This window comes from Telmatherina bonti (genome assembly GCF_933228915.1).
Source record: "Telmatherina bonti genome assembly, chromosome: 21".
Lineage (NCBI taxonomy): Eukaryota > Metazoa > Chordata > Actinopteri > Atheriniformes > Telmatherinidae > Telmatherina > Telmatherina bonti.
The window spans coordinates 19873490-19944330 of record NC_136630.1 but is presented as its reverse complement, the minus strand read 5'-3'; the positions used below and the strand labels follow the sequence as shown (position 1 = coordinate 19944330).

At 38.4% G+C, this 70841-nt stretch overlaps 5 protein-coding genes across 5 annotated transcripts in view; 2 read left to right on the top strand and 3 right to left on the bottom strand.

Moving 5' to 3' along the window:
- The window catches only part of LOC306771428 (cilia- and flagella-associated protein 337), a gene marked incomplete at both ends in the record, with an annotated part of 22344 nt that extends 4201 nt beyond the window's left edge, over positions 1-18143 (bottom strand). The window contains 15 exons of the mRNA XM_079260593.1: positions 6045-6256; positions 6336-6484; positions 7109-7248; positions 9420-9604; positions 12382-12531; positions 12671-13138; positions 13244-13435; positions 14087-14275; positions 14480-14617; positions 14710-14756; positions 14841-15012; positions 15080-15202; positions 16466-16612; positions 16772-16997; positions 18073-18143. Coding sequence (XP_079116719.1) covers positions 6045-6256; positions 6336-6484; positions 7109-7248; positions 9420-9604; positions 12382-12531; positions 12671-13138; positions 13244-13435; positions 14087-14275; positions 14480-14617; positions 14710-14756; positions 14841-15012; positions 15080-15202; positions 16466-16612; positions 16772-16997; positions 18073-18143 — 2609 coding nt within the window. The remainder of the gene's footprint in view (positions 1-6044; positions 6257-6335; positions 6485-7108; positions 7249-9419; positions 9605-12381; positions 12532-12670; positions 13139-13243; positions 13436-14086; positions 14276-14479; positions 14618-14709; positions 14757-14840; positions 15013-15079; positions 15203-16465; positions 16613-16771; positions 16998-18072) is intronic.
- Positions 18144-20608: 2465 nt separating this feature from the next.
- On the top strand, positions 20609-51626 carry LOC306771551 (myoferlin-like). Its single transcript, XM_079260728.1, has 55 exons — positions 20609-20761; positions 21851-21906; positions 22127-22218; positions 25403-25511; positions 25637-25721; positions 25902-26059; positions 27126-27254; positions 27462-27524; positions 27620-27670; positions 27765-27795; positions 29193-29308; positions 29420-29546; positions 34827-34930; positions 35048-35116; positions 35231-35274; positions 36087-36169; positions 36325-36363; positions 36720-36844; positions 36990-37103; positions 37246-37423; positions 37530-37654; positions 37841-37950; positions 38182-38374; positions 39054-39209; positions 39333-39464; positions 39633-39796; positions 40370-40484; positions 40745-40847; positions 41080-41222; positions 41411-41581; positions 41813-41906; positions 41984-42061; positions 42923-43104; positions 43538-43696; positions 43990-44091; positions 44188-44349; positions 44573-44738; positions 44820-44896; positions 45012-45068; positions 47749-47760; positions 47849-47947; positions 48080-48208; positions 48332-48487; positions 48935-49026; positions 49125-49295; positions 49381-49529; positions 49740-49879; positions 49960-50048; positions 50133-50228; positions 50307-50448; positions 50520-50619; positions 50702-50892; positions 51035-51144; positions 51247-51394; positions 51498-51626. Exons 1-55 carry the CDS (start codon positions 20674-20676, stop codon positions 51534-51536), a joined length of 6213 nt encoding a protein of 2070 aa, XP_079116854.1. The 5' UTR covers positions 20609-20673; the 3' UTR covers positions 51537-51626.
- A 1436-nt stretch (positions 51627-53062) lies between these two features.
- On the bottom strand, positions 53063-58502 carry aarsd1 (alanyl-tRNA synthetase domain containing 1). The gene is made up of 12 exons (XM_079260727.1): positions 58368-58502; positions 56654-56782; positions 56394-56553; positions 56256-56313; positions 56020-56176; positions 55794-55910; positions 53938-54068; positions 53778-53844; positions 53601-53692; positions 53457-53511; positions 53286-53380; positions 53063-53203 (listed from the first exon to the last, which is right to left on the bottom strand). Exons 1-12 carry the CDS (start codon positions 58404-58406, stop codon positions 53065-53067), a joined length of 1239 nt encoding a protein of 412 aa, XP_079116853.1. The 5' UTR covers positions 58407-58502; the 3' UTR covers positions 53063-53064.
- Positions 58503-59020: 518 nt separating this feature from the next.
- ptges3l (prostaglandin E synthase 3 like) lies at positions 59021-61188 on the bottom strand. Its single transcript, XM_079261390.1, has 7 exons — positions 61027-61188; positions 60815-60928; positions 60645-60711; positions 60417-60515; positions 60148-60237; positions 59966-60028; positions 59021-59770 (listed from the first exon to the last, which is right to left on the bottom strand). Exons 1-7 carry the CDS (start codon positions 61059-61061, stop codon positions 59762-59764), a joined length of 477 nt encoding a protein of 158 aa, XP_079117516.1. The 5' UTR covers positions 61062-61188; the 3' UTR covers positions 59021-59761.
- Positions 61189-62040: 852 nt separating this feature from the next.
- On the top strand, positions 62041-68941 carry kat7b (K(lysine) acetyltransferase 7b). The gene is made up of 14 exons (XM_079261090.1): positions 62041-62178; positions 63000-63150; positions 63232-63480; positions 63619-63701; positions 64010-64093; positions 64217-64315; positions 64446-64556; positions 65199-65390; positions 65785-65874; positions 65989-66129; positions 66280-66373; positions 67178-67324; positions 67505-67611; positions 67978-68941. The coding sequence occupies exons 1-14, from the start codon at positions 62161-62163 to the stop codon at positions 68077-68079; spliced, it is 1668 nt and encodes a 555-aa protein (XP_079117216.1). The 5' UTR covers positions 62041-62160; the 3' UTR covers positions 68080-68941.
- The last annotated feature ends 1900 nt before the right edge of the window (positions 68942-70841 follow it).

The window sequence follows — 70841 nt, the reverse complement described above, 5'->3', positions numbered from 1 at the left end:
TTGCAGCAAAAGACATATCAGCATAATTTTACAATGACAGGATAATGGTATGCTGACAGAAATGTTCAAATATAGGTGCATTATACTGGTAGGGAAAGGTTCACTACATCAACATACAAATACCACTTACACAATCATTTCTATTTAGAGTTAGCCCACGTTGCTCACCATGTTGAACCACTTTTCTTGGATGTCCACGTAATTTCAATTCCCCGCCACCGGACATTGAAACAGAATCCAAATGTGGGATTTGACTTGGCCATTCCAACCCTCCATTTCCCTCTTCTGAGCCATTCTGCAGTGGATAGGTTAGTGTGCTTAGCACCATCATCATTCTGTTAAAAAGTCCACTCTCAGTTCAGTTTCAGTTTTTTAGGCCTAACACTGCCTTCAAGAACGTTTTAATATGATCAATGACAGAAAGCTGCTCCAAATCTTATATTTCGACTTTTATGCTTTACAGCTTGCCTCAGAATATTTGTTTGTCTTGAGCCAAATGTGTCGATTATTACTGTAGCTTTGCTCAGGAACAATAATGACTATGATTACCTAATGCAAATAAGATTAGCAAACTTTAGATGGTTTATACTTTGATGACTGCTCACTCAAAGTATGACTTTATTTGAGTAAAGGTAAACGTTATTCAAAGGAAATTATTGGTGGATGTGCATGTTAGTCATATATTTTAATTATATGGATGAAATTGCTGGTCAAATGTAGGTGTGCATATGTTTCATGAAATTAAAAGACAATATCTATAAATATATGCAGATATGACAACACAGGTTATGTAAGCTTAATGCCAGCAAAGGGAAAATCAGGAAGAAATTTACCAGTATGACCTGCATATGTTGATGAGTTGAAAACAGTCAGTCAGCTGCATCTCTGTGGTTTGAGCTGTTGAAAAGACGCCTCTTCTGATGATTCATGACTGCTGTCTGGCAAACGTCGTCACACACATACTGACACACACAGACGGATCCACAGAGGTGAGAACGGCAAATCACAGTTTTCATCAAATGCTGACTGTGTCTTTTGAAGGTTACCATGGGTTGCTGTGGTTGCTCATGATCACTTTCTGCAGAGCTCGAGGAGGAAGCTGAAGTGGATAAAAAGAGAAAAAAATAAGTGAATAAATGTGTGTGTCTGTCTGTGTCCACCGAAGTGTGGTTGCACAGAAAGCACAGCTAATTGTTTAGCTTGGCAAGTTCTGATTAACAAGCAGACACTAGGAGGAAAGTGTCGGAAATTTCTTGCATATACACTCACACACTTAAAAAAATTGAGGCAGAACGATGCCCAAATGTTCCAGAGCTGAGCTTCAAACTTGAGAAGAGAAAAATGTGAGGAATGCTTTGACTATTCCCTTCATAAAGTGGTGAAATTGGACATGATTGAATCAGAGTATCAGGTGTGATTACCTTGGAAGGCAGTCCTGACCTGCACCATTTAACCTTTCTTTACATTATATTCCCCAGCAGCAACTACACACCCATATCTGAGCGTAGGAAGGTTCAGATGAAAATGATAACTATTGGTAGGGACATTCCCAGTGAACATACATGTGTTGGGGACAGGAATGGACCACAGAGAATCTAATTGAGTGAGTCTGCAGGACATAAAAACAGCTGTCTGCACTGAATGGTTACCTTCAGAACAACATTCCTGCAGCGAAGTTTGACCCTTGCTGTTGGGGTCAGATACTTGACTTTTGGCCTCACAGAATCTGAGTTTGTCACATTCAGTCCTCTCCAACGTGGCCTCTCTGAGGTTGTTCGGCTGCTTCCTGAGGGCATCAGAACCAAATAATGCAATCTTTGCAAGAAACAGCATTGTTTAAAAAAAAAACAAGTTTCACAAACTTCATTTATTTAAAACCTCTGAAACTAGATTGTTGTAGCTCATATCTGTGATTTCATGCTTTTCATTAAACTGGAATTCTAACTTGCATCTTTGTTGATTTTTTTTTTTTTTTAAAGTACAAAGATCTGAAAGTTGCCATGTTTTGGCTTAAGTTAGAAATTACACAGATTTCTAACTTAAAATCAGTACTGGGGAGCTACATAACTGACAGAAAGGAAATTAAGCTGCATGTTTTCATTATCACCCTTTTCTTCAAAGATTCAGACTTCAAGGTTACATTGTCCGTGAATAATCACATAGATTTTTACTGAATAAATCTTTCAGTATGCCCTTAATTTTCAGACCACAGAAACCTACATCGAGCTCATCATTATGCTTCCCAGTGGGTTTCCTTTTATTTGAATACACTTTTCACCTCCCTAAACAAAATATTCCAGACAGATTTCCTCTTTATGGTCCAGGTTGTCTTAACGTGCATCAGAAACACCATTGAGCATAAAATTAAAGACTTAGCAAAGCAAAAAGTTAGAATCTTTTTCTTTCTTTTCTTGGAGAAAATGTTCAAAAGATTTACGTTGTGTAAGCTATGATTTTATTTAACAAACCAATAGTCCTTGTTTTATTAAACTACTGGTATAATTTACCTGTGATGGACTGGTGACCCATCCAATTCAATTCAATTCAACTTTATTTATATAGCGTCAAATCACGGCAATGCCATCTCAAGACGCTTTACAGACAGAGGGGAAAACATAATGAAGGCCAATTCATAACAGCCTATATAAGGAAACCAACAGATTGAGTTGAGTCCAACTCAATCTCCCATCCTGAGCAAGCACACTGGCAACAGTGGGAAGGAAAAAACTCCCTTTTAACAGGAAGGAAACCTCCGGCAGAACCCAGCTCAGGACAGGCAGCCATCTGCCTCTGCTGTGTGGGGGGAAGAGGACAGAAAGACAACAGACAACAGGAACTGCTACTCCCGGCCAGGGAGACCTGCTGAGACAGGAGACATACATGTTAATGATGCAACACTGTTATGGGGGGGGATAAAGAGAAAAAGAAAGAAGCTCAGTGTATCAGGAAATGTCCCTCAGCAGTCTAAACCTATAGCAGCATAACTAAGGGATGCTAACCATCCCTAGCTATAGGACTTATCAAAAAGATAAGTCTTCAGCCTAGTCTTAAAGGTGGGGAGGGTGTCTGCTTCCCTAACACTAACTGGGAGCTTATTCCATAAGAGAGGGGCCTGATAACCAAAGGCTCTGCCTCCTGCTCGGCTCTTTGAGACTCTAGGAACCACAAGTAAGCCTGCAGTCTGCGAACGAAGTACTCTACTTGGTATATAAGGAACAATGAGGTCTTTGATATATAGTGGTGCCTGGTTGTGGAGGGCTTTATATGTAAGGAGAAGGATTTTAAATTCTATTCTAGATTCAACAGGCAGCCAATGAAGAGAGGCTAAAACTGGAGAAATATGATCTCTCATGCTGGTTCTGGTCAGGACTCTGGCTGCAGAATTCTGGATCAGCTGAAGGCTTTTCAGGGCATATTTAGGACAGCCCAGTAATAGAGAGTTACAGTAATCTAGTCTCGAAGTAACAAAAGCGTGAACCAGTTTTTCTGCATCACTCCGAGACAGAATGTCCCTAATTTTGGCTATATTACGTAAATGAAAGAAGGCTGTTTTAGTAACCTGCTCAATATGTGGGCCAAAGGACAGGTCAGGGTCAAATATTACTCCAAGGTTTCTCACTGTAGCACTGGAAGCTAAAGTAATGCCATCCAGGTTCATTACAAAACTGGAAAATTTAGCTCTGAGTGTTTCAGATCCAACGAGAATTACTTCAGTCTTATCCTTTGTCTGGGGCCATAAGAAGGTCATTAGTAACTTTCACCAATGCTGTCTCAGTACTATGATGAGCTCTAAATCCTGACTGAAACTCCTCGCATAAATTATTTCTGCTCAGGTGGGCATGTAGCTGAGCTGAAACTATTTTCTCCAGAATTTTGGACATAAACGGGAGATTAGATATAGGTCTATAATTTGCTATCACCTCTGGATCCAGAGATTGCTTTTTAAGTAAAGGCTTGATTACAGCAGTTTTAAATGATTGTGGTACATATCCTGTCACTAAAGACATATTGATAAGATTTAGTAGTGATGTATTAATTAAAGGGAAAATGTCCTTAAAGAGGCTCGTTGGGAGAGGGTCTAAGATACAGGTGGATGGTTTAGATGAAGCTATTATTTTAGTTAATTCAGAGGGTTGGACAGGACAGAAACTATTTAGACACAAGTCAGATCCTGGTTCTAAGGATGCTTCGGAGACCACAACAGGCTCAACATTATAGGTAGAAGGAAGAGTATTGTCAATTTGATCTCTAATAGTGTCAATTTTATTCCTGAAAAAATACATGAAATCATCACAGCTAAGTGAGAAAGGAATACATGGCTCCACAGCGCTCCGGCTCCTAGTAAGCCTAGCTACAGTGCTGAAAAGAAACCGAGGGTTGTTTTTGTTTTCCTCTATCAATGATGAATAATAAGCTGTTCTTGCCATACGTAAGGCTTTTTTGTATACGCTTAAACTTTCTTTCCAGGTTAAGTGAGACTCCTCTAGTCCTGATGAACGCCATCTGTTTTCCAAACGCCTTGATGCCTGTTTTAGAGCTCGAAGCTGGGAATTAAACCAGGGAGCCTTCATAATCTTACCTAATTTCTTCTTCTTTAGGGGAGCAACATTATCCAAGGTTGTACGCATTGAAGCTGTTATAGTATCAGCATGTTGATCAATCTGAGCAGGAGTAAGGCTTAAAGGGGGACTCTCGGTCATGCTAACACATGGTAGATGTGAAAAAATTGATTCAATTGATTGTTTAAATTTTGTAATATTATTGTCTGATAAACATCTACTATAGTAGAATTTATTTTTGGTCAGTGAGTAATCAAATAAAGTGAATTCAAAGGTTAATAAGAAGTGATCGGACAAGACAGGGTTTTGAGGAAATACTTTGAGCCTATCAGTCTCAATACCATATGTTAGAACAAGATCAAGAGTGTGACCATGAGAGTGAGTGGCTCCATTGACATTTTGTGAAAACCCAATTGAGTTTAGAATAGAGCTAAAGGAAATGTTTAAACTATCATTTTCAACGTCAACATGAATATTAAAATCACCTATTACAATGACTTTATCAGTACTCAACACTAACTCAGACAAGAGATCAGAGAATTCGGTCAGAAACTCGGAGTAAGGTCCAGGTGGGCGATACACTAATGCTAAAAGGAGCGGTTTCTCTGAATTCCATTTTGGATGAGATAAATTTAATGTCAGGAATTCAAAGGATTTATAGTTAGTTTTGTGCTTAGGATTAAATTAAAAATTCTGACTTAAAAATAGCTGCAACACCTCCTCCTCTGCCTGTAGTTCTAGGAATGTGAAAGTTTAAATAGTTAGCTGGCGTAGCTTCATTAATACTAACATAATCCTCTTGCTGTAACCAGGTTTCCGTAAGACAGAATAAATCAATGTGGTGATCACCTATCAAGTCATTGACTAATAAAGACTTATTTGGGAGGGATCTAATATTCAGTAGGCCACACTTTATTGTCTTATTTTCAGATTTTATTAGATCCATTGTTTTTATTTTTATGAGGTTTTCACGATTAACCCCAGAAGTGTTTTTGTGTTGTTTAATTCTTACTGCTGGGAAGTTGTATAAGGTCGGAATGGGGTTTTGGGTGGGCGGCGGCAGGTGGGAAGCTGCAGAAAAGTGTGTAGGACTACAATTCTGCCTCCTGGTCCCAACCCTGAGTTGTCAATTTAGCTGACTAATAAAAGAGTCCATATTGCTAGATAAGAGAGCGGCTCCATCCAACGTGGGATGGATGCCATCTCTCCTAATAAGACCAGGCTTTCCCCAAAAAGCACTCCAATTATCTATAAAACCCAGAATGGAGGGGATTAAGTGGGAACAGAAAATGCATGAATGGGGGAAATGATCTACTACTATTTAAGGAGACAAATAACAAAAAATCTGTCACATAAATTCAAACATAATTATTTTATGTATGTATGTGAGATGGCTCTTTCCATAATCAATCTTTTTCCAATTTTTCTACCACTTTAAGTAAACTGATAAGTTTTATTACAATTGAAACCAGTCGTTTTCCTCACCTGGAGAAAGTAGCTGGATCAGTAATATTCCACAACACTTCCTGTCCAAAATAACCCACGTGACAGCCGTCCTTAGACCACAGCCCAGCAAAACCATCATCTGATGCTGTGAGGATGAAATGTCTGCCAGCTATCTCCAGGACTTCTACACATACCAGCGGCCTTTTATGAGATCTCCAACACTGCAGCAGGGGAGGTCGTTCACAAGTAGACTGTATGGAAACAGAACCTAATCAATATTTGGGGGTGTTATAATGTACAGTTTGGTTTTATTTTCATTTACCAGCTTACTTCATGTTGGGTGTCTAGTGCATACATAGAAATGTCCCAGATCTGAAGGCAGCCTGTTGTGTCACCCGAGACCAGGATGTTGTTTTTAGTCTGATCTGAGCTCAGGGTGAGCACATATTCTCCTGGCCGGTCTGGTGCATAGAACTGACCTGGCAAAAAGGCACAGAAACCAAACAGGGCTCATGTGATTGTTTTTAGCTATCCTCTGAAGTATTCTCTGACATTTAACAGTTGCTTGTTCACTTTGAGTTGCACACAAGCAATCCCGATTTTGTGACAATTTCAAGAGTCCTGAAATGACAGATATGAGACAAAACTTCTATACTTTACCACTCTCTTTTATATCACATGTCTTCTTGTTCTGTCATGATCTGGAATTCCTATCTGCTGAAAAAATATACAGACCTATATAGACGCGCAATGGCGCAGCGGTTCACGTACACATGCACAAACACACCCATGCAAGCTCGTACACATATGCAGCGGTCACAGCGCTTGAATCCCACACCACTAAACACAGATGGGATCTGGAAAGAGACATAGTTGTGGCCTGCCAGGAATGGTACCGGCGGGAGGCCAAGACAACAGTTCAGCCTAACTGCTTGTGCTTGTGCTGTATGTTAATCCATCTTATAGGCGGAGGATCATTAAAGCTACCAGCTGCTTGTCAACTGTTCATACAGTATGATTATTATTCTAACTTGATTCCCCTGCTGCAACTATTTCTTTTAAAATTAATGAACATAAAGCCCATTTTCCTAATAGTCACTCACCATAGTTATGTTTGTCTCCAGTGATGCTCCAAAAGCACAGACGACCAGCCTGTGATGACACCAGGACACCCTTGTTTCTTAACTTTCTGTTTCCCGCTCGATACTGAAGGAACAGGAGGCTGTCCACAGGGAGTGCCACACTAGATGCACACATGCAGAAAGAGATGAAAAAAAAATATGAATGGGTGTACCCACTAGAGATTTCGTTCAGACAAAATTGGTAACCACCAAATTTCAGCTAGAACTGGAAAATTGTGCTTACAGACTTGCAATACAAACATGGTTATCTAACTAAGGTTCTTTGATGCCAAAAAAAAAGTCACTATACAGAAAATGATGCTTAGTTTTAACATTGTATACCTGACAAAAACCAATACTTTGCTTGCACACCTGATGATACCATTATTGCTATTTTCTAGGTTGCATTATTTGTCTGATTGCTTGAGGTCAGGTATCTTTCTGAAACAATCCTCCACCAAGCCAGTATCGTATTTCACAGTTTTCTAAGGCAGTAATTCAGATCTGCAGTTTTTATCTTCAAACCTCATCACTACACTAAGTTTTTTTAAATTGATTCTGCACAATCCCACATAAACAGACACACAAAAACAAATAGTTATGCAAACATAATTTGGCATTCTCTCAGGAGGAATAAACAGCATATAATGAATTAGAATTTCTTGCAGGTGTTAAAAGTATGACCTTTGTCCCTTTAGTCTGCATGACTTCTCGCTGGAAAAATAATTTAAAGTAAACTTTAAATTGTATTCAATTAAAACACTACAAACCTTTAGAACTTATTTTTGCTTTCTCATTTCTAGTTTGAATATAATTAATGACTGATAAAAAACTGACATGAATATGATGAGGGGCTAAAAAAAATAAAGTTAAATTTTGTGGATCTTAAATGTCTTAACCCTCTATGGCATGACTTTTTATTTCATGAGGAAAAAAATATTCCACCCTAGTTTGGGAGCTTGGGGGAGTCCTTATAATATATCAGTCAGAAAATCTGTGCCCCCCCTGCCCCCCCACCAGATTTTGGTTTGTTGCCTCAGGGCAACAACATGCTATGAGGGTACTAAAATGCCATGGTTTTTTTTATATTATTTAATTAGTGGAATGAAGAACAAAAAAGAAATAAATCCTTTAGAAAAAGTTTTATTTCAACATCAATAATTGCAACAACTTTCATTTAAACAAATTGCCACAAATGATTTATCAATTAGTGCATCAGAGATTATCTGCAGTGTGTGTTTGTTTCTGTATGTGTGCTCTTGTGTGGTACTGTGTTTCTCTTTTGTACAAAGCAGAGTCTGTGTCACTCTGTATGGAACTTCTTGAAGCAGTTGCTGGTGGATGTGAAACAGAGGTGGCCATCCCATTTTTGGCACTTGGCTTTAGGTGTACCTATGCATCCTGGTACCTTGCATCTCCCTTCCTTTTCATCCATTACCATCCAGTGGGCTGTGGCATCCAGACGCACATCATGGACCGGAATAGGTGTAGTGGGTCTTCTTCACCTCTTTTCCTCGTACTCCGCAGCAGTTGTGGAACTGGGACGACCTTTCTTACGCTCCAGACTATGTTGTGTATATATATATATATATATATATATATATATATATATATATATATATATATATATAAACATGTCAAAAAGTTAGATTCATCTTACCTTCTTCTGGCAGTGTGTCGACTGTGTTCCCAAAATGGACTGTTTCACCCCAAAATAAAAGGTCAAAGCCACACCCAGCTCAAATTTCATTGGTCTCAAACTTATCATGAGACTTTTTATGTGATGTTTTGAATTGAAAAATTTAGAGGGGCGGTGTGTGGGCCAAAATAGTGGTTTGTTGCCTGAGGGCAACACCATGCCATAGAGGGTTAAAGTCATGAATAAAGAGTGTTAGGATGCAGTGATACTGTATGATGAGCTTTCTGTGCCAAGGACTGTAGGCAGGTACTGGTCACTGGAATAAGATAAGATAATCTTTTCACTTTATTGCCATGATCAACCAACACTAATAAAGCAGGATGCATACAGGAAGTGTTTGACACACTGTTTTTCCAAGATTTGCCTCTGTTCTACTAAATCTAATCAGAGGCATCAAAAGTATGCAGGATGAGCTAATCCCATGATCAAAGCTATTGATGGATAACAGTTTAATCATGCAAACACTTAAGACATGCTGAGTTTGATCAGATGTGGTCAGTGTTATCTATGATTAATGAAAAGCCTTTGAACATACAGTATTAACTGATCTTATATAAAGAATCAGCCTATCTAAACCTGCTGGCATCCTCTTACCGTTCCTGTGTTTCCCTCTGAAGGTGCAAAATCTTTCCTTTAGTCTCCATTCTCCAGATAATGATCTCTCCATCATAACTTGCTGTTGCGACAACTCCCAAAGAGGAGCACTGACACACGGCCAAGATGTCTGATTTGTGAACACTACTGGACTTCCAAGAATTGTCAGCTCTCACTTTCAAGTCCTGGAGGCACAGCACAGATTTCATTATTAAGGAAAAAAGAAATAAACATTATATTCAGGTGTTGTTAGATGTAACAGTTTACAAGGGAGAATCCTTGTGTTGTGAAGCATTTGTGGTTCTGAAAAATAAAAGGAATTGTTTGTGTTGCCCTGTGGAACGCAGCTCCGTTTCCTCCTCCAGTGTGCTGATTTTGTTTACACCTCTGGGCTCCCATACTGTGGTGAGCTCTTTATGATGGACCATCTGGAAGCTCAGCAGGTGGACATTAAAAATACTGTTGCACATGTCTTTGATCTCAGCAGGTACATGTACAAATCTGTCATTTATACCATTTGCTGATGTCAAGTCATTCTTTATTTAAAAGAAGAAAAGAACAGACTGATGGGGAAGCATAAAATACTGCATGTTTCTGTCCTCTTTAAGGAATGAATACGACCACAGAGCAGATTGTTGTGACAGTTTAAGTGGTAAAAGAAGGAAACACAAAAATCTGAGCTATGAAACCATAGACAGCATTTTCTGACTTTAATATATAATGATGTGCCAGTAAAAATAAAGGTATGTTTCTGCCCACGTACTGAGAAGACAAGGATTTGTCAAGAGTAAATGGAACAATGTGAGGTTTTACTAAAAAGTGTGAACTGATTGGAGATGAAGGATATGGGTTTGGCATAACTCTTGGAAAAAATATCTCTTCAGAGGCTTAAATTGTCAGCATTCTTTAGAAAAACACTGTTTTGAGTTTGTACTGGATTTGCCGCTGTGGGGGCAGCTGTTTATGTGGGGCTCGTCTCTCTTTCAACATGCGGGGCAGAACTTGTAAAATAGTAAAAATATCTGCAATTATGGCTGGAGACTTATTTTAACATCCTGACTAAGAATACAGTGTTATACTGACAATAACTGCGACATTAATAAAATATTGATATGTCATCGCCATATACATTTATACAAAATCCAATCATCAATCAGTCATTAAAGTGGCTCTTTTATGAACATTTAAGTTTAATTTATTTTAATATGCAAGTCCAGAGGGGAAAGAAATAATCATGCATTGTTCTCAAAACTCTTCATTCATTTTGTTTTGATCCTCTCAAATCAGCCTCTGCCAGAAAAAATCTAATAGAGAAAACTCCACCCTGTATCCTGCCTGCGGGCTGCGTCTGATTGGTCAACTGCGAGGAGTAATTATACTGAGCAGTGATGGTGGGTGTGGCTTTCTTCTCATGAACGTGCACAACCTAAAGAAGATGACCAATCACTGAGTCTCTCCCCCAGGACATCACTAAAGTTTGGATGTAGAAAAAACTCTCTACAACTCTACAACTGAACTTATAATGTGCTGGAAAATTCAAATGTGTTTAGGTGATAAAAACAGCGCCACTCATATTTCTGATGAGTATTCAACACTTTAACACTGTAGAAAGCTCAGAAAACTAAAGAAAAAGCATAATAGAGCCCCTTTTCAAAAGCTTCTGTAGAATATTTTAATCAGAACAATCTAGTTTTGGCCAATGGGAGGTCCTTTGTGCCCTCAATTCAACATTTTGACTCCCTCTTTGTAAATATGAAGGTTAAGCAAAATTATATAGGAGCTCTAACGCACCCTGTTCACTTTCTTTCTTGTAACTTGCGCTGTCTCCTGCTACCCTGACACTTCATTTTGTCTATGATGCAACAAACTACCTCTTTCATTTTTCATTCAGTTTATCAGTCTGATTTTCATTCTCATTTAAGTTCACTTGTGCTGTCATTCGCCTTCCAGACCATGACTAGCATCAAAGTTTAAACACCACACTTAATTCTATTTCTTTGAACATCAAATTTTATACTGTTGTTCAACAATAGATTTACTTTAACTATCATTTGAACTTTCCTTTCAGAAACAATTATTCTTTCTTTTTCCAAATATGTAGCTAGCACTGATGAATGAAAAAAAAATCCTTCACATTTAACATATTTAACACATTTAACACATGTACCATGCATAACAAAGTTAATATTCTCATGATAACGGCTTGATTATTTTGGAAAGTGAGAAAACTATAAAGCTCTTACAACATTAAGGGAGCAATTCCAGTAACACCACTTAATGAAATCTGGAATATATTCTGACTTCAACTGATTCTAACATTATGTACTGTGACAATGTAAGTGAGTTAATTCCAGTGATGACCAGTAAGGCTTTACATTGTTAAACTGGTTGAAAATACACCCCTATAAGACATGAAAATAGACCTGCTTTTTGAAAACAATATACTCTACATAAATCATTTAAATTAAAATTATCCCCAGATTACCCTTTCATCTTCCATTTCAGAAAGATTTACAAGGCTTTTGGTACAAAACCAGCAGTTAATATAATCTGAGTGAAAAGTGACAATGTGTAAATGTAAATGGCCGCCTGCCTATTTATCACTGTGTTTGACCATTGACCTGCTCATGCCGGAGCTTGCCTGTAGCCAAGCGGTGGCTGGGATGGGCTCCAAAACCCTGAACTGAATGCTGCAGACATTTAGCATGAATTGATGAATAAATATATATTTTCTTGTTTTGCAAACCTGAGTCACTTTACTATATTGCAGCAATATACAAGCAAACTCCCAGTGATGATACGTTTTAGTAACATGTGCACCACAGCACATGCCATGCTGATTCCATTCACACCTGCGGTGAAGCAGACATATTCTTCAGCCATCTCTGCTCCATGATGCTTTTATTTTAAAAAAATCCAAGTGAAAGCAGTGAATTATTCTTCAAAACATCCTTGATTTTACCTTGTCTCCTGCAATGTTGTATTGAATGACCTGCCGGCTCCACCCCACAGCAAGAAGCTGGTTGTCGTGGAGACAGGCCAGTCCAGTAACCTCCGAGTTCGTGACAGGTTCCAACTTGTGCAAATTAAGGCCATTAAGTAAATTCCATACCTGCTCAAAAGGAGTCAACACACATTTTTGCATATTTAATACTGATTTGAACTCTTTCAGAGATGTGAAGCAAACAATGGTGCAACAAATGCTCAATACTCCTGTAGATGTTGTCAGTAATAAGATGCAGTATTAAAACCTTAATAGTGCCATTACGAGCCCCAGTGACCAGCCTTCTGTGGGAGGAGTCCAGCTCCATGCAGGTGAGTGTCTCCTCTCCGTGTGCATTTACAATAAGGAGACGTCTCCTTCCTGTCTCCACATCCCACAGAGACAAAGATGAGTCGACGTGTCCGGTCACCACCTGGTGAAGAGTGGGGTTGAACAGAGCACACGAGAGTGATGGGGTGCAATGAATTCCAAATTCCCTTCCTTCATCTGTTAACCAACCACCTCCTCCTCTTCTTGTTTCAGCCAGAGTGAGGTATGCCAGGTAGTCTTTGCAGGCCACCACTAAATGAGGCTGTGTCTCCTCAGGAAGAGGGGGGCTCAGCAACAGGAATGGGAAGTTCCCATGCTCTGGGATACGACCTGGCTGCAAGCATGGAAAATGTAAGTGAAGAGTTTTCAAGCAGAGATGTGCAGAGATGTCCCAAATTCGCAGCTCCTGACAAGAAAATACACAACAGATGAATTAATTACAACTTAGGTGGAAGTTTAGTTTTAACCCCAACGTTGTGACAGCACCTTTCTTATGAATGTAAAGACTCACAGAATCTCTGGAGTAGCTGAGAAGCTGCCTGACAGGTTGGTAGATTACAACATCTAACACAGTGGCACGGTGGCCAAGCAGTGTACCTACAGGACTGGAGGTCACGTACCGCGTCCACAACCTTACTGTTTGGTCACTGCCTCCTGTGACCAACAACTGTAGAGATGAATTGTAGTCAAAACACTTAACACCCTGAAATGAGACAAAAAAAGACCAAAATAGAGAGGATGATGCTTTGTTTAGATGGATGTACAAACAAAATGCAGTGTAATGGGTCTGCCTCTTTACAGTACCAGTCAACTTAACCAGTCTTGCAAGTTTTCAGTGAGGGAGTTTTTACGAGCGGCGACAGTGTTAAAATGTTCAGACAGTAAACTGGAGTATAAACTTGTGTTTATTTAGGCTTCCCACCCACTTTAATAATGTCTAGTGGATCAGCCTTACTCACTTCTTAACAGTAAAACCACCTGCCACTGCATGCTGAAAACCACAAAAACTACAAGTAAGCAACAAGATTCCAAATATTTCTAAAGATACTCCTGTTCTGTTGCAAGCCAACTCAAGGCCATATAAATCATTTTCTACAACAGATTTAAATTGTGTAACTTTGCATGCTCTTTCAGGTCAGTGTCACCCAGACCTCATTGACATCCATGTGACTAATAATCAGTTCAGTGCACTCTCTGATAAAAGGCTGATAAAAAGTCCTTTTAGACCACAAAGTGTCCTGTCAAGTCCTTTCAGGTTTTATGTGTTTCTATCAATGCAACAGTTGTAACCACTATAGCCAATTACCCCAAAGATGCATCCATGCATCTGTTACTTACTAAAAATGGAAGTTACCTGCTTTAATTTCCACACGTGAGGTTCCTGCTTTAGCGACATATTGATAAAGACTACAGATGTGGTGTCACTCTCTGATGAAGTCATGATGACGTTAGTACCATGATCAAACATCACTCTGTTGATCGCTTCCTGGTGGATTTTGGGAATGTGATGGTAGGAGACCATGTCGCCATGTTCATCAAGGTCCTTTCAAAAACACAGTTGAAAAGATAAATTAAAGTGTTGTAAGAAATGTGTGTAATTAACAGCTGCATCACAGTTATTCTTTCTTTGTTCCTTATACAAAGACTTCCAGAGACTTTGTTGCATGGGTGGATGTATCTTGGCAGATACATCCACCCATGCAACAATCGGAAAATGGGTTTGAGGAGTACTGGAGGTCAAGCCTACTGGGAAAAAGATCCTTTGTGGGCTGTTTTCTTTTTTGGATGGATTCTTGAAAAGGCCTTTTGACGTGTTCAGAAACCACAGCAGGTGGACTCCTCCTTTTTCATCTCCCAGGAGCAGCAGAGGAGGTTGATCTGGGCACTTTAAGGGAAAAAAAAACAACCAAACTTAGACTGAATTATTTACTTGTCAAAGTGTAGGTGTTATTTTTTTTAAGTAAATAATGGTCCTACCTGCACATCATGCCAGTAACAAAGAGCAGTTGGGACGTTACGAAGTCCTGAACAAAGCATGAAGTTAATTATTATTGTGACATTTTTAATTGTAAACATTCAAGTTTAAATGAAGATTATAAGCAACATACCAAAGAGATGGACATCCTCAGTTAGACTGCTCAGAGAGATGTTGACAAAGTGTAAATCTCTGCAGTCAGTTGTAATGGCAACCCTGTGGATGTTGCTCATGTACACAGCATCAGTGGTCCAGCCTCTGAACCTCCTCGTGTTGGCGACTTCCTCTGCTGGGTCTCCAGCAAGCTGGTTTAAATACAAATGTGCGTGTGTTGAGAAGCCTTTGTGAATGTGAAAGCAGCAACATACTCACCATTAAAGTTCTGAGGATGTGTAGGTTGCTGCTCCAGACAGTTATCTGACCACCCTTACTGACACTAATATAACGGAGTGGAGGAGGATGGGAAACTGCGATGACACGGATAGTTGGCTCCCGCTGCAAGATGTGGTATGGATCATGCAGAATGATTAATCTTTCATTAATATACCATCACAATTTGTTCTTCTTTCCTATCAGAGAGTTTCTTCTGTCAAACAGTCAAACAATAAGCAATAATAAGCCGTGTGGAATCTTTGAAATTTCATAGTTCTTAGAGCAACAAATCCTCAGACAAGCCCCTTCTTACTTCCTAAATCTTGCTACAGAGAAACTCTTTAATCTAAGCTAACATGCTACAACCGGGCTTACATTAATATACCACATTAACAAGCAATTCCTATATTTTAAAATCTTCCTGATCTTCCTGATTCAATCATGCTTCAAATAAAATATCAAATGTTAGCCAGTGGTCTTTAGGAATTTCAGATAATTTGCTAATGTAGGATTTTATTCACCAAGTAACTATAGTTTGCATCTTTGTATGTTTGAAGCTACAGAGCTAGGCTGAGGCCAGAATGGAGGCTTGTGGAAGGTACAGACCACCCCTCACATCTGGATCCCCGCTGGTGTCAGCCTAAGAATAGACAGTCAAACATTTAGTGTAAACTGAGCTTTACCTTGACAAACCCTCAATGCCCAAGTGTTACTGAATGCAGTATATAATGTAACATACATCTTGCTCCACATCAAAATACAACATTCTTGATCATAACAAGACTCTATAAAACATCATCTCACAAACTGCCTACATGCTAGATAATATTTGTCTGTTAAAACTAGTTATATTTTATGAAGAGGATGCAAAATTTATAAAATCACTAAATGTGATGACGAATGATGAAATGTGATGATGAAATTAGAAGGTAAGTAATACTGAATAAACACTGATAAACTTTGTGATTCAGCTTAAAGCTAGTTTAGTTAGTGAAGTCTGCTGGTCACTAGCAGTAAGTGTTAGTGACTTACAGTCAGTGCAATACTGACTGAATTTGGCCACTAAGCTAACTGTGGCACATTTACAGAAGTGTCTATTAATATAAAATGTCTAACAATAATAAACCAACTGCCTCTGTTTGTACCTGTCATGTGACTAATTATTTGTAGTTTATTCAACTTTCTTTCCTTTGCAGAAACGTCATATTCAAGGTGCTTAGATTATTTCCTTCCAATTTCTGCCTTTTCCTTCTTATATTTTTTCTTCTTAATTTTCATTCTATACCACGGACGCATTAGTTTAGATGAACTGGGTACAATTTTACCCACATTATGGTAAAAATTGTATGCTGTTTTTCAATAAAGGTTTTGTTTGACAATATTTACCTTGTTGTGAGAGCAGTGTCTGAACTGAGGCTGGGCGTCCAGCAGAGCGGCTGTAGGAATGAAGGCACGTTGTCTTTCAGTGTACTCCAGAAGCAAGTAGGAGCACAGCTGTTGCCACCTTATTTGTCCGGTGCAGCTGATATCTACCTTTGTATGAAAACACAAAGAAACCCTTCATCTGGTTTTTATACCATGTTGACTTTATACCAGAACTATACTATGGGACTCTGTATTGTTATCCCTCTGTTGTATTTAATGTAAATTGCTGGTCGGAGACTTAAAAAGACTAATCTCCATTTTCTTTACCTCACTGAAGAATCTCTCGGCCCATGAGTCATCAATATTTGGACCAATCACAGACCTCAATATCTCCTGAAATTCTTTCAGCTTTATTCCAGTCTCTTCATTTCTGCTTTTTAGCCTGTTTGCCTGGGTCACTTTTCCAGCTTTTGGGCCAATGAATGCTTTTCTCAGGAGGTGCAGGTGCTCTGGGTTGAGTTTCTCAGCAGGACTGGTACCACAAGCTGGATCACTGACAGTAACACAATATTAAAAAGAAAATGTAATTGCAGAAATTGAATAATTTGCCAACATACAGTATGTACTCATATTTAGAGACAATTACATGTCAAAGCACCATCTTCTTTTTTTTTTTTTTTTTTTTTTTTTTTTTAGTTTTAGTCTCTTTTAATTGTTCAATAAGGCCACCAAGTATCTGATGTCTGTCAAAAGAATGTTTGTTGAATGAATGTAGAGCCCCCATGTGGCAACACAGCCACAATACGCCTCTGACTTAAATGAAATGACAAAAGTTTTTTTGTTTTTTGTGGTTTTTTATTTTAGTGAAAGGAATTACTAATGAAGGATTAAGACAGAATTGGGGGGGTGTGCTAGGCAAAATGAGAGTGTTGTTTCTCACACAGATCACTCTGTGTGGGCCTGTTGCCCAGGGAAACCATAGACATGAACAATAAGTCACATGTCCCACGGTGCAAATTCTTTTTCCCAGGTCTTTCAGGACATGGATGAGAAGTCCTTTACATCATTTCTCACATTCAGCCAGAGAAGCCATAAAGTAATTAAGTAATAAATGGAAAGTAATTTGCTAAAAAGGGACTTTTAAGAGGTGGCTGCATCTGAGAGAGTTTGGGTAAAGTTATGTGGGGTAAGAAGAGAAAGTGGTTAAATTTAGAAAATTTGTCATTTTAAATGTTATTTGAAAAATTAATGCTAATTTAAACTACATGGTGACTTTAATGTTAATTATACAATATAATACATGCAGTTTAATTCTCTTTGACTTGGAAGACTTTTCTAGAAGTTTCTGAATTTCTTCTGTTTGGTGGAGTGGATATATGGAGAGTGAATGAACACAAAAACTACAAATTCTTTACTTAATGGGATTTAATGGAAGGATGATGAGATGAGATGAGCTGAGATGAGCTGAGATGAGATGAGATGAGATGATGCCCCATTTCCACTCAGTATTTACTCGTATCCAGTAATGATGATTGTTTGAAAATTTTCAATAAATTACTGTATTTAAATGTCTGCTAAACAATAAGAATCATAGCGAGAGAAAGGTTTAATGTTGTTATAAAACTTACCAAAACCTGCTGTGTGGCACCTCCTTCTCATAAAGCCTCCACAGGTTCTGCTTGTTTCTCCTGGCATCCATGATGATAAGCTGGATCTGATGTCCCCAGAGTCTGGACCCCTTTTAAAATATCCTAATTTTATGATCTTTGGGTCAGTATCTGAATCGATGTGGTAAGAAAATGCCGCAGCCAGTTCTGCTCTTAAGATATGAGGCCAGTGTGAGATCCTCACTGCTTTAAACCAGCTCATGCAGAGCCTTTGCCCCCCTCCCATCCTCTGTCTCGTCATGCAAACCTCAAACAAAGCTTGTCCTCAGACAGGAAAGGAATGTCTGCATAACAGATCAAAAAGCTATCCATCACTAGTGTTTGACCACACTCAGAAAAAATGAGAACAAAAGAAGTCAGCACATCTCTGACTAAGATAAAGTGGAAAGCCAAGCGTTTCCTGAGTAACTTCTTGTCTGTTGAGGGTAACAGAACCAAACAGAAATCCTCAGCAGGTTAATCATTTAAAGAGGCCGAGTTAGTCAAGAGACAGGGAGAAAAGATTGACAATTTTAACATCAACATATTATAATCTTGCCTTATAAGGAGAGCCTGACAGGATCATACCTGAAGATCAAAACTATAAAAACAAAAAGTAAAGTTTCTCTGTCATATTCTCTTCGCATCTCTATTCTTTAACTAATGTGGTTTAATTATTTCCAAGCAAGCCACAGCTGTTTTGCATCCCATTTCAGTGAGAATGAGCCTGCCACTAGGTTTAAAGACAGAACCAGCAGAGTTTTGGTTTCTCACCTTTCATAGATAACAATTTTACCAGTAACTGACTAAATCACATTTAAAAGAGAACAAAAGATGCTAACTCACAGTTACATTTTGTAATTAGTTTTTTTTTTTTATACATATTAATAATTTCTGCATTTCATATCTTAAAAAGCATAGATAGAATGAATACAAGCAATGTAAAAAAACAAAGTACACCATTATTTAAATAAAAACAGACCTCCAATCGAAACCACATTTAGCAACAACTGCTTAAAGCTTTGTTTTCTCAGTATCTCACATGGTTGGGCAGGATATTAGTTTACTTTTCTTTACATTGCACCTCAGTCTATTAAAGTTTTTTACTATTTTCTTTTTCCATAGCTCTCTCAAGGTCTTGTTTTGGCATTTATTCAAGTTCAGGTCTAGACTTTAATGGGACCACTGCAACACTTTCTTCTTCAGCCATTCTGATGCTACTGTACTTTGGATCATTGTCTTGTTGAATAATTTTAGCCAAACTCTTGGACAAATGGCTTCACACATGATTTTGGAATATTTGGTAAACAGAAACTCAATGACTGCAAAGTATCCATGTGCTGCACAACAAGCCCAAATCATTAGCTCTCCACCACCGTGCTCAACAACTAGTATGAGGAGTTGGTGCTCATGTACTTTGTTTGGTTACAGCCTATGGTGTAGTCCAGGGTATATGCGGGTATACTCTGTATACCCACTTCTTTTTATGTCAGCATTGAGTACACCTACTTCTAAACCCCCTGTGATGTTGCTTTTACTATTACAAACATCCCTACACACATACCTATGGTCCAGCAGCTTAGCTAAGGTTACCTGTGGTGCAGTTAGCCATCAGCTGCGTTAACTTTAGACATAAAAAAGATATATGTATCTATGTCTATTGGCCAGTCTCTCACTAGTCTGTGTGCCAGTAGGCTACTGGTTTAGTCATTTTATAACCCATCCTAAAACTGAAGAGCAGAAATTATGTGACAATGAGCAAATACACTGATGGATTTTTGGGGTAAACTGAAGTAGTCTGAGATGTCACTTTTTCTGAAACAATGGTTTTCTGTGCTACTTCTTTTTTTGTTTTTAAAAACAAGAAATTGAGAGTATACCCACTTCACGAGGGACCACTACACTACTGGTTACAGCCAAACACGGCATTGTGCATTGCTGTCACATATTGTCTCTGTGGCAACTGACCTAAACTGTTCAAGAAAATACAACTCAAATTAAATAACTGGTTCAGTTTTTTTTTGTTTTTTTTTTGTTAGTACTTTATTAATAATTGCCTTGATTTACACCTAACCTACTTAAAAATAGCGCTGAAACTGCTCTGTCTTCAGCTGGACATAGCGCATTGCTCAGTACGGCCACTAGATGGAGCCAAAGCAATATAAAATGTTCACACTGCGGGCAATTTGTACGACAACTTAAATTCGTTTACAAACACGCATAAAAAATCGTTAATAAGTAAAAAATGGCCCACTTTTGAATTCATGCGTATACATAGAGCATTCATATAGTTTTTATTGAGCCAGGCATCATTCACTAAAGCACGCATGGTTTCAGCGCTCTCTTTGTCATCTCCTCTCTGATTCAAAGATGGCAGCAGCCGCCTATGAACTGCAGCTCGAGGATCAGTCTTAATTGGACTCTTGTGACCCACCCCACTCACTCCCCCCACCAGAGCTCGCCCAGATAACTGCTGCTCAGCTCTGTCCCGTCTGCTTTCAGTGATGGGACAGTAAGGATGCCAATGCCTTGAACTTTTTCCTGCCTTTCTTTTTTTTTTTTTTTTAATACCCCTTTGCGACCATGTTGCGGGTTGTTGTAGAGTCGGCTAAGGGTCTCCCTAAGAAGAAACTTGGAAGTCCAGACCCAATTGCTTTTGTGATTTTCAAAGGTACGTGGCTTGATTTAACAATAACACTCTCAACTTTAGTAAAAGTAACGAAGTTCAACATTTGAAGTGGATTCGTTAAAACAAAACTAATATTTACATATATTAGATAAGACTTGGGGATGCTGTGGTAATAATATACACATGATATAACAATAAAACCAAATCCATATTGTTTCTTAATTTATGTATAAATATATGATGCCATTTTTAAAGGTGCTCAAGTTATAGGCTTTAACAGCATGTCACATTTCCAGGTGCATAAAGCCAGGGAGTGGTTTCTTGGATCTGTAACTTGAGTGCAGGGATACGAGATCACACAAAAATATTGTTGTGGAAAATACAAGTTAGAAATTGGAGAGTTATTAGCTGAAAGGTATTAAACTGGAATATATGGAGCAGTTCTGTAACCCTTTAAGGTCCTTGCCTACCATTTGGTTGAGGTAAATTTGCACTGACTTTCAGGAATTTCTTTAGAAAAATAGTGGAAATAAACCTGTCATCTCTACCAGTTGTTTTGGGTATGTGAAACCAAAGTGTTTGTTATAACACTGCTGTTTCAAATTTCAACCATTATCACGGTTGTTACATTGTTATTAACTTTTTCGTTTTAACATCTCAACCATTCCTCCCTATTTATTGTTGCCCAAAAAAAAAAACTGAAAAACACAGAGAAACATTTTTTCTCTGACCTTTCTGTTAGTGTGAAAGCTAAACAAATAACATTTACTCTTAGATTGAAGTTATCAATCCTTAGAAATGGCTCTATGTGACCACACCAGTTTTTCCCCCGGATGTCATCATCACCACCTGTCTTCATCATCATCCCCATCATTCACGTGTTGGCTTCTGTACTTCCTATTTTCATCTTAAAGGCAGAATAAAACTGAACTATGAAAACTTTACGCCCTGTCCTCAATAGCTGGGCAACAGTGACTTTTGTCCTAATTTTGAATAACCATTCACCACATATAATTTTAATCAGCGTTCTTTGTTGTTTATTTGTTTTTTTGTTCATAGACATCTGCTACATATTAGGTAAAAAACATTTAAAAAAACTCAAAGTATTCACAAACATTATTTTGTCTTTAGATGAGAAGAAGAAAACCAAATTTGTGGACAGTGAGGTGAATCCTGTGTGGAATGAGGTAATCTACTTACAAACACACATGAAAGGAGATAAGTCTGTCTCAGTTTTGTGTATCATCACAATGGCTGATTAAGTTAACCCGTCATCACATGATTGTCCCAGTATAGACTGTGATATGATTAATCTTGCCTTGTGTGGGTGTTTGTTTGAATGCAGTGTACTAGTTTGGAAAAAGCATAATTTCCTATTCTGATAGTCAGAAACATCTTTTCTTCCAGGTGCTTGAGTTTGATCTAAAAGGAGCTCCCCTGGACTCCAGCTCCTACCTGGATGTGATTGTGAAAGACTATGAGACCATTGGGAAAGATAAGTAAGTGTTGTTCAACCCCAGAGGCACAGCTCCCTGTTAGTTTTGTGCAACATAGGGATCACAGTGATGAAAGAGCCTCGCCTTACTGAATCACTGTGCAAACTTGGTCTTGTCTGGCTGAGTTTCCTGGAACTAACTAAGCTACTGTTAAGTCATTCAAGAGGTTAACCAGCAAGACTGAGATGTGTTGTTTTATTCTGCTGCATGAAGTTTTTGTTGTTGTTTCCCTTTAAAAAGATAAAGCAGCAGCAGTCAGTGCAAATAAGAAGTTGTTTACACATGCCACATAGTGCCTCCTTTTGCTCATTACACATTAATGCTAACAACAATACACTTGCAAATGAAGAAAAAGTCAAAAACTTCTGAAGAGACTGAATATATGAGTTTTGTAGCTGGCATTGTCTACCCCCTCACACCCTCCTTGCCATGCTGGGACATGCTGGTTTGTGTGGGATGACTGTTTCTGATTAGGCAACAATGAATGGAGGGATGAATTGCTGCTTGTCTTCTGTCTCTGACTGGACTGTTTGTCAGAACATTGGAAGTTCCTGTAGCGAATGAGAAGAAACAGTAGTATGAATGTATGTAGTAATACTTTAAAAACCTCTAAGGGAAATACTTTAACAGAAAATGTTGTTTTGCTGCTGCAGAGCACCACAAGCGGCTTCCAAATAAAGCCACATGTGGGACCCATTTACATCAACTACAGTTTACTTCTTCTACATCACTAATTACTCCGATCAAAGTCTGATCCTTTCTGTGAAGCTGGTTCACATGAAGTGCTTTTTTCTTGTGAGATATACTAAGCTGCGTATGACTCTTCAGGGCCTATGCCTTGCCGAGTAAAAGTTTCCCCAGTGCATTCTTGGGGAGGTGCTGTGTAAATGTGCATATCCAGCACATGAGGCCATTTAAAATGGAGTAAAGTTTTCCACTGGGCTGGCCGTTCTGACACCCTCCTTAAAGATTTACACAGAGGGGGCAGAGGGGGACTTCTCTCTCTCTCTCTCTTAAATAGTTTTCCATTTGCTGTTGTGAGTAATTCCCGTTGTCATGACAACAGGAAGGAAAAAACAGAAATGAATAATTGTCTTTATTATTAATCTAGTATTAGGCTGGAATATGGAGGAGTCTTGATCACTGAAATGAAAGCTTGAATCTGTGAGATTTGAGTGTAAAACATGGGCAAAATAAACTTAAGCAGTTCAGGCATAGGTGTGATGATGTGTTAAAGGCAACTGAGCCCTTGGTTTATCCTCTTTATTCTGTTTTGTGTCTCAGATGTTGAGAAGTTCAAACTTTGCTGTACAACGCAAATAAAGTGACAGGATCTTAAAGATATTTCCGTCTGATCTGCAAGAGAAAAAGTCAGGACTTACAAAGTTTCCAAAAGTCCTCGGGGACTGCAAATTCTTTAGTGTCATTATGTCAGCTGTCACTAAAATATTTTAGCGATGAAAAAAAACGGTTGTTAAATTAAAAAAGATGTACATCACTGAAACCACACCTTGACTATGACTGCAAATAATACATTGCAGCTAAAACTATCAGGTCAGGCAAGTTAGTAAGACTCATTAATGGTTAGAAAATAACCTTTGTAAAATCCTGTAGACATTTTTGATTTGCTTTTCCCCTTAAAAGAGCTACTGTTTAAATAACATTCCTCACAAAACTTTATCTGGAAAAATGGTTTTTAGTTTACATTTTGTAAATAGTCACACCCCCTGTAAAGTGGGATTCTAACCTTTTGAACTCAGTGCTGAAAGAGTAATGTTCACTTTTCCCATATATTTTTTCTGAACAGAGGCTGAGCTGAAACTCAGCCAAGGAGAGCAGTTTGTGTTGAAATTTACTGATTATTATTAATAAACAGATATAAATGAAAGCTTCAGCCTTTTAGAGAAATATGAAAGGCCAAGAACAAGCTTGTTTGTTTATTGCAATACCAAGCTTATGTGTGTTTTTCCATTAGTTTCATAAACCTGTTCATTATGAACGCAACAACAAAGTCTTACAAACGATTCAGTCTCACTTTTTTGGCAAAACTTATTACTTTGCGACTCACCAGAGCTTGAAAATGATTGCAGAGTCTGTTTCACTGCAAGATTATGTCAAAAGTTGTCCTTAGTCTGTTAATAAATGCACATAACAAAGCAGTAATAATTACCCTCCACTTGCTGAACATATAAAAGTTAGTGTTAAATAGTTAATATATGACTTAATCTTTTTCTTTTAATCCTTAATATGTCTATCTGCAAGTGGTGGAACTTAGAACCTGAGTTACAAAGTGAAAGAATTACCAGGTTCCAGGAAGAGCTTCATGGCTGCATAAGAGACGGTGTGATTCGCAAATAAACTACTTTCCCAAAACACATATTTTTCATAAATAGCTGTTTATGTTGTTGCTTAGATTCCATTTTACAAATACAAATAGACTGAAATATGTTTTATCTGTGTTAAGGCTGCGTACCAGATCTTCCACGTGGAGATTCAGTGGAGTTTTCATGGCCCCGCTTTAGACTGCTGCCAAACCAAAACCACTTTGTCTTTTGCTCACAGTTAAATTCTCTTGAATCTTTATGTGTTGGTAACTTCACATGTACTTCCTCAACTGTTTTTTTTTTTATGATGATGTTTTTAATCTTACTTTATCTGTTAGGCATAAACTCCATTTGTAGTTAATGAGTGGTGATGTCTGCATGCCAGGGCTGTACACATTCCCAGTATTGCAATGTTGGAAAAATGGCACCTGAAATAGCAAACTCATTTTGTTACACACAGCTGGTGTTTAAAAGTCTTACAAAGGGAAAAAAAAGGCTAAAAAAAAGTTTTTTTTACTTCACATGTTTGTGCAGGAAGTCACTTGCTGCCAATACAGACAGATTATGTAGCATGTCCTGATGTGTGTGTGTGTGTGTTTGACTGAACAGGTAGGGTTTGTTAGCTCTGGGTGGTAACCTTCTTGATTTGTCCTTTTGTGAATGTGACTTCAATTGTGCTCACGAACAGTACAGCATCACATCTCTGTATGCTCTTTAATCACCCTTTGGCAGTGTTGACTTCCCAACGCTGTAATGTTAGTTTGTAAAAGTGAGAGCAGAACTGTCCTTATTTCAGTGTTATCAGGGAAAGTCAGTGCATCCAAATTGTTCCATGTGTAATAATTTCCTGGTGTGTTTTACAGATTTCTTGGATCAACTAAAATTCCTTTGAGAGATCTTGCATCAGGTAAAGCAAAATCTCTGCCATCGAAAAATGTGCCTTTGGCCAATGAAAATGGGCAGAATATCGGGGTGAGTCTCATTGAGTCAAAATGTATTTTAATAAAAAAAGAAAAAGCTATTGCACCATAATAAATAAATAGATGAAGGAATAGTTAAATATTAGAGTAAGAAAATTTACCTACCAATCCTTCTAGGCTACAATCAACCTTGTGGTTGCCTATGACCCTCCATCCAATGCTGCACCAAACCCTCAAGATGGCGATGCAACAGTGGATGCAGGTATGTTTGTTTTCAAATAAAGCAATGAAGCAATACGCTGCAGTACATTTAATGATTACATTTAATTATTGGTACATTATTATTATTATTATTATTATTATTATTATTATTGTTATTATTATTATTATTATTATTATTATTATTATTATTATTTGCTTTTCTTGTCTTCCTGTTGTTTAGGAGGTGGTGGTGAAGAAGAAGGTGAAGCCGTAGTAGATGGGGATCAAAGTGGCACTGCAGGTGTCTCCTCATCTTCTGCTGAGCGTGTTAATCTTCGCCAGAAGTTGGCTCGGGCACAGAATCGCTACAGACTCGTAAATAAACCGCAAGACTTCCAGGTTAGTTTCTTTGTAACTTCAGGTTGTCAATTGTAGGCTGTTTTATTAGCGGACTAAACATTTTTTATGTTCTGCTTGTTTTGGTTTTTAGTTTTAAACCCTGTTTTCAAAAAGTGCTCAGCAGTCATACTCATGGAGGGATTATAGATTATAGATGCGTCAATGAGGTCCTTTATGTGATTCAAGATTGAGACTAACATACCAGGACTTTTTTTTTTACCCAATTCTTTGACAAAGCTTTAGTGAAATGTCTTTCTGGTTAGATTTAAGACATGATTGTAATTGGGACCAACGTATCTCTGTGAAGGCCTGAGTTACCTTGGTTGTTGGCTTCAGGTATTAACATCTCGTGGTTATGTTTAGAAAAACATTCAATTTACTGCATATTATTATGGCATTGTTAGGCTTTATGTGCAGTTGCTCTTAAAGCCTGTGGATGCTCACTTATTCCTTAAGCCTAATTAAAAGGACTATCTGCCAGTATGAACATACAATCCATGGACCACCTCATAATTGATAATTGTTCATAATTGGTTTTAGATAAAATGATAAAATGATCTTTACATAAGATCATGATTCCTTTAAAAATTATCCAAGCACACATCCACCCTACTATTGCCACCTTCTAAAGAAAGCCATTTTGCATCATGGCTACAAAACTGTAAATTCTGTACAAAGTTTTTGAGTATGTAATAGAACTAGGGTTTGCTTTTTTTAAAAAGCCAACATTTCCATGGCTGTACTATGTCATGCATGGCTGAAAGTCATCCAGTTTACCACTGAAAAGCTGCTTTCATTCTGCCTAATCCTTTTAATAAGCTTGGCCAGGCTGTTTCGAAGTACAGTAATCAAATATAACAACAACTATGACAAGAGGGATGTGCAAGTTAGAAGTAAAACCTATTTACCTAAATATATCCTGTTATAACTTAAATGTTAGTTTTTCTGATTTCAGGCTGGTGATCACTCAGTAAAATATATATTTAGACAATTTTAGGATCTATAGTCAGACTCAGATACACACTTGAGATCCACGCTGTTATTCAAATAATTTTCTGTATTTTAGATCCGTGTTCGCATCATTGAAGCACGTCAGCTATCTGGCAACAACATCAAACCTGTGGTGAAGGTTCATGTGTGTGGACAGACTCACAGGACGAGGATTAAGAGGGGAAATAATCCCTTCTTTGATGAGGTATTGTTGCATCACACACAACAGACAACACAAGTTTAATCATTATTATAAAAACATGCTTATTACATTATACATTACTTACATAATACATTATTACTTACATTATATTAGCCCTAAAGCCTGACCCATCAAAATGCCCAGATCCTGGCGACATGTAAAAACGTTTTCCTTTCATATCAAAAGTCATTTTTATTTTTATTTTTGCAGATGCTCTTCTACAATGCTCACATGCTACCATCAGACCTGTTTGAGCAGAACATCAGCTTCCGGGTGAGTGCATGCCAAAGTTTGGGTCTTCTGTCATTCTGATTGTGAAAGAAGTTTGCAGTAAATGACTGTGATTGGCTGTACTTCTTTTTTTTCAGGTGTATAATTCTTATTCACTGAGAGCAGACAGTCTAATGGGAGAATTCAAGGTATGCAGTTTAATGTTTCCCACACAAAACTAAATATTAATATGATAAAAATGTTGAGGAGTCTGTTTGACCTTCTTTTTGTCCTCTCATATAGTTGGACGTTGGTTATGTTTATGATGAACCAGGTAAGCAAATAATAATTTTATTTCCATTTGCTCGGTGAATCTTTACTTTGTTTTTCAAAGATTTGATAATGTTCATTTGATAAACATTTGTAAAAGTTGTTTATGCCTTGTTTTAGTCTCAGCTTTCTTTGCTTGAAACTACTTTTTCTTCCTGTTTAGGGGGAAGAAAAATGTAATCATCCTGTTTATGTTTGATAAGAGAAATGTAACATCTCAGGGGATCTAATAGGAAATAAGATTCTCATGTCATTGTGTTTTCAGCACGGTCACAGTGAGAAAGATGAGTCCGGAACAAGTGTCAGCTGTTTTCCACATATTTATATGCTCCATTCCACGCCATTTCCAGACATGAAATTGAAAGTTATCTTTCTCCAAATATAGAAATCCCTCCATTTTTTCCCCTTGATATTTATTAAATTCTCTGAATTTTAACTGCACCACAGGGCTGGTTTTGCTCTCAGCAGCCCAGCAGTGGTGGATCTAGGAAATTTTAAATGGGGTGGCTTACATAAAACAGCAGTTAAAATGGCATGGCCAATCAATAGTTATCACTTATTACAATTTTAAAAAGCATATAATGATTGTGTTGAAAGAACTGTACACAGCCGCCCTTGAAGCGGTGCTGCCGTCCATATAAATTTATCACAAAAAACAAGGAAATTTTGTGTTTGATCCCATATTTTTCCTCTAAATGGTGTTTTATTACACATTGTTGCAACCTGATTAATCACCTTTACAACAAGGTTTAACTTGTAAAGATTGCTCTTCTGTGAAAGAAAAACACATCAGGAAAGCAGAATCTCTTGTTTTGAGATTGAGGCACCGTGAGATGTTTTTCTCAGTCACAGACATATGACTGCATCATGACCTAATCGACAGGCAGACATCAGAATAACATTCGCTGCAGTCTGTCTGGATATATGGCTCGGCCCTTGATCCATTGATTTTGATATGTGTGCTTTGCTTATTAATAATTTCAGGCTACGCAGTTGAACTTGCAAGTACGACTTTTCTCTTGTGACGCTCTCAAACGATTCATCGCTGTTAAACTTGGAGCAGAAGAGACGTATGAACAGCGCCTCTGTTAGAAAGCATCTTAATTAGGAGCAACAGACTAAGCAAATGGATGATCAGATAGGATGGTACTCGTGACAAACAAACTACAACTTGTGACTGCTGCCCCAATACAAATCTGTATTTTGAGTTGGTTTGAGACAAAAAATGATTAGTATTAACAGTATAAGTTGTCTTTTTAATTATATTTTATATCATACTATGTTGGGGATTTGTTATTCAGCTTCTAAAACCGCTTATGGAGACTTTGTCTTAATAACTAGTGTATAAAATCCTTGGTGCCATCTTAATGGTAAGATTAGAAATAAATGTTCCTGTTGCAGCCCACTGTGTCATGAAGAAATGGCTTCTCTTGAATGACCCCGATGACTCCAGCTCTGGAGCCAAAGGCTACCTGAAAGTCAGCCTCTTCGTAGTTGGGACTGGAGACGAGCCTCCGGTATGACCAGCAAACCGTTACGCATATTTGACTCTCTTTAATGCATCACATGAACATGCAGGTTTTTCTTTCTTCTTTCTGATGGAGTAATTTATGTGTCATCAACTGTAGGTGGAAAGGAGTGAGTCTAATGATGACCAAGATGACATAGAGAGTAATCTGCTGCTGCCAGCTGGTGTGACTCTGCGTTGGGCCACCCTGTCACTGAAGGTGTTCAGAGCTGAGGACATTCCCCAAAGTAAGATGATTCAATGTTGGAAACAATCTCCTTTATTTAGATTAAATGCACACACACACACACACACACACACACATACACACACACACACACACACACACACACACACAAAACAACAGTTTAGCTCAGGGATGTCCGCACTCAGTTCCTTGGTGGATGACGTGCTGACGTTGCGGTAACGTATTGTGTCATTTCCTGTTTCCCTAGCGTGTATCACTGCGGATTGCTACGAGCCGTTGGCTCCTTTAACTTCTTTCTAACTTCTATCTATTGTTAACCAACCACTCACTTCAGTGCACAATATCTTCCTAAACCACTGTTCTATATATTGCATTTATTTTTGGGATCTTTGGCTTTCTGTTTACTTGACTTAAACAGCTCAAGCACTCGGTTTTAGCATGGCTGCTAGCTCTCTTCCCACACCCCGGTCCCCTGCCTTTTCTTGCTCGGTGTGTCCGATGTTTAGCTACTCCTCCTCCTCTAGTGATAATGGTAGGTGTATTAAGTGTAGCAGCTTGGCAGCTTTGGAGGCGAGGCTCTGCGAGTTAGAAGCCCAGCTCCGCATTCAGTTAGGGAAGCAGTTAGTTAGCAAGCCCCCCATTAGCCAGTGCGGAGCTACCAGCCAGGGCAGCCATCCCGAGCCGTCCCTCAGCAGTTTCCGCGCAGCCGGGAGCCGAGGCGGGCTGGACGACGGTCAGGCGGAAGCGTAGCCCCAAACCAAAACCCACTGGCCACCACCGACCTGTTCACATTTCTAACAGATTTTCCCCGCTCGGCGACACACCCGCTGAGGCAGAAACCCTGATTATAGGTAGTTCCATAGTCAGAAACGTGGCACTAGAGACACCGGGTACCATAGTCAAATGCATTCCTGGGGCCAGAGCGGGCGACGTCGAATCGTATTTGAAACTGCTGGCTAAGGCTAAACGTAAATACCGTAAGATTGTAATTCACGTCGGCAGTAACGACACCCGGTTACAATCGGAGGTCACTAAAATTAATGTTGCTTCGGTGTGTAACTTTGCCAAGAGCATGTTGGACTCTGTAGTTTTCTCTGGTCCCTTGCCAAATTTAATCAGCGATGACATGTTTAGCCGCATGTCATCCTTCAACCGCTGGTTGTCTAGGTGGTGTCCCGATAACAACGTGGGTTTTATAGATAATTGGAGCACTTTTTTGGGAAAGCCTGGTCTTATTTGGAGAGATGGCATCCATCCCACGTTGGATGGAGCCGCTCTCTTATCTAGCAATATGGACTCTTTTATTAGTCAGCTAAATTGACAACTCAGGGTTGGGACCAGGAGGCAGAATTGTAGACCTACACACTTTTCTGCAGCTTCCCACCTGCCGCCGCCCACCCAAAACCCCATTCCGACCTTATACAACTCCCCAGCAGTAAGAATTAAACAACACAAAAACACTTTTGAGGTTAATCGTGAAAACCTCATAAAGATAAAAACAATAGATCTAATAAAATCTGAAAATAAGACGATAAAGTGTGGCCTACTGAATATCAGATCCCTCCCAAATAAGTATTAGTCAATGACTTGATAGGTGATCACCACATTGATTTATTCTGTCTTACGGAAACCTGGTTACAGCAAGAGGATTATGTTAGTATTAATGAAGCTACACCAGCTAACTATTTAAACTTTCACATTCCTAGAACTACAGGCAGAGGAGGAGGTGTTGCAGCTATTTTTCAGTCAGAATTATTAATTAGTCCTAAGCTCAAAACTAACTATAAATCCTTTGAATTCCTGACATTAAATTTATCTCATCCAAAATGGAATTCAGAGAAACCGCTCCTTTTAGCATTAGTGTATCGCCCACCTGGACCATCTCTCAGAGTTTCTGACCGAATTCTCTGATCTCTTGTCTGAGTTAGTGCTGACTACTGATAAAGTCATTGTATTAGGGGATTTTAATATTCATGTTGATGATGAAAATGATAGTTTAAACATTTCCTTTAGCTCTATTCTAAACTCAATTGGGTTTTCACAAAATGTCAGTTGTGCCACTCACTCTCATGGTCATACTCTTGATCTTGTTCTAACATTTGGTATTGAGACTGATAGGCTCAAAGTATTACCTCAAAACCCGGTATTGTTTGATCACTTCTTATTAACCTTTGAATTCACTTTATTTGATTACTCACTGACCAAAAATAAATTCTACTATAGCAGATGTTTATCAGACAATAATATTACAAAATTTAAACAATCAATTGAATCAATTTTTTCACCTCTACCATGTGACTGAGAGTCCCCCTTTAAGCTTTACTCCTGCTCAGATTGATCAACATGCTGATACTATAACAGCTTCAATACGTACAACCTTGGATAATGTTGCTCCCCTAAAGAAGAAGAAATTGGGTAAGATTATGAAGGCTCCCTGGTTTAATTCCCAGCTTCGAGCTCTAAAACAGGCGTCAAGGCGTTTGGAAAACAGATGGCGTTCATCAGGACTAGAGGAGTCTCACTTAACCTGGAAAGAAAGTTTAAGCGTATACAAAAAAGCCTTACGTACGGCAAGAACAGCTTATTATTCATCATTGATAGAGGAAAACAAAAACAACCCTCGGTTTCTTTTCAGCACTGTAACCAGGCTTACTAGGAGCCGGAGCGCTGTGGAGCCATGTATTCCTTTCTCACTTAGCTGTGATGATTTCATGTATTTTTTCAGGAATAAAATTGACACTATTAGAGATCAAATTCACAATACTCTTCCTTCTACCTATAATGTTGAGCCTGTTGTGGTCTCTGAAGCATCCTTAGAACCAGGATCTGACTTGTGTCTAAATAGTTTCTGTCCTGTCCAACCCTCTGAATTAACTAAAATAATAGCTTCATCTAAACCATCCACCTGTATCTTAGACCCTCTCCCAACGAGCCTATTTAAGGACATTTTCCCTTTAATTAATACATCACTACTAAATCTTATCAATATGTCTTTAGTGACAGGATATGTACCACAATCATTTAAAATTGCTGTAATCAAGCCTTTACTTAAAAAGCAATCTCTGGATCCAGAGGTGATAGCAAATTATAGACCTATATCTAATCTCCCGTTTATGTCCAAAATTCTGGAGAAAATAGTTTCAGCTTAGCTACATGCCCACCTGAGCAGAAATAATTTATTTGAAGAGTTTCAGTCAGGATTTAGAGCTCATCATAGCACTTTGGTGAAAGTTATTAATGACCTTCTTATGGCCCCAGACAAAGGATTTCTGTCCGTACTTATCTTGCTTGATCTTAGTGCTGCATTTGATACAGTCGATCATAACATTCTGTTACAAAGACTAGAACAGGTGATTGGAATTACAGGTACAGCGTTAAGCTGGTCTAAATCATATTTATCTGATAGACTTCAGTTCGTTCATGTAAATGACAAGTCGTCCTCACAAACTACAGTAAGTCATAGAGTTCCTCAAGGTTCTGTACTTGGACCAATACTCTTCACGCTATATATGCTCCCTTTAGGCAAAATTATTAGACAGCATGGAATAAACTTTCATTGTTATGCAGATGATACTCAAATATACTTATCCTTTAAACCAGATGAAACAAATCAGCCCAATAGGCTACAAAATTGTCTCATAGACATAAAGACTTGGATGTCTAGAAATTTTCTCCTCTTAAACTCAGATAAGACTGAAGTAATTCTCATTGGATCTGAAACACTCAGAGCTAAATTTTCCAGTTTTGTAATGAACCTGGATGGCATTACTTTAGCTTCCAGTGCTACAGTGAGAAACCTTGGAGTAATATTTGACTCGGACCTGTCCTTTGGCCCACATATTAAGCATGTTACTAAAACAGCCTTCTTTCATTTACGTAATATAGCCAAAATTAGGGACATTCTGTCTCAGAGTGATGCAGAAAAACTGGTTCACGCTTTTGTTACTTCGAGACTAGATTACTCTATTACTGGGCTGTCCTAAATATGCCCTGAAAAGCCTTCAGCTGATCCAGAATTCTGCAGCCAGAGTCCTGACCAGAACCAGCAGGAGAGATCATATTTCTCCAGTTTTAGCCTCTCTTCATTGGCTGCCTGTTGAATCTAGAATAGAATTTAAAATCCTTCTCCTTACATATAAAGCCCTCCACAACCAGGCACCACTATATATCAAAGACCTCATAGTTCCTTATATACCAAGCAGAGTACTTCGTTCGCAGACTGCAGGCTTACTTGTGGTTCCTAGAGTCTCAAAGAGCCGAGCAGGAGGCAGAGCCTTTGGTTATCAGGCCCCTCTCTTATGGAATAAGCTCCCAGTTAGTGTTAGGGAAGCAGACACCCTCCCCACCTTTAAGACTAGGCTGAAGACTTATCTTTTTGATAAGTCCTATAACTAGGGATGGTTAGCATCCCTTAGTTATGCTGCTATAGGTTTAGACTGCTGAGGGACATTTCCTGATACACTGAGCTTCTTTCTTTTTCTCTTTATCTCTCTCTTTTATCCCCCATAACAGTGTTGCATCATTAACATGTATGTCTCCTGTCTCAGCAGGTCTCCCTGGCCGGGAGTAGCAGTTCCTGTTGTCTGTTGTCTTTCTGTCCTCTTCCCCTCACACAGCAGAGGCAGATGGCTGCCTGTCCTGAGCCGGGTTCTGCCGGAGGTTTCCTTCCTGTTAAAAGGGAGTTTTTTCCTTCCCACTGTTGCCAGTGTGCTTGCTCAGGATGGGAGATTGAGTTGGACTCAACTCAATCTGTTGGTTTCCTTATATAGTCTATTATGAATTGGCCTTCATTATGTTTTCCCCTCTGTCTGTAAAGCGTCTTGAGATGGCATTGCCGTGATTTGACGCTATATAAATAAAGTTGAATTGAATTGAATTGAATTGAATTGAATTGAAATGTCCAAAGTCTGTCTTGAAGGTTTTCAGTGTATCCCTTTTCTGACACACCTGCGTTCCATTAAATGGATCCAACAGCCAATGAAGTTCTGGACAGTGACTGATTCATTTGAGTCAGGTGTGTTGGGACAGATATACATGGAAAACCTGCAGGATCGTAGCCCTTGAGGAACGGAGCTGAACATCCTTGGAACTGTAGCTTATTAAAATTTAACTCTCATTTCATGCGATGGACTGGCGAGCTGTCCGGGGTGTGCCCTGCCTGTCGCCCAAAGCCAGCTGGGATAGGCTCCAGCTTCCCCGCAACCCTGAATTGGATTAAGCGGTTTAGAAAATGAATGAATGAATCTCATGTCATGCTTGTCAGAACGATGGTCTTCTGATAAACTGAGGTCTATTATTTCTTTGTTTCTGTTTTTTTTAGTGGATGATGCTTTTGTTCAGACATTAAAAGGAATTTTTGGAGGAAATGAAAACAAGAAGAATCTGGTGGATCCCTTCCTGGAAGCACGCTTTGCTGGAAAAAGGGTTCTGATGCCTTTTTTGTTTTCTTCAATTAGCAGCAGCGCTAAACAAACAAAGTAGATACTGATTTTGTGATTCAAAGGAAAGTATAATGCATGACTTTTTTTCCTGTCTTTCCAGTTGTGCACTAAGATCATTGAGAAAAATGCAAACCCAGAATGGAACCAAGTGCTGAACCTTCAAGTCAAGGTGATGAGTCATAGATATGTAAAACTTTAGATTTTTAAAAAAAAAAAAGTCACATGGATAGATTTTTAAGACATTCTGTTTTTCCTTCTCACATCGGTGTTGTATTTCTTACAGTTCCCATCCATGTGTGAGCGTGTTAAACTGGTGGTTTTTGACTGGTAAGTACAAGAACCAATGCTATATTTGTAGGGAATACTTTTGGTTGAGAAGAAAGTAAAGCCAACTTTATTTATAGTTTTACTTCAAGCCAACTTTCTAAATAAAGTTAGCTTGATCAAAGTGCTGGAAACATTTATTAGACATTAAATTCATTTAAAACCATTATAAAACAATGTAAAATAATAACAAAATTAAAAATAAAAATAAGATAGAAAAAATATACATAAGAATGATATTAAAAGTGCTAAAGAAAAGAAATAGGTTAAAGTCGAGGTTTAGAAGTGGACAGTCGGGAGGGCTGCCAGCAGCCCTGTGACAAAAGCACAGGGCTGCTGTGGTGTGGTGAGCTGCATTGTACTCGTCTGTGTATGTGTGTGTGGTATGGGTGTGTATCTTCTACATCAACCACATGAGAATATTGTAGGGCGGTGACTCAGACTAGAGTGGTCCCTTCCTTTCCCTCAATAACATGTTCTGTTGGCACTGTCGACTAACTTTCTTCACTGCATTTTTGAGCAAATGATTAGTCAGATAGCTGAGGTCCAGGAAAGGCCGGAGGGAAATAAGTGCAAGAGGAAAAGGTTAGAAAAATAGTGTGTCCCCTCAGACAGTGTTTATAACACACTGAAACATGAGAGCAGCTATTGTGGCTAATCTAAACAAAAAGGAGACTTCTTTTTTTCCATGTTATTCACCTTTCTCACAGAGTTAGCGAAGAGCAAAAGCAATTCATGTAAACTACAACATCTGTATATTTTCTATGTTTTTCACATGAATGTGTTTCGTCTTAAGTGATCATGTGTAATTGCAGGGATCGCATGACAGGAAATGATGCTGTTGGCACAACATACCTGAACCTGGCCAGGATAGCCTCCTCTGGTGGAGAAATAGAAGGTATTGTTTTATTCTACGACAAGTTTGTCTTAAATAAAATACACAACAATTCTGGGGTAGTCTGGAGCATCTCATCTATTAAAGTTGGTTTTGCTGGTCTGGTTTAATTGACATCTAAATGGTACTTGAATTGTCCCTTTTTTCTTCTGGAATAGAGGAACATGCGAGAAACGGGGAAATTCCATCATACGAAGGTTCACCCGTGATCTTTCTAGTTCTGTGTTGCATGAGATGTTATTCATCAAGCATGTCATGAATGCTCAGTAAAGCCCAGTTGTGTTTGCGCTATAACTACAGCAGCTACTGCTTTTACGCTACGCTTCATCACAACGTTTTGCTCTGTTTTGATGTCAGTGTGTAGAAATAGAATTTACATGTTTATCTCACCTCACTTTTTCACTGTTGCTTTTTTTTAGTCACTGCCAACTGCTCGCATGCCGTTTGCCACATTTGCCTACATGCAGCCAAAATGACTAACTAATCTTTAAACTATTTAAATACATTTGATTGGTCATCCATTAATAGATTAATTTTGTTGCCATTATTTTAGGAAACACAGGGGAGTCTGAGGTGGGTTTCCTTCCTGTGTTTGGGCCCTGCTATGTCAACCTATATGGGAGTCCCAGAGAATTTACTGGTTTGCCAGACCCCTACGATGATCTCAATTTTGGCAAGGTAGTGAAGTACAAAATGATCTAGTATCTTAAGATTCACTTGTAATTATAACCTTTCCTTCACTCTCTAATCTCCTTGATGCTTTTTTTTTTTTTTAAAAAAGAAAACATTTAAGGGTTCATATTAATGTTTTGTGTTTGCTAAGGGAGAAGGAGTGGCCTACCGAGGCAGGATTCTGGTGGAACTGTCCACAAAACTTGAGGGGAAAGCAGACAAAACCGTAGACGATATCCACAGTGACGACATCCTGGTGGTACAGGTACTGTGACTATTGTCAGCTCGACATAAGACGATTAGAATTAGATTAGATTAGAAAAATTGTGATAAAAAAAATAGCGAAACTTCGCTTCAGAGGTTTAAAATATTTTCTGTCTCTCTATCCACATCTTCTGCCTGATTAGAAGTACCAAAGGAGGAGAAAATACTGTCTGTGTGCAGTCTTCCACAGCGCCTCCATGATTCAGGAACCCGGTGAGCCAATCCAGTTTGAGGTCAGCATTGGTAACTATGGCAACAAATTGGACACCACCTGCAAACCACTGGCTTCTACCACTCAGTACAGCTGTGCTGTTTTCGATGGTGAGTGATTAAATTTATTTTGGATAATGAATATTCATAAAATTCAGCAATATTCACTTAAAACATTTCACAGGATCACTTTAACCACTGGGTTTGGTCTTTCTAGGTAACCATTACTACTACCTGCCCTGGGCAAATACGAAACCAGTGGTTGCGATTACATCGTTCTGGGAGGACATAAGCCACCGCCTGGACTCTGCCAACATTATCCTCTACATTACTCACAACCTGGTAATATTAAACTGTAATTACTTCTAATAGTTTTCCTCTGCAGTAGACTTATAATGATTTATTGCCACTAAGTTTAGCTCCTTATTGCAGACCGCTAATATGATGTATGTGTGAATCGTCTGAGAGTCAGCCACAGGGGATTGAGGTGTGTTCATAATACTTAAGCTTGTTTTGTTGTTGCTTCAGCAATCCAACCTGGAGGCATTTAAAACTGCAATGTTGGCCAAAGTCTCTGACAACCAGCTAGTTGAGGTGTGGCTGAAGCTGCTGGATCAGCTGATCGAAGACCTGGAGAGGTAACTGGTGGAGGTGTTGCTGAACTATACATCAGGATTGTTTTTGTTGTCTGTGTTTCTTTTGATTCAGTATATCTAGGAGTCAAATAAACCAAAGGAAAATATGGGAATCAAAAGAAGAAAAAATGGTCATGTGACCAAAGTGAAATTACAATTTTTATATTATCTCAGTGCTTCATGTATTCTTTGATAAAAATGCAGTTGAGTAAAAACATTTCTGTTCTCCTCAAGTTTCCCTACACCTGAACTGGAGGGTTGCTCCAATCTGACATCCCTGGATATTCAAATCAAGAAGCTGCGAGACAGTGCTTTGACCACCATCAAGGATTCAGCCAGACGCATGAAAGAGGAGGCCATAGCGATCCGGGACACGCTATCTGACTTAGAGGCCTGGGTGGACAAACTCAAACAGCTGGCTGAGGAGGTGCAAATAAAGAAAAATACTGCCATTTAAAGGAGTTTAAATTTTTCTGCGAAGACTGCTAAAGTCTGCTTTTGTCTTTGTAGCTTTGTTCTAAGAAGTCAAACTTGTAATCATTTGAATGCTACTGAACAGAATTTCTCCAGGTTTTTGAAACGTCTTTTTAAACATTTTATATCTTTCTTTGGTTCAGTTTATAGAGGAATGTCATCTTTCTTTATCAAGCCATTTAAAACCGACTGATGAGTCAGAAGGTTTCACTATTGTGTCGACTCTTAGCATTCACAACTGATATGCAACAAAAATAATAATGCAAAAATCAAAAATGGCCATCGAACATGTCATAAATATATCATTTAGTTATGTGCGGAATAATTCCCTTTGCAGGAATCTAGTGGCCCGGTTCCAGCTGACCACTTCCTAGAAGATTACTCACTTACTTGAGTTATTCCAGCCATGAATCGCATGGAGCATGACAATGCGTTGTCCAGTCAGTGTGACCAGTACACATTACACATGACCGGCTCCACAGAAATATGCACTCTGTAAATCTCCAATTCCTCATAAGATCCCTTACAAAGATGCTTCACTGAAACAAAACTAGACAAAATCATAGTTATGTTTCTTCTTCTATGGTACACTTTGTATTCATAATTTATGGCATTATTCTCTCTGTTTCTAGCCCCAGAACAGCATGCCTGATGTGATCATCTGGATGTTGCGTGGTGAAAAGAGGGTGGCATACAGTCGTATTCCAGCTCATGAAATCCTGTATTCAACATACAGCGAGCAGGCCTGTGGACAACACTGTGGCAAGACTCGGACCATCTTTTTACAGGTAGTACATACAATATGTAAGAGAAAATGAAAGGTTTAAATGTTATGCAGGAATTGGCGACATTAGATTTAGTCTAAACAGCTTAATGTATTTCAGACTTTTCCTTCTTTTTGATTGCTGCAGTATCCCATGGACAAGACCAAAGGTCTGAAGGTGCCAGTTCAGATTCGAGTCAACATGTGGCTGGGTCTGTCTGCACACGAGAAAAAGTTCAACTCATTCTCTGAGGGAACTTTCAGTGTGTTCGCTGAGCTGGTACGTTATCCCAGAGCAAATTTAATCATTTCTGAAATTTTACAGGAATATGTTTTGTAGATTTCATCAATCGTATTTAAAAAAATAAAACATTATAACTAAATGTTTACAAACTTGTCAGCTGTCAAACCAGCTATAAAAATAAGCATGCCTTTTGCTCTGTAACAGTATGAAAATCAGGCCCAAGTCTTTGGGAAGTGGGGGACCACAGGACTAGTGGGACGCCACAAATTCTCCGATGTAACGGGACAACTTAAACTAAAACATGAGTATTTTATTCCACCCAGAGGATGGGAGTGGGAGTCAGATTGGTTCATTGATCCTGAAAAAGCGTAAGTATAAATTGATTTGATGATGTGGCATTCTTCTGCTTTGAATGCAACACATTTTATGAAAAGGATCAAGTTTCTATTAAGTCTCCACAACTAATTTTATAGTTTTATGTATTTTTCTCCACTAAATACAAATATTCAAGCTGAGCAGATTAAGGGAAGGTTTTTTTTTCCTGTTCACTTCTGTCTACATTCCTCTACATGATTTTTACAAGAGCAGTGCAAGGTTGTGCAAGGAACTTACTGTTCCCTGTTTCTACATCTACCCCTGTCAACTCAATTATTCATTCTTGCTACAGTTTCATGTATACCATTTCTTTGTGTTCTGTGCCAGCATTTTTGAAGCAGAAACTACCTGTTTTTTGGAAAAGTTGGAAAAAAAATCAACAGGGGTACATTACAAATCCATTATGAGCTTACTTTTATTCTTTACCCATTTATCATATATAAAAAGTAGAATATATATTTAGACAATCAGACTAAATGTAGTCCTGAAAATGCAAATACTTGCATGAGACGCTGCTACATGCTTCAAAAATGTAAAAATTATTTATGTACGTCACTTTGTTCCAGTCTGCTAACAGAGGCCGATGCAGGACACACAGAATTCATGGATGAGGTTTTCCAGAACGAGACCCGCTTCCCTGGCGGAGAGTGGAAGGCTGCCTCCGAGCCGTACACGGATGTGGTGAGATCAGAAAGCTAACATGCAAATAGAGAGTAGTGCAGCTGTAGATGGCGTGCACAAAGACTCTTCATTAACTTGTCACTTTGACAAATAGACATGAATTTACATTTGTTGCCTAACCGGACTCATATAAAATAGATTTTTTTTTTTACTCTTTCTGATTGAATTTTTCTGATTTGACTACAATCTGTCTAATAAAACTGAATTTAAAAACATGTTTAAATTCTATGTTTAAAACACACATTGTTTGTGTTGTGCAGAATGGGGAGAAGAGTCGCAAACCTGAAGAGTTTGACTGTCCTCCTGGTTGGGCATGGGAGGACAGCTGGACTGTGGATGACAACAGAGCTGTGGATGATCAAGGTTCAGACATTATTCTTATTGGCTGAAGACGTGATTGTATCTTTTTTTAAAACTTTGTTATTGATTAAAAGAAATCCCGTTAATTAAAAGAAATAAAAGGGGAATGACCATTAAAATGTGCATGTTTACGATTTAAAATTGCAGAAAGAAACTATCCTGCTAGATCTAAAAGTCCATCTGTTCTAACTATAATGAAACTGAAAGTGTTTCTATACCGATGTGTGCTGTAAAGGATGGGACTATGGAGTGACCATTCCGCCAGATGACAAGCCTCAGTCCTGGGTCCCTGCAGAGAAGGTGTACCACATCCACCGCAGAAGGAGGCTGGTTCGGCCTCGTAAGCGAACCACAGTCCCTGCAGGAGCAGCAGTGGAGGTCAGCACAGGACAGTATCACTAAACTTTGAATGTTTCTTTAAAAAACTGGAAATACAGTAATGTTTATTGGATCTGCTGTCCGTAGCGAAGGTTTGATATAATTTCAGAACAATCCATTAAAATAGATGATGTTGTTGTGATTTCTTCTAAGTGATTAAAATACTTAAGTTTTTGTTTTACATACAGAGGCAGAATAAAGGTGACCCGGAGGGATGGGAATTCTCCTCTCTGATTGGCTGGAAATTCCACCGAGAAGAACGTTCATCGGACACGTTTCGTCGAAGGCGCTGGAGGAGAAAAATGGCACCCGAAGATCGCCTTGGAGCATGTGCCATCTTTAAGCTGGAAGGGGCTTTGGTAAATAAAGGAAGGATTGAATTATCCTGAGTTCAACTCATTTACAGTGAGACCAACTTCCAAATTCCTGTTTAACTTGGAAGAAACGCCGAAAAAGCAGGAACTAACTGTCCTCAATGAATCACCAAATATTTACATATGAATTAAACAAATCCGTTGTCACGCAATGTGTTGGCAGTGTGTGTTGCGTGAACATGTAATGCAAAGATATCTGCTGGGTTTGCTCTGCAGGGTGTTGACACGGAAGAGAAAGAGAAAGGCTCCAAAGCTGATGCTACCAAACTGTTTGGTGCTAACACGCCCACTGTGTCCTGCTCCTTCGACAGTGAGTCAACAATATAAATATAAATGAATAAAAGTGAAATATATGATACATATGTAATATGTTTGTCTCCTCTTTAGGGTCACACATGTACCATCTCCGTGTCTATGTCTATCAAGCAAGGAATCTGAAATCCATGGACAAGGACAGTTTTTCTGGTAAGATTAAACTGGCTAGTCGGTAATATATGAACATTGTCCCAATTTCTGGGGAATGTGGACACGTATGCAGGCTGATGAGGCAGGCAGGTGCCACAACAAACACTTCAGGTAACAACACTCCAGAGGGTGGATGCAACGACAGGAGACTTGTTTAATGGGGGCGGGTGGCAGGCAAAGGAAACAGTAATCCCCTCAGAGACAGAAACACAGGAGGAGGCGGAGCATCCAATCCTGGGGCCCTCTCAGAGATAGGGATTCAAGCTTCATGATGAGCAGGAGCATGGCCTGGTGTGGGCAGTGGGGTGATGTGGACTGGGACTAGGATGCAGGGCTGGACCACTGAAGCACTGCACAGGACCTGGGTGTGTCCTGTAGTCTTGCTTTGGCACTGGAGAAGACACTGGAGACACTGGCCGGGTGTTGCCGGAGACAGTGGTGTGCAGTAAGGTTTCTTTTAGCCATTCCTCTGACCCTCAAAGTGGTCCAAAGCAGCTTTAGGAGAGCTGGTTGTGTACAGATCACCATTCTGGACCCCCTGAATGGTGTAACCCAGTGTTTCTCAATTCCGGTCCACAGGCCCTCCTGCCCTGCATGTTTTATAGGCAACCCTACTTTGATATACCTGAATGAATTAAAGGGCTTGTTAACAGGCTGCAAAGAACTTAAAGAGGACGTTCTACAATCTGACTCAGGTGCTTTGGAGGAGAATTATGTCTAAACATGCAGGGCAGGGGGGGCTGAGGACTGGAATTGAGAAATACTGGTGTAACCTAAACCAAAAGCCCAGAGACCATAAAAAACTTTTTTTTAAATGTACTTGTTAAACACTCATGGAATCATGCTTTTCTTTCATTGCAGATCCTTACGCACACGTCTCTTTACTACATGTCAGCAAGACAACAGAGAAACTTAAAGCGACGCTGAATCCTACCTGGGACCAAACTCTGATTTTCAACAACATCGAGATATACGGAGACCCCCAGAACATTGCTTACCATCCCCCTGATGTGGTGCTGGAGTTCTACGACAATGACCAAGTGGTAGGTTACAGCAGATGCCTTTATTGAAGGCATTTGTTCAACAAAATTTTAGTGCATACTAAGCAACATACTCCTAAAGAAACGCACAAAAAAAACAGAGACATGTTCAAACAAAATCCCTCTCAGTCATGTCTTAGACACAAGTCGTGTCTAGTGTTTTCTTTTCCTTCATTTATTGGCTGTGTTTGTGCTGCAACCTTCAGGTAGAGGATATATACACACACCAGTTTGCTGGTTGGAATCCCCCCCTTTCATCCACTCTTTTCTTCTTTGACCTTGATTTGATACTTAATGTTAAAAAAAAAAAAGAAAACTAACCACATCCTCCATGACATTCTCTGTCTGGATTTTCTAAATGTAGTTTTGTACTCATTAAACACATAACCTTAGAAATATCATCCTCTGAAACTGTGGCATGTGATCCTCTGCATAGGGGAAGGATGAGCAGCTCGGCCGCAGTGTTTGCACCCCACTAGTGAAGCTGAACTCTGGCATGGATCAAACACCCAGACTGCTGTGGCATCCCATCATCCAGAGTGGGCAGAAATCAGGGGAGACGCTTGTGGCTGCTGAACTTATTCTTATAAACCAGGTTTGTCATGAAAGTAATGTGAAATGAGCCAATTTACAATATGTACAATGTACTTTCATGTCCAATAAGTTCTTTTACATTCTTTGAAGCAATTAGGAATTAATATTTGTAAGTTTTCTTGTGTTTTAATGCAGTGTATGATGTTTACAAATAACACAATGCATGATATGAATAAATGGTGACTTTATTGAAATAAATGTAAAGTAATGTCATGCTCACTCTTTTATTTCTGAGGAGTTATAAAACATAGTCTTACAAGAAGACTAAATGTTATTATTGTCTCTGTTTTGTAGTCAGATGACTCAGATCTTCCCTTGGTTCCCCCAAAAAGAGCAGAGAACCTCTACATGGTTCCTCAGGGAATCCGACCTGTGGTGCAGCTCACTGCTGTGGAGGTATTTTGCATAGTATTTGGCACAGTCCGCCACACAAAAAAATGTGTGTGTTTCCTTCCGATGACATCTCTGCTGTGTGTGCATCTTTGTTTTTAGATTCTTGCTTGGGGTCTAAGAAATATGAAGACATATCAGCTGGCTTCAGTGTCTTCACCGAGCCTTGTGGTGGAGTGTGGCGGGCAGAGGGTGGAGACAGCTGTCATCAAGAACATGAAAAAGAGCCCCAACTTCCCCAGCTCTGTCCTCTTCATCAAAGTGGTAATATTACTGTAACACAGTTTCACAGATGTGTGCTGGAATTCAGCAAAAAAACATCCAGAAGTGATAAAAGTTGCATGTATTGAATTCAGATTAATTAAAAACAAACAAACATGTAATTTATTTGAACTTTGTATCCTGTGTGAGATGACTATTAGAAAACTGTAGCTCCTTTTTTACATAATATGTTTTATTTCTGGTTGTCTTCTGTACTTTTCCGCAGCTCCTCCCAAAAGATGAGATGTACACACCTCCCATTGTGCTGAAGGTGATTGACCACCGTCCATTTGGCAGGAAGCCTGTGGTGGGTCAGTGCACCATCACGTCTCTGGAGGACTTTAGATGTGACCCATTTCTCATTGTATCGGAAGGAGCCAGAGCCTCTAAAAGTAAGAACCGATACAGAAAATGTCTAATAACACACAAGACAGTAGGCAATTATCATAACACCTTTTGTTTATGTTTGACAGTGGCTCTGATGATGTCTGCACCTCGCAAAGATGTCTCTATTACCATGGAGGAAACAAGACCACTACTCGAAGCTCAGGTAGACACCACCACCTTCTGTCTTTACCAGAGCTCATTAAGTTGCCTCTATTTGCTTGAATACAAAATTTAGGCTTTCCAATCATATTTGACAAACTCATTAATCTGGATTGCAGTTTATGTACAGCATGTCAGCTGCTGTCAACAAAATGGCTTCCCCCACTTCCTGTTTTGTATGTATAATTACTTATTATAGCTCTCTAATTCACAAAGCTGTGCACCGATGACACTGGAAAGCTGAGAATCACTCAGTCCACAGTGCTGGAACAAGCTGAATAAAACCCTCATCATGCTGTCACCTTGCTGCCTACAGGGAACTGTCACAATACACGTGATTTCACTTGATCTAAGTGGAACCGTTTTAATGAGCACATTTAATCATCTTGATCATAACAAGGGCGTAACATGTGCAACTTCAATGCTTTAAAATAATCTGAATGCAATGATTGGAAAATCCCACAAACCAAATAACATAGACAAATATCAAAACAGTTTAGCAGTTTATGACAAAATATTAGCTCATCTTGAGTTTGATGGCAACAATATGTCTTTTAAAATCAGCCACATTTTCAGTGTTTAGCACCCCTCTTCTTGTAACAACAGTTCTGTAACTGTCTGAGAACTAACAAGGCTACTTGCTGGACTTTTGGGGGACAAACGTAGTATTTTCTAATATAGTATTTCAGCTGCTAAGCAGTTGCATTTTATGATATGCCACCTGTTTTTAGTTGGACTGATCTGAACTGCAGGCAGACCATCTCAGCATACAAACTCCTCTACTACAATGCAATGCTGTTGTTATAGATGGAGTCTGAAGTTTAGGATTGTGTTGAGGAAATATGAAAGATCTTGATGGGAGCATATCTTGGGCAGATGGTGCCTTTCAAGATGTGAAAATGACCAGTTCCATAGGAACCAATGTTCCTTTGGAACTGGAATCTTCGCACCTCGATGTCACTAAAGATGCTGGAGTTTTGAAGCAAGCAGTGATAACAACTTGTATGGCTCCTCTCCTCTTAATGTCAGTGGATCCAGGATCCAGATGAGTTCCAAAGTTCAGTTTAGAGAACCACAGAAAAGTTGCCTTCATGACTTCATCTCATGTAAACTTTTAATATTCACACAAAAAAGACATGGAAACATTTTTCCTTTGTTTTTCTTTTTTATAGTTAATTAAATTTATATATTTCTTAAACCAAAGTTTAGAATAATAGTTAATGATATAAAAATGAAAATAATTAAATAATAAAAATGAAAAAAAGTAATGGAATAACATAATTACAAATAAGTAATTAAAAATGGCACAATTTCAAAAATAAGATTATTTATAATCCCTGAAAAATATACCTCAAACGATAGAGCCAAATGATGAAATATTGACTTTAGCTCAGAGAAGACATCTGTGTTTTTGGATGATGCCCATGTATGATTTCTTCTTAGTGTGACAATCGTTTGGACAGCAGTGAACTGCGTTCACAGACAATATCTGGAGGCATACCTGAACACATGGAGTGATTTCAGAATTAATTTGTCATCAGGCTGTCAGGCAACCACTTCTGACTTCATGTGTCGCCAGCGAATTCTATACACTTTTATACTGAGGAACATGAATCTGAAATGATTCACATTTATAGACAGTTTATCCGAATACTTACCGTAACCACTGCCTATTATTTCTTCTGAGAGGCTCTGCCTCTCTGAGGTGCTCTTTTTATACTGAGTCATGTTAATGATTCTAAACTGTCACTAAGTTTGTTTGACTAACATTTTAATCGTTTTTGTCCTAACTTTCTTCAGACACGTTGCTGTCATCAAATTAGAGCCAAACAAATTTTTATATCGTGCATCGTCTGCAGTTCTAACAACTGTTCCAGTGTTTTTTATTAATGTTAGACTCTTAACAGGTTTGCATTTATAATTCCTTCAGCTGAAACACTTACAGAGTGTTTTAGGGTGTTTCCAAAAGCTCTGAAGAACACCCCTCCTGGAGCAGATTACATTAGATATATACATACTGTCTGATATTGTAGATCTTATTGTAGCCAAACATATGTTCTAATAAATCCTGAGAGTTATCATGCAGGTGAAGGGACAGATGATGTCATAGAATGGTGTAGTTGCACATTCAGCCTTTTTCTCAACAGATCCTTAGGAGCTTTTCACACCTGGCAACAACCCAAAACTTGCATGTTCCTCTGTTGGTTTCTTATGATCGGATTTCTGCTGTGGAGAAAAAAGCAATATACTGATTTTTAATTGTAAAAAGAAGATTATGTTGTGACCTGCAGGAGGCAGCAATTCACTTCTTGTGAATGATTTGGAGCCATAGCTTATGAGAACTTCGAACTAGTTTGTACTGCTCCCACAGACAATGCCATCTGACTGGCAGTTCTTCAGTGTGCATCCCAGACTGTCTCAAATGGATCTAAATAAATCAAGGATGCGTTTAGGTTTTGTACTTACAACTGTCCACTTCGGATCAAATTCCCTCTTCTAGTACCAGGAGTGAAAAGGGACTTAATAGCAGAGCAGCATGAATAATAACCCATAGGTTGAATGCAGCCCCCATTAATACTCATATTGTTTTCTTGCTACAATAATCCAAAATATCTGTCAGAAAAAATCTGCTTGTGCATTGCCCATTGTTACGCCCTTGTTTCATATCATTGTTGCAAATTAAAAAAATCGCTGCTGGGATCACTTTCTCAACATTTCTTTTACCACACCTCAGTTTCACATTCGCCTTGTTTCACAGAATGCCTTTCAGCATTAATGTCAAAGTTATGAGAATGTTATTGTGACTATGTTTTTTTTTATTTTTTGGGGGGATTCACATCTCATCTTTCACAAAAGCATGCAGAAAAGGTGAGATAAGACGCCGTAACCACATTTTTTTCTGAAAGTGTTGACAAACACATCTCAATCATGAATAAATGCAATTATAATGTTTTAGGAGAAGGAGACAGTCGATTGGTGGAGTAAATTCTATGCTTCAGTTGGAGACCGGGAAAAATGCATCCCTTACCTCAAGAAAGGATATGATACTCTCAAAGTAAGCTGACTTTATTTCTTCCTGTAACATACAGAAACAAGGTATATGTTTATTATTTCTAATCTGTCAAAAAGTAAGAAATGCTGCTTTTCTGTGGCTGCAGAGGACTTTATTGTAAGTTTTGATTTTCAGGTGTATGACACTGAATTGGAGAACATCCCAGAGTTCAAAGGGTTGACTGATTTCTGCAACACGTTCAAGCTGCAGCGTGGCAAGAATGAAAATGGGGATGAGGATCCCACTGTGGTTGGAGAGTTCAAGGTATTTTGTCACCATGCCGAACTCTTAACACTTGGTCAGATACAGTCAATTTCAACTACCAAAGAAAGAACAGCAGTGAACTTGTTCTCAGTCTGTCATTCTTGTGTGCTTTTCTGTTTACAGGGTGCGTTCAAGGTGTACCCCCTGTCAGATGATCCAAGTGTTGCTACTCCGCCTCGTCAGTTCAGAGAGCTGCCGGAAAGTGGACCTCAGGAATGTCTCGTCAGGATTTACGTGGTTCGGGGAATAGACTTACAGCCTAAAGACAATAATGGCAGGGTGAGACTGAAGCTGTTTTACCAACAACACACAGCGTTGCTCAACTGGTGCCCTCCCATTAAATAAGGTAAAAGCAGTCACTGAAATGAGCTAAAATTGACGAAATAAAATGATTAAAAAAGATTAAATGAAAATCTTGACATCAATAAAAATATATACAAAAAACAATCGTGATGAGACCCACGGCAATCGGGTGTTTTCTGTAAGTCCCAGTGACACTTCTGCAGCTGTTGACAGGTATTCTGGCCCACTTCTCATCAACAAAGTGCTCCAAATTTCTATCTAATTGTTTATTTATTTAATTATTCCTATCAACCAGCTTAAATTTAGCTTTTTCTTTAATGGGAGGGTGACATTACACTTGAACATGATAAAAAAAGACCCATTTCTACACGCTTGGCTTAGTCCCAGCTCACTGCTGGGTGTCTCCTTCTTTGTCTTTAATAGTGTGATCCATACATAAGGATATCTGTGGGAAGAAATACAGTTGAAGACAGGGACAATTACTTACCCAACACCATAAACCCTGTGTTTGGAAGGTAAACCTTATGTACAAATGAAAAACAAATGAATATATCAAGTGTGTGAAATAAGGCAAAACCTATTTTTTTTAAACAAACTCCCTTGTGTTGTTTAGGATGTTTGAGATGACGTGTTTCCTGCCCCAGGATAAGGACCTGAAAATCGGAGTCTATGACTTTGATATGCTGACTCGCGATGAAAAGGTCGGCGAAACAGTGATTGACCTGGAGAACCGCTTCCTCTCTCGATATAACTCGTACTGTGGCCTTCCACAGACCTATTGCATGTAAGGAAGCTCCTGAGCGTGATCTTTAGGTCTCATAGGACAGTAAGAAGAAAAAAATTCCATTTTTTTCTCTTGTCATCTTTAGTTCTGGTATCAACCAGTGGAGAGATCAGCTGAAACCATCCCAGATCCTGGAGAATCTGGCTCGTCTGAAAGGACTGTCCAAACCCAGGAGTGAAGACAATGGCACCTCACTTACCTTCAATGGAAAGGATTACACTCTGGCTCAGTTTGGTACTGGTTTAAAGACTTTATTAAACTTATTTACATTAAGGAAATCATTATCATTGATAAAACAAAACAATCATCAAACAACTTCAAAATCATTTGACAGACTAAGGACAATTACATGACTCAGTTATTCAACCTGTTTCCACATATGGAAGCACTAATAATACCACATAAGCTAAGTGTGACTGAGATTTTTTTTTTCTTTACACAAAGAGGACAACAAGGAAATTCATCAGCACTTGGGTCCAGCCCATGAACGCCTCTGTCTGCACGTGCTCAGAACTCAGGGACTTGTCCCAGAGCATGTGGAGACCAGGACTCTCTACAGCAGCTTCCAGCCGAACCTCTCTCAGGTTAGATTCTCTGTATCTAAACGGACACTGAGCCACCTTTAACAATTTTGTAACATCTATTTGCGTTATGTTGTTTAAAGGGAAGGCTTCAGATGTGGGTGGATGTTTTCCCTAAAAGCATCGGACCTCCTGGACCTCCCTTCAATATCACACCACGTAAACCTAAGAAGTGGGTGCTGCTGTATGTTCTGTATATAATCCCGAACCACATTGGATGTCACATCGCTAACATCTACGATTGTTAAATGTTCAGGTATTTCCTGCGTGCGGTCATCTGGAACACCACAGATGTGATGCTGGATGAGACCAGCATCACTGGAGAAAGCATGAGTGACATCTATGTCAAAGGGTACGATTATTACAAATGAGTTTTAAATGAGTCTAGCAGAGTCCTGCTGAATGAACGGTCATACCTGTTGCATTCCAGCTGGATGCCAGGCATGGAAGAGGACAAGCAGAAGACCGATGTCCACTACAGGTCTCTGGACGGAGATGGCAACTTCAACTGGCGGTTTGTCTTTGGCTTTGACTTCTTGCCAGCCGAACAACTCTGCCTTGTTTCCAAGAAGGTGAGACTCCTCCTAGGTTCATTATGAGAGGAAGACCTGTTCAAATAACTCATTTGAAACTTGTCCAACAGGAACACTTTTGGAGTCTTGACAACACGGAGTTTAGGATCCCCCCCAAGTTGATTATTCAGATATGGGATAATGACAAGTTCTCACTGGATGACTATCTCGGTAACAAACCATTTTTCAAGTTAAGCTCAGATTGTACAAAATCACAATTGCAAAAGTTGAGTGTGATATTCTGTGATCCAAGGAAATGTGGAGCTGGATTTGTGCAAGCTGGTTGCTCCTGCAAAGACGCCAGAGAAGTGTTCTTTGGAGATGATGGATATGGAAATGGAAGAACCCTACAAGCTGAAGAACATCAAGTCTTTGTTTGCCCAGCAGTCAGTCAGAGGCTGGTGGCCGTGTTACACAGAAGACGGTGGAACGAAGGTCCTTGGTGTAAGTGAAAATTCATAGAAAAAGTAAAAAGTAAATCTATAATAAATACGAAAAAAATTAAATTCTGTGTTTACAAACCAACTTTGCTGCATTTAAGTAATATAAACCAATTTAAAATGGAACTTCTGTCTTTTTTTTGTAGGGCAAAGTGGAGATGACACTGGAGATCGTAAGTGAGGCAGATGCAGATGAGAGACCTGCAGGAAAAGGAAGGGATGAACCCAACATGAACCCAAAACTGGACCCACCCAAGTATAAAACAGATTTATTGAAACCATATTTACTGTACAGTATTAATATATGTGGATGTGAAAAAAGTTTGTGTAACACAAATACAATTTTCATTTTCCGCAGTCGCCCAGAAACATCTTTCTTTTGGTTCACCAATCCGTGCAAGACCATGAAGTTCATTGTTTGGAGAAGGTTCAGATGTCTCTTTATTGGACTCACCATCCTCGTCATTGTGGTTCTCTTCATCGCCATCCTCTTATACTCCTTACCGGTAAGAAGGAAAACTGCTTCATATTTATCATATGTGAATCTGTGGGTCACCGTGTCTGGATAATGGACAAGCAGTAACTCTGCTCATCGTTTACCTTTTCCAGAACTACATTTCAATGAAGATTGTGAAGCCACTACAGTAACTCTGCCACGGCGGGTCGGTTCATCCAACGAGTAATGATGTAAAAATATCAACCAACCGGACACACATGGAGTCATATTTTAATGGATTTTTTTGTATGTTTTATCAGTGGGAGGGGACGCTTACGCATTTGCACTCTATCAGCATGGGAACATTTTTTTATGTGACAAACTTGTGATAATTTCATAAACTCCTGAATATCTCAAGATTGTTTCCAAACCACTGTTTTTTTTATAAACACAGACAGAAATTACCTGCACAAACATCTAATAATGTTTTATCATTCTTTTATTTTTTATTGTGTGGGTGGAAAAAGTGCTGCTACAGCTTTCTGCAGACAAAAGTAAAGGCTTAAGATGTTTTTTATTGTTGTTTGTTTTCATCAAGTGACTGTATTAAAAACTAGTTTAACATTTCATTTCTCCTCAATGTAATTGTATCAAATGCAAGTTAAGGAAAAGGTCATTTAGATGTTTGGTTATTTTGTATATTGTATTGTCAAATGTTAATTAAACATGACACTTTAAACTAGTTTAAAGGTGTGTTTTGGTTTCCTTCTTTAGAGAAATGTATTGTTTGTGTACCAATAGCTAATTCTGTCCCTGATTTTCCATATGAAGTCAATACATCTGTAGAGTGGGCTGAGAGTTAACTTAAATTGACATTTATTACTTATATGTATAGAACATATTGTACAGAATGACCAACTATACACATTTTCAAGATAAAATTATTTGCATATCTCCTTGAATATAACATCATATCCTCCTCTACCCCAAATATTTAAAGGTGCAATATTAAAGATGGTAAGTTTTAAAATCTTTAATATTCATGTATTTACAGAGAGAGAAGAAACAGTTGCTACAATGTTGTGTTAAAGACATTTGTGTTTTGTAGCAAATGGAAATCACTAAAATGAGCAGGCAGTCCAGCTAGTATAAGCTCCGTCTTTGTAATACAACAAGATGGGACAGCGAGTCCACGTGGCTTTTGGTTAACCTGCAACCTGCATGAAGCAGCACTACAGACTTAATTTTTCTTTTCTGCTGTTTATGATTCCAACCACTTCTTCATCATATTGAAGGACAGGTAATCGATAGGCCCTTTTATGTACGACTCCTCTATGTTGCACATTGGTGTTATGTGTAAAAGTGTAGAGGCATAATGGTGGAGCTGGGAGTAGATCTTTTGCAAAAATCTGTCTGAGAAACAAGACCAGAACACACCGAAGGGAACAGGGCTTTCTGCAGAAATGCAGAGCTACCATAAAAAATAGCCACACTAACCAATGATGCCATCATCACTGATTCCATGACAACAGCTTAATAAGAAAGAATATCAGGTTGGACCACCTCTGTTTGACGAATAATTTACCGAGGCGGATTAGTCGTGTATTTACCAGTATGTATGCAGCATGACTAAAGCAGACGGTCTTAAATCATTTCAATGTTGCAGCAGTGCCTAAATCTTCTGCAATGATTTAGTAACTGAGAAATAAAATATGTTCTTTTATTGAATGATTGCTGGGTTTATTCTTCCTCTGAAGTGCGATGTTTGCAGAGCTGCATCAGCAACGCCTCCACCTCTCCTCTCCGTGCCAGGCTGTTTGCTTTGCCTTGGAAACGCCCATTCTTCCCCGCACCCTTCCCTTGTAGCAACTCTAAAACCCTGGAGAACACATAAGGTGCATTCATTGTATGTTTAAGATTTTACAACTGGACGTGTCTACATGTTTGGTGGGGTTTCTTACTGTGGTCCCATCTCTGTCACTGGTCCACTGGGTCCAGCAAGGAGAAACAAACCAGGTCCCTTTTCCTCACCAACAGTCAGGAAAACCAAAGTTTCCTAAAAGCAAACAAAGCAGGGGATGAGAAAACTATTCATCTGCAAATACAGGGAACAAGTCAGGCTGTGATCTTACCTCTGTGTTTATTTCATTGGCAATGATATTCATAAACTCATTATCACCCTCCTTTCTGTAGGAAGAGAGGATCAACTTTTATTCATACTTAAATTTATGCATTAGTTAGATTAAATCTCTAAAAGTGGAAGTAAAACTGCTTACTTGTGCAAGCTGAAGAAGTTGTCCCTTTGAGGGTCGTTCTTAAAGTTCTGAGCAATGAGGACTGCCATATCACGAAGCAGGCTCAGGTTAGTCTGGCAAGACAGTTTTGTAATGATTGGAGAGCCCATGCAGCAAGTCATAAAGTGGAGAAAATAACTCCTGAAGAAGTTCTCTTACTTTTTGTAGAAGCTTTGCAGACTTCTGCAACTTGTCAACAGCCTCGACATGCTCATCCGGTCCTGTCCTGTTGGATCATGGCAAAGATTTAGTCACTTCCAGCTTTGTGGATGACTTTAACTCACACTGGGGTTTATGAAGACTCATAATTTGGTCTTACTTCAAAAGAGACACCAGTGATCTCTCTGTGCTGTAACTTTTCTCTGCATACTTCAGGACCCTGTTTCCTGCCAAAAAGATCAGGTTGGTTTTGTTTTTCTTTCCTTTCTCAGTTCCCAGCAGTTTTATGACCTAAAATCCAGATAAAAATAAATGAAGAACACGATAATGACATATTCAAATCACATGAGATACACTTTACAATACAACTATATATATACACTATTCACAAAAAGTTAGGGATATTCAGCTTTTGGGTGAAATTTCACAACAAGCCTAAAATGCATTCAAACCTGTACAGGTGAACTTAATGTGATCTTCTCTAAGCTTTTAAATGCACATGTCCAACTGTTAAATGTTTCAATAAATTTTGCACAAGTTGCTGTTCTCTAACAAGGAGCTTAACGGCAAAAATCCCGGCAGGTGTGTGATCCTTGAATTGACCAATAAATGTCCTGGTTCAATTAGAGCTGGTGTTTAAACAGTTGTCCTCATCATGCTGTTCACATTTTGACATCATGAGACCAAGACGACACCTAACAATGGAACAACAGTCCCTCGCCATTGCGATGCTTCAAACAGGACGTTCTCAGACAGAAGTGGCCACTGAGCTTGGAGTGTCACAGAGTGTCATCAGCAGGTTGCAACAGAGATATGGAGAGACTGGAAGAGTCACAGAAAGGCCTAGAAGTGGACGTCCTTTGGCCACATCCCGTGCTGATGACCGCTACATTGTGAACACTGCCCTGAGAAACCGGATGATGAATGCCACTCAACTCCAGGCACGTTTAAGAGAGGTGAGAGGCACCCAAGTGTCACGTCAGACCATTCGAAACCGTTTCCATCAGCGTGGTCTGCGTGCTAGACGACCTGCACGGGTACCTGACCACACCACCAGGCACAGGCATCATCGTCTTGCGTGGGTCAGGGAGCATTTACGCTGGACGAGGAACCAGTGGGCCTCAGTGCTGTTCTCTGATGAAAGTCGATTCACACTGAGCAGAAATGATGGCCGGCAACGATGTTGGAGACGTCAGGGAGAGCGCTATGCATCAGCCACTGTTGTCACCAGGCGAGCTTTTGGTGGTGGCGGTGTTACAGTGTGGGCAGGGGTGTCCACTTGGTACAGAACTGCCCTACACTTTGTGAATGGTACAGTGACAAGCCCATACTACCTGAATAACATCATTAATCCAGTGATTGTGCCCCTACATGAACAGCACAGGCCTAATTTCATCTTCATGGACGACAATGCTCCTGCTCATCGAGGCCGCATCATCAGGGAACGGCTGTTGGAGACTGGTGTACCTCAAATGGAATGGCCTGCACTCTCTCCAGACCTGAATCCCATTGAAAACCTGTGGGATCAGCTGAGCCGTCGTGTAGAGGCTCAAGACCCTGCACCCCAGAACCTCAATGACCTGAGGGCTGCCCTTCAAGAAGAGTGGGATGCCATGCCTCAGCAGGCAATAAGTTGCCTTGTGAACAGCATGAGACGTTGTTGTCAAGCTGTAATTGATGCTCAAGGGCACATGACGAGATATTGAGACGTTCAAATTTTTTGTTGTGGTGTAACTACCATTGTTGTTACCTTTTGTGTTGAATGAATTTTTTGAGATGAGGAAATCAGTAGAGTATCCTTCTACTTAAATGTCTTACTTTTATCATATTATATATCACTGTAGCATGAACATATTGCATTTTCCATAAATTTCACCTGAAAGCCAAATATCCCTATATATATATATATATATATATATATATATATATATATATATGCGAATAACTTTTAGTCTGATTCCTTACAACAGAAATTACAAACTAATTACAAATATGTGTTTCTGTATAAAGCTGTACCTGCAGATGGCTGAGGTTAGACACATGAGTTCCACAGCACATATTAGCATCGATGCCATTTATATCAATAATCCGAACAGGTCCTGCATGGTCCTCTGGCAGCCCTCGGCTCCTCACCTAATTTACAAACACAAGCATCTTATGTACTACAGTGTGCAGTTCATGTAAAGTCTAATCTTAGTGTAGATAATAAACATTGGCAATATATTTTGTCTATGGTAAGCACCTTTTCCACAGTAGGGTCATCAATGGAGAGAAGTTGCACAGTCACAGGGATGTGAGCTCTGATCTTCTCATTGATGATTTCCTCCAGTTCCTGCAGCTGCGCTGGTTTCACACTAGTAGTGTCTAGCTCAATGCTGCTTCTCTGACGACCCAGTTCCCTGTAAAAAGCACACAGAATAGGTAAATGCACAAGTCTGATATGAAACAGGGAAAACAACGTGTGCAGTGGTGAAATACCAGGATGTGGTCTTGTATCCAAACATTGTGTCTGCCAAAGCTGTGATCAGATGCTGACCTAAGAGGCAAGATAGACTGAAATAACAGCTATGATGTGCATTCAGAGTTAAATCTAAACAAAGAACAACTTATCCTTACCTGAGTGTTGCTGCATATGATCAAACCTCCTTTCCCAATCCACCTTAATGTGCACCTCCTGACCCACTTCCAGAGGAGAGGGCACGAAATGTACAGCATCCGGTCCTTGTCTCGTCACCCTCAAGACTGGAACCTCGTTGATCAGTCCATGATCATCTGGCTGATTGAGAATAAAATATTTTATCTGTTATGGCTCACTGATGGGACATGCTTGATGCAAAAACATGATAGCAGGGTAGGATTTTAAATAACCAGCTTACCTGGCCACCTCCCTCAGGAAACAAGATGGTATCTTGGAGCTTAATACTGAAGCCTTTGACAGTTTCTTTCTTGCCATTCACCTCTTGCTTTAGTTCGGCAGGACTGCAGGATACCACAGAGGTAACAAACTAAAAGCAAAATGGACTCAGTTAAAATTTGAGCTCATATTGCAACATGTTTATAGCTCAGCTCTTTAAAGGTGGAGCAGGAAATCCTGGAAAAAGTTTTAAACGAGCTACATTTGTACCATTCAAAAGCCCAAAGCCCTTAATTCTGTTTTAAAGCATTTAGTTAACTGGGTACGGTGCGAGGAGGATTTTAAGCAATACAGTAAAAACTGATCCTGGAAAACATCGCCTACCCTTCTTTAACTGGATATAGGATGTGATTATTTTATGAAACTTAATTTGCCTTAGTTTTAAAATAGAATACTCTGACCTAAAACTAATACAAGCCAAAGTTTCTTTTTAAAACTAATAGTCTTTTAATTTCAATGTGACATTTCACTGCGTTCTTAAGACTTGATCACTACACACTATTCCAGCTCAGAGTACAAGACATTGATTGGTCAAACTGAAATGGATTATCCAATAGAAGAAATAATGCTTAAAATATAGTTTTTTTTTTAATTGAATAAACTTTAAATCTATTTTTTTTTAATGCAAAAACAATGTAATTCCTTTCTTACCATCTCAACTACCAAATGCAGATATGCATCATTTGATCATCCTTTTTTTTTTTACAGTAAGAGGGGAGAGATCTTAATGATTTTTTTTTTTTTTTAACTTGCTGACATTAGACCAATCTAATCCCGTTACTGATAATGGCCTTGTTTTTTTCTTTCTCTTCTTCCAAGAAATTTAACAATAATCGGCAGATTTTTATTCGTATTAAGACCTCCTTTAGGTTGGATTTGTTCATGGCAGTATCTGTATTGCTTAAATATCATTATAATACGTTTGCCTTACAAATAAATATATACATCTTAAATGGCCATTTTCTGTGTAAAAATGAGCTGAACTGGTTTGGTTTTGGTTTGCCGGAAGGTTCTCAAAGTGGGTCATAGGGACTAAAGACAAACCAGTTAACAGCAAATGAAACCATAAAGCAGGCGTTCCTCGAGGGCCACTGTCCTGCAGGTTTTCCATGTTTCCCTGTTCCAAAACACCTGACTCAGACTGACCAGTCAAACTGCACAACTTTATTGGCTGTTGGATCCATTTATTGGAAGCCAGGTGCGTTGGAGCAGGGGTACATGGAAAACCTATAGGACAGTGGCCCTCGAGGACCAATTTTGGACACCCCTGCCATAAAGTATCATTAGCCAATCAAGCGACTGAAAACGCCCATTTTAATTGCTACACCTCTCGGGTCACATCAGGACAGACCTCTCACCGTGTCTGTGCGCTTTTATTACTGTTGCAACAAACTTCTGGATCATTCATTTGTGCTATTATGTGACATTAAGCCAACAAACAAACTTTAAGTATCGGCTGACTTAAAGGCACTGTCTGGGTGATTCAGAACGAGTGAAATACACAGATGAAATCTTTAAAAAATAGAATTGTGTCAAAGAAATTTAAAATTAAGTTAGCTTGATTGTTAGCAACTTCAACTGGCCGATGGCTTTGCAGCTGTTATAAAGATTCAGGGCAGGGAAATGCGGGGTAGGCTTTCTGTAAGTTTATGGCGTGTTATGTTGAAAAATCATACCTCTTTCATATAGCAATCTCGCTGACACTGAAATGCCATTCTGTGCAGCTGTAAAGGAAAGCCGCCTGCCGACCATACGAGTAAAGATCAGGTAAAGCGAAAGACTCGCAGCGCTGTGTGCAGCGTAGTACGGCTAGCGAGGTGGTCCAAACTTAGCAGTATCAACTTTTGTCTTTAGAACACATTAGGTGCACGTCATCATATTATTAATACATTAATTGGTCAAATATGAATGTACCATAGGAAAAAAAAATCACATTGAATTTTGATTATGATAATAACATTGAAAAAATATGTTAATACTACTATATGTTATTAAATATGTTATTACTTAGATTCAAATAAAAAATAAGTTATAAATGATTAATAAAGTTAGTTAAAATAATAAATTATAACAAATATAAAATATTATGTCTTCATTTGATTATATTTATTGGTGTTATACCAATTAGCCAGTAAACACTCACAGTAGCTATGATGAAAACAACAATAAATCCATGAATTTTGTAATAATATTGAGAGAAAAGTATGAGACAGAGAAATTATGAGAATTTAAATATTTTACCTTTAAATATATTAAACATCTTCAATTATCAAGCAGCAAAATTGTTGCAAGAATCCATAATATGTTGCTATATTATTACAATATCTGTAATTGTAATTATAATTATATTTTTATAATTTATTCCAAAAATTTATGGATATTAATCATGTTTGAAGGAAAAATACAGTTTTCATAAAAATACTGTGAAATCCTGTACATTGTAGTGATCAAAAGCGATTAAACTTTCCAATGTAATCTGTTTTTTTTGTTTTTTTTTAAGTCTTGTGGCAATAAAAAAATTAAAATCTCTACTTAAAGTGTTGAAACATCACATTTACCAAATTAATGAGTGAAATATCACATTATCAGTATCATATCAAATATCAGTTTCCATTTCTATTAACCATATCCAGACAGAACAATAATCAGTGTTTGAATTACATTAACCATTATTAAGTTATATTTTATTGTCTAACCCAAAAATGTAACAGACTACATTTACTTTGATTATTTTAATCTTGATCCCTGTTTTCATCAGGTATTTCACCTGCTTTCTCTATTGTTTTAACAACACTATGTGGAATAAACAATCCAACCCCATATTTATCTAACCAAATGTCTATTACTTAACCCCAAACAACATAACATTGAAACTATGTTAATGAAAATTGCTTTCTTTTTATTAAAATCATAAACAATTTGAAAAGGATCGATAAATAAGTATACAGAAAATATCATACAAGTAAAAACATTTAAAACAGTCATTCCACAGCAAATCAGCATTACATTTGGTATCCTGAGCCATAAATTTCTTTCTGCTTCCAGTACAGGTGACAAAGTGCTGTGAGTATCAGTCAGACTGTAGGGGAAGAAAACAGACAAATGTCAGTGCATTTATGACTTAAATTAAACCAGCATATTTTTCATTGAACCTCACAACACGTAAATGATCTCAAGCACTTTCAACAACAATAAGTTCCAGATAATATAATGGAGTCAAGTTTAAAAACAATTATTCATATTAGATTTTAAAAAAGAACCACAGAGTACTTACATCACTAAGATCCCCCATGTCTGGTGTTTCTCCTTTGTTACTCACAGCCATTTCTTGGATCATCTGAAAAGCCAAGCCAGTTGTTCACATACTCTCAGTGTCCAAGTATGCAGAAAAATTAGGATGTAAAACAATACCAGGAAATTTAGGTGATGTTTCTACTGGTCAATATGAATACTCACGTCCATGTATCTATCGTACTCTTCCTTTCCCTCATCTTCTTCATTCTCCCAGTCCCTCCAGTTATCAAAGTCCACAGAAATCCAGCTGGGCTACAGAAGAAGAATAGTACAACTCAGATTATTATTTACTAAAATACATGATCATACCTAGAATTAGTTGTAGACTGTCCTCAGACCACTTAACAGTACAAATACATATTAATTTTATATGAATAGGTGTGGATGTTTGATGATACAGTTTATAGGTACATCAGAATATTCAGACTTACTTTTGCCGGATCTTTCTGGAGTCGAGGCCATGCATAATCAGGTTTGAACTTCCTTAGCAAGACATTGATGGTACGATCATAGACTCTTTCTCTGGAGTCCTTGAACATAACACAAAAAACAAATGCTTCTCTTCAAGATTATAGTACAGTGTACAATACAATGTACACAGTGTATCAAATTACACACAGAAGACTAGCAATGAAGTCCTGAAACATTTGAAGGCTTACATTGATCTGGACTTTGTCATAGAAGTGCAGCTCATTGTAGAAGACATCATCAGTGTCATTTTTACAGCTGTTGGACAAACATGGCAGTATTGTCAAAGAATTAGTTGAATAAATCGCACCAGAGACAGACATAGATAGGGATTTTAGTAATGAAAATATCATGAACTTACCATAAAATCATTTTGTCTGGCTGGATATCAACTTGGACATCTTTAGGTTTATGAACCATAAAGTTGATTGTGACATATTTCTTTCTATCAAACCACAATGTGTGAGCTGGCTGGCTGTGGAGACAGGCATGTAGGAATCACATGATCATTTGCAAAAAGCTTGTGTGGGAGAAGTCACTTTTAGTGTCCAAAAAATAGCAGGCAGTACTTACCTCTCCTCTGGTCTGACAATTTTGGGTTTGTTCATTTTGATTCTTGCAAAAAAATTCAAATAAATGTTGCAATTTTGAGTTTTGTAATTCAATGGAAAGTAAGAACCGTGTGCCTCACTTCTGAAGCTATGTGCTTGAATGAAATGGTCAGGCCCAGGAAGCTATATATAGAGTGGTTGGTATCAGCTGCTGGGAGTCTTGCCTGTCACAGCCCCTTCCCTGCCCTTTATGGCCTGCCAGTAGAACACTCGGGAAAGCAGATGCATTTTCTGTGTTCTGCAATACACCTCTGACTAACCAGGTCCGTAAGAGGGTGGAGATGGGGGTGGGGAGACAGATTAGAAAAAAAAAAAGAAAAAGTCCATCTACCTGCATTTCTAACAATGAGCATAATGCATAACTAATGAACACATTTTTTCAATGGGTCTATTGCTGGAGAAGTTTAGTAATTTTTTTTTTAGTTTTTATCAGTTTGTACAAAAGATGGACACATTGATTTGGATGGTTGCACTTTTGTCATATTGTTGTATGGTTATTGTATATCATTGTGATGAAAAACCATTCACACTTACAACATTGACCCTGAAATGCAAAACATAAAAAAAAACAAAAAACGTTTCATTATGAAAAGACCAAGCACACAGGAAAAAGCACAACATACAACAAAGAAATAGATTAAAAAATTATTTGTAAAAAGAAAGAAAAACAAAAACAACAAATTGACATTGCACCACCAGAAACAGAATGCAACACAGACTACCATACAGTTAAAAACACAATTACTATTACTGTTGAATTACTATTGAATTTACTTTTGAGTATTAATAAAGTATTTTCCATTTCATTTAATTTAATTACTATTACAACAATATCATTATCTTTTAATCATATAATAAAATATAATGTCTGAATGACTTGGAACCTCCTGCTGGTCTGGAGGGGAATTGCATCTCACCGGAAATGCAATTCCCTGCTCGCTCTGTGCTAGGAATGTGGCGCGAGACGCCCGGCAAGCCTGTGTACATACAAAAAGAATTCATGAAAAAAAATCAATAATTAGTGTCTTTTGTCTTATATTATCTTTACTTCTTGTTACCATAAAAATCCCATGAGGTAGTGCTTATCAAAGAGAAAATGCCTCGCAGGAGACAGGTAAGAACAAATGTAGGTCGCACGAGAGGGTAGCTTTAGCTAAATTAGCTTCAATGTTTGCCTTTCTTTGGATGATGATGGACCAGAAGGTTCCACCGTATTCCATTAAAAACGCGACCATTTGACATCCTGAAAGCTCTGCACTAACTCTATATCTTCTTTTAGCCAAGTTGTATCTGGGTAAGAAATTAATTGAGAAAAAAATCTCAATTTCGCATATTTAAGAAGCGTTGATGAGCTGCTAAGCCAAAAGAAAGAAAAAAACTGTTAAATTCAGTATAACCAAATATTATTGATCAGGTGTATGTTGAATTTATTATCACTAAAATAACGTTGGCAAAGTTCAGTCTTATACAATTTCTTCTTGATAGCAAGTGTTGTGAAAGTACCACATTGAAAAACGCTACTTTTGTCATTTAGCTGTTGCTGACTGGCCCAGCAAAGCTAATGTATGCCTAACAATAACAATACGTACAAGTGCTATCTATATAGTCAGTTTTTTTTTTTTTTTTTTTTTTTTTAATGTATTTAGGATAAAAATAAAAACAACAACACATAAATAGTTTAGCGTTTATACCTAAAAATCTGTATAATAAACCTTTCAAATATCAGCTGGTTGGACATAAACATGCTTTTGATTCAGGCGTCATTTTCTTGGTTGAAGTAATCAAACAAGTCGAAAAGAAAAGTCATCATTCATAATTTACATAGCTGACACTTGATATTGCACACTAATGTACATTTTTTTCCATTATTTTGCAACAGTGCTGCATTAGTTTGTTGAGGTTTATTCTTGTTTGTGTTAATTTTCGTCTTGGCAGAGACCTATGGCTGGGAGTGGCTCAGATGGAACTGAAGACTCGGACTCTTCTGCTGAAAGGGAGCAAACCAACAGCTCAGAGAGTGATGGGAACATGTCCAAAAGACAGCGCCTCACCAGAGCTTCTACTCGCCTTAGCCAGAGCTCTCAGGGTTAGTCAGCATATCCCAATGAAGCTTGTTTTTAATTTAATCTATGACCTATTTTCAGTAGTTTGACTTCTCTTCCCTCAGATACACCAGACTTGAAGCGAGCTGTGGACCACGATGAATCTCCGCCATTGACGCCAACAGGAAATGCGCCCTCCTCTGAATCTGAGCTGGATATCTCCAGCCCCAATGCCTCTCATGATGAGAGTCAGGCCAAAGATCAGGCCAACAGAGACTCTGATAAAGATCTGTCACATCGACCCAAACGTCGCCGTTGTCACGAAACCTATAATTTCAACATGAAATGCCCAACCCCAGGCTGTAATTCCCTTGGTAAAGTTTCTTCCTCTTTTCAAATTTTAAGCTTGCGCTTTTTAAGGAGATCCCTGTCCTTTTGTTTTGGACATAGAATATGATGTATCTTCTTAGACCTCCTGTACTATTGACATAATATTTTTCTCAATTGTTTAGGCCATCTCACAGGAAAACACGAACGTCATTTTGCTGTATCAGGGTGCCCTCTTTACCACAATCTCTCCGCTGATGAGTGCAAGGTTGGTAACTTAAGTGACTAATATATTATTTTTTATTATTATTTATGTGCAAATTACAGGCAAGTAAGCAGGTGCAACATAAAGAAACTGGAGCACTTCACAACTCAGGTCTAAGCACTTAACACTTAGACCTACTGCATAAGAGACAGCTAATGCTAAATGGTATTGTTTTATTTTGTCATGAATACAAATGATAAGTGCATGTTTTTTATTTTGGTTTTTGATTCTTTAATTTTGCTGTGCACTTGTTTTTAGACTCAGGTGTGTGTAAATTCTGTATGTTTTGATACGTTGTTTTGTTTGGTCAGGTAAAAGCCGTCAGTCGAGAGAAACAGGAAGAGGAGGTGAAGACACAGGAAGAAAACAATGCACGGCATGCAACTCGTCACCAGGTAATCAGTGTTCTGTAGAATTTATACAAGCAGCTCCTTTAGTCTTCTATGTATTGCTGTTTTTACAGGCAAATTCTTTAATCATCAACAAAGGGATGCATTTATTTTTGTACTGATTTCCAGACACCAACACCAAAACAGAATAGGTACAAGGAGCAGGTTGCAGAAATCCGGAAGGGACGAAATTCTGGCCTGCAGAAGGAGCAGAAAGAGAAGCACATGGTACACTAGCAGCATCCCAACATATGTCATTGCTAAATGCCATCCCTGTGTTTTATAGTTATTATTGGTACTCCATTATGGAGCTGCTATCTTGTGCCACTTCTTGTTTGACCTTATGTTTGATCTAAAGGAACATCGACAGACACATGGCAACACCAGAGAGCCTCTTCTTGAGAACATCACAAGTGAATATGACTTGGAGCTGTTCAGGAAAGCCCAGGCCCGTGCATCTGAGGACCTGGTAATACGATGTATCATATTTACAGTTGTGCTCATATGTGTTCAGACCCTTTCATTAAAGAAAAGGCTGAATTTACAACAGTCACTCAAATAACTGGAGACTTAAAAAAGGAATAATAACTCAAAATTAGCAAAAATATAATTTAGTAATATAAGACACTGTTTTTTCATTTAATTGAATTGAAGAAAGAAAAACAAACAAACAAATTGGTCCTGGACAAATTAGAGCACTTTTCTGTTGAACAGTGGGACAAAATACCTGTCAACAGGTGCCGAAGTCTGACTGAGAGGAACAGAAAACACCTGACTGTAGCGGAAACATTAATGTATTGTTCAACAAAATATTAGTTTATGAGTGATGTAATATGTAATAAATTATCTTATTTGTTTGCTTTTGAAAAAAAATATTTCTATTGAACCAGAATTAGAAAATAATGTAATGATTTCATATTACTTTAGTCAATTTCAGCTTATTTTACAGGCTGCTGGTTTTTTTTTCCTTCTTTATTGAAATAGTATGAATAAATATAAGCCCAACTGTATCTGTTACTGTGGTTGTATTGTCACATTTCAATCCCTAGTTATTACAGTATTGCAGCTTCTGAATTTGCCCATCAGTGACAGTTTTTCTTCCCTCCTGCAGGAGAAGCTTCGTATCCAGGGTCAGATCACTGAGGGCAGTAACATGATCAAGACCATTGTATTTGGCCGCTACGAGCTGGACACGTGGTACCACTCCCCGTATCCTGAGGAGTACGCACGTCTCGGGCGGTTGTATGTGTGCGAGTTCTGTCTGAAGTACATGAAGAGCCAGACCATTCTCAGGCGACATATGGTGAGCTTTGGATTGTAATCACAAAAAAACCAGCTGTGACAATACTGATCATATGAAGCTGAATACTGCTCTGCCTTCATGAAACATATTTTATATAAAAAGAAATAAAAACCTGATGTAATGATTAATCATGTCCAACTTATAGTTAGAAAGTGTCGCATTCACATGTAAAGATTATCCATTATGATTTAGAAATCCAGTTCTTCACAACAGACACTTACCTGTATTATTTTGACATTTACCAAAAAAAACTCTTACTACATATTAAATAAAACTTTAAGGTGACAGGATATAATATATTATAATTTTACTGAGTTCTTTGGAAGTAACTTTCTTGTCTTAATTATTATTTGTGCAAATTTATTCATTTTGACATTTATTCCATAATTTCCAGGCTAAATGTGTGTGGAAACATCCTCCAGGAGATGAGGTGTACAGAAAATGCTCCATATCTGTGTTTGAAGTTGATGGCAAAAAGAATAAGGTAGGTAGACTGAGACTGGAAAAAATTCCCCTCCATTGATCCTCAGAGTTTGTAACCATTGTAGAAGAAGCCAAGTAAATTTTAAAGTCATTGTTAAAATAATTTTATTTCCAGATATACTGCCAGAACCTATGTCTACTTGCCAAGCTTTTCTTGGACCACAAAACACTTTACTACGACGTGGAGCCTTTTCTCTTCTACGTCATGACTGAGGCGGATAACACTGGCTGTCATTTAGTTGGATATTTTTCCAAGGTAAATGGAAAAACAGCGGCACGGCCATATTACAAGCAGATTTTTTAAATGATGAATTTGTGCTTAAAATATCAACATTATTTGTAAATTTTTCATTTTCACCACAGAAGCATCTAAAGCATTATTTTTTTTCTATTTTGTTGCATCAAGGAGAAGAATTCCTTCCTGAACTACAACGTGTCTTGTATCCTGACGATGCCACAATACATGAGGCAGGGCTTTGGCAAGATGCTCATTGATTTCAGTATGTATATTTTATCAGATTATTTCTTCCAGTTTTAGCTGTGTTTACTCTGTTTAAAGAGAATAAATATTCCATAAAGTATATTTAGAAAGAAATTTTTTGTTTTTCAATGTCAGCGCTGTACATTATGTTAAATATTGTGCCGTATAGTAAAGAATTATATGATTTAGAAAATTTTGGATCTATTTTTGTATTTTGTTACATATGCTTGTCTGTTTCTATTTGTCAACAACTTGGTTTTGGAATCTTTTGCTAACATATGAAAACAAAGCGAAAGCTGAAATATTCTTTTTACATAAGTATTTTTAACTTTATCTTAGTACAGAGATAAACAAACTGTAGTGTTGGTCGTTTCATGTCCTGTAGCGACATACTTGTGGGTTTGGCACACCTTTCCTTTTGAAGTTTCTCATGTTTTTAACAGAAACATTTAAGGGAATCCATGTTGGATGGAGAGCAGAATTGCAATGTAGTTTCCATAGAGCTGGGATCCTCAACTTTTGTCCTCAAGAGCTACTGTCTTGCAGGTTTTACATGTTTCCTTACAACAGCAGGCCTCGCTCAAAGAAAAAGCTCTGCATAAGCCGGTTAATGGTTGTTAAATGGACTTGGTTGTATTGCATCAGGGGAACATATAAAACCTGCAGGATAGTCACTCACGAGGACTGGAAATGGAGATCCCTACTTTTGAAATGTGCTTCTGGTTTTTGTTACAGAATCCTAAAGTCTGGAACAGTTCTGTATAATCTATTTTCTTTCCATTGTTTTTCATCTTTTTTGCTGCTGACTTCCTGCTTTGTTCAGGTTACTTGCTGTCCAAAGTGGAGGAGAAAGTGGGCTCACCTGAGAGACCGCTGTCTGATTTGGGCCTCATCAGCTACCGTAGTTATTGGAAGGAAGTGTTACTCAGATACATGTACAACTTTCAAGGCAAGGAAATCTCCATCAAAGGTGAGTGAGAAAACTTTAAAACTGTTTTTCTTCATAGAACATGAAAACAAACAATGCATTAGTGTCAACACACAGAAACTTTTTTTTTTTACCACGTTAGAAGATTCACTTCCATTTATTCAAGACAGGAGCCACACACACTGAACATATTTTCTGTTTTAATGCTTGCTTGATGCACAGAGATCAGCCAGGAAACTGCAGTCAATCCAGTGGACATTGTGAGCACTCTGCAGTCTCTTCAGATGCTGAAGTATTGGAAGGGAAAGCACTTAGTATTGAAGCGACAGGTAAGACAGACTGACAGGTCAGACTGTGTTTCCTTTATTGTTTTTACTCTTCCTTTGTTGCTCTAAATGGAAATAAATTCAGGAATCTGAAAATGGTTCAAATGTATTTTGTTCAGATAATCTAATAAAAACAATTCAAGCTTATTATGTTTTTTTTTTTTGTTGGTTTTTTTTTTTTTTTTTTTTTTTTTTTTTTTTTACCTCTTAACTATCATCTAAAAGTAGATAAACAATATTGTAGTCATTTTTTTCTTTGCCTTCTACCAAATTAATACCTTGTTTTTTATGTTGTTTTTTTAACTAAAGAAATTATACCTTTTTATTCATTCTCAAATATGACAATTTGATTATTTGCCTTCGTCACAGGACCTGATCGATGAGTGGAAAGCAAAGGAGATCAAACGAGGTAATAGCAACAAGACCATAGACCCTAGCTCGCTAAAATGGACCCCTCCCAAAGGGACATGAACACTCGGATCCTCGGGCTACTGGGAAAACTCACCTCCAGCCTCACAAGCCACAAGTAGCCTAGACCTATGAACTGTCAGTAAAGATCAGTGTTCTGTTTATTTGATGTTTTTATCCAGTTAATACCCCTGTGTTCCCTTGTCGTGACTTTTTTTTTTTTTTTTTTTTTTACACACACTTTTATATTTTACTTTCCATTTCTATCTTCCACATCATACGTTCCAAGTCAAATGTTTGTTAACTCATTGTGAGAAACGTAAAGGTAGAGATTCTGTTTGTTATAAAGCTGCTTACGTCTGCTTAGCTCTGAATGTTAAATGATTAACGATGAAGTGTGGTGGATAACATGAATGTTTTGCTTTGCTGATTCCTGCATTTGTCAGAAATTACAGGTCATTTGTATTTCATTTAAGCAACATGAATTATAAAGCTGGTCGATGCTCCTGTTTGGGGTTAATACAGAAATTGTTGGCATGAACTGTACCAGGGTAATTTTTTTTTTTTTTTTTTTTTAGAAAAATGATTGTGGTATTTTTTTCTTTGGTTGTAAAGCTGTATAGATTTTTTGTAGCTTCATTAATACAGGAGTTGTTCCCATTCCTCTGATGAACCTGCCAAATGATAAAGAAAAAAGATGAGCTCAGATATTTTTAATGAGTTTAGAATTGAAATTAGCACCACTGTTAGGATGCACATAGAAATAACACAACCTCAGGTTTTTCTACTGATACAATCATACTTTGCCTGTATGGTTTCTCTGAAACCTGGATCTCAGTTGCTGTTGCAGATGGAGTCACTCTGGTAAATAATTCTGTAATAAACAGAAAACGTCTGAATGGGATTGTCTGCCTTGTGCTTTTAATCATAGCTGTCAAGTGTGTACTAGCAATTTTAAACTTTCATATCAATAAAGCTGACTTGATATTTTCAAATATTGTTCTGTCTCGTAGTGATGTTGCTCACCTCCACTGGAAATGCTTCTTCCCATCAAGCCCACAAACACCTCTCCTTTATTTCCTACATGAGAAAGATGATTGATACATTTACAAAAATGAAGAATTTACAAATTACAGCCATAAATAAAATTTTACCAAGGGAAACTTTTACTGTTATTTGATTGGAAGTCGCGTTACTCACGTCTTTTTACTTGAAATGGTTTCTTTGTAGCTGCAAGGAAGTAAAAATATTTATCATCACTCCCTCAGGTTATACATTATTGACATAAATATGCATCACAGCAGTTGAGTTTATGCAGGAATTTTTCTGAAGGCTACCTGAACGTTTCCCCATAAGTCCATAAAAGCGAAGAGCCTTAGATCTTTTCATCAGACTGTCTATGGGACTGATCAGATCTGCGTCCATTGACTCATTCTGTCAGATGGAAAACATTTTTTCTTTGTAACACTGGTTTTGAAAAGGTAACTTATTCAGATAGAAGCTCAATTTAATACTTCTACTACAAATCTGTGGGTCTCACCTGCCAGTCTCTGGACAGTCTCCTCTCCTCTGCACAACAAGACAGTCCCTTAAAGGTCTGCACCAGCGCACAAAAAGCCATAATGACAAGTTGGATTTTCCAGTTATCCATTTCTTGACCAAGGTGAGATGTTTTAGCTCTGCTTCTCTTCAATTAAAGCAATATATTGTAGTTGAAAAAGGCTAAAACATACATGTATAGATATTTATACTTGATGATGCTCAGATGGGATAAAATATTCGATTATTTGGGCTTCTAGGTTGTATTTATACTTCTAAACGCCTCCGCAATTCAAGACCCCTCCCCTATAATCATGCTATGCACTTATCTCCCTTGGATCTAAATTCATAGAGGGCTTTGTTTTCACCACATATTTTGGAATTGTTAACGAACAAAAATCTTTATCTAGCGAAAGTAAACAAAGGTTAGGACTTATAAAACATACTACTTTATAGCTGTGAATGAAATGTCATCCAATATTTCTCAGCAATGGTTTATAGAAACAAACAAAAAAATAATCAAATATTTACATTTCATATTGCCAGCTTTCATTTCCATTTTTATTGGACATCTGAGTTACTGCTTGTATAATAATATTCTCTGTTTCCTCATTCGTTACCTTGTGATCTGCACACACTTCTTTGATATCACAGACAAGAGGGCTGGACAGGCAGGCGCTGACCATCTACTTTGAAGATTTTTATTCGTTTGCCAGTTAACTTGTAAGCTGCTGGTTCTGTGAAACAGAGCAAAGCAAATGTGGTCTCTAAGGTAGAGATTTGGCTGGTTAAGATTAGATTTAACTTAAATGAAATGACTAGTATGAAGTCAAGTACGAAAGTGCTCTTCTTGCACATCTAACCCTGACATGCTGAAATCACTTTCCATGTCAGTATTTATAACTTATTTATAACTATCAGTGGCGTAATTTATATTCTGTCTCCCAAGATAATTACAGCATTATTAAATCTATTCATGCTCTTTACTTACTTGGTCATTTAAATGCAGTGTTTTAATAAAAACTGAGCTCTTCTTCCAACACTCTGGCCATAGAAATTTCTGGAGAGGTAATTACTTGACAATCTGTGCTGCAAGGACACCCACTCAAACAAAGCTGACACACACATCCAATGCTTTGATCCTTGCACAGGTGCTTCCAAAAACAAGAAAAGCTTGGGACAATTAAGCCTGAAAGGCAATTACACCTGAACAGCCCTCATGTACACATAGTCTAACCCAATGCTAACGTGGAGAGCTGAATCAAAAGAAATCAGAGGCTCCACAT

Coding starts and splice junctions, on each gene's coding strand:
- LOC306771551 (XM_079260728.1), top strand. CDS start 20,674: ATGTTGCGGGTTGTTGTAGAGTCGGCTAAGGGTCTCCCTAAGAAGAAA. Junction 36,170..36,324: donor CTCTGGTGGAGAAATAGAAG/GTATTGTTTTAT, acceptor CTTCTGGAATAG/AGGAACATGCGAGAAACGGG. Junction 39,210..39,332: donor CTCGGACCATCTTTTTACAG/GTAGTACATACA, acceptor TGATTGCTGCAG/TATCCCATGGACAAGACCAA.
- aarsd1 (XM_079260727.1), bottom strand. CDS start 58,406: ATGGCATTTCAGTGTCAGCGAGATTGCTATATGAAAGAG. Junction 56,177..56,255: donor GGATACAAGACCACATCCTG/GTATTTCACCAC, acceptor TGCTTTTTACAG/GGAACTGGGTCGTCAGAGAA. Junction 53,381..53,456: donor CCAATGAAATAAACACAGAG/GTAAGATCACAG, acceptor GTTTGCTTTTAG/GAAACTTTGGTTTTCCTGAC.
- ptges3l (XM_079261390.1), bottom strand. CDS start 61,061: ATGAACAAACCCAAAATTGTCAGACCAGAGGAGAG. Junction 60,238..60,416: donor TCCAGAAAGATCCGGCAAAA/GTAAGTCTGAAT, acceptor CTTCTTCTGTAG/CCCAGCTGGATTTCTGTGGA. Junction 60,029..60,147: donor AGTACGATAGATACATGGAC/GTGAGTATTCAT, acceptor TTGGCTTTTCAG/ATGATCCAAGAAATGGCTGT.
- kat7b (XM_079261090.1), top strand. Junction 63,702..64,009: donor TCTCCGCTGATGAGTGCAAG/GTTGGTAACTTA, acceptor TTGTTTGGTCAG/GTAAAAGCCGTCAGTCGAGA. Junction 64,557..65,198: donor CCCGTGCATCTGAGGACCTG/GTAATACGATGT, acceptor TCCCTCCTGCAG/GAGAAGCTTCGTATCCAGGG.